The sequence below is a fragment of the Alexandromys fortis genome, unplaced genomic scaffold (genome assembly GCF_014885135.2).
Source record: "Alexandromys fortis isolate MF-2015 unplaced genomic scaffold, M_Fortis_MF-2015_v1.1 scaffold_41, whole genome shotgun sequence".
Lineage (NCBI taxonomy): Eukaryota > Metazoa > Chordata > Mammalia > Rodentia > Cricetidae > Alexandromys > Alexandromys fortis.
In genome coordinates this window covers 5,322,152-5,385,874 of record NW_026067923.1, presented here as the reverse complement: position 1 = coordinate 5,385,874, position 63,723 = coordinate 5,322,152, and the positions used below count along the sequence as shown (strand labels likewise).

Sequence of the window (63,723 nt, the reverse complement as noted above, 5' to 3'; positions counted from 1 at the left end):
CCCCCCCCCCCCCCCCCCGCTACTATAAGCTTTCTTCCAAGTTACCACTGATCAGTTAATTGTTGTTCTTGTGACAGCATCTCATCTGTAGCCAGTCCAGACGGGCCTTAATTTGTGATCTTCCTGCCTCTGCCTCCTGAGTACACAGATTATAGGCATTGGCCGCCATACCTGTCATCTGTGAAAGTTTTAACAAGGTCACAAGATCCCAGTGGCAGGGACTTTTCAAACCCCATCTGTAATATGCGATGGAGTCCTTAAGAAGCAGATAATGAGTGATCGTGTCCCCAAGTCCCAGCTTACCTTCTCCTTGCACCACACTCGGTGCCAACGGTGTTGGTCTGGCACCTCCAGGAAACAGACACTGCAGTTAGGAGGGCGAGAGGACTGTTAGTTTGTGAAAGATCCAGAAGTCTGAGCTGGAGAAACCAAGCCACAATGGAGATGTGAAACATGAAGGGAAGTACAGGAAAGCCAATTTGGACCCTAAAGGATATCAACTATTGTCCTGCCAAAAGCCCAGGGACAGCTGAGGAAGCCATGTCCTGATAATGCAGCCACTGTAGGAACCTCATATCCCTCTGTGACATCTAGTTCTACTGGAGTGTCTTTCAACATGTAAGAAAGTGAAATGTGGAATTCATTCAAACAGAACTGAAATAAGCATTGGGACTGATAAACCAGCTGTGCTTGAAAACCCAACATCTTTTTAAATTTTTTAAAAAAGATGTGTTTGAGTGTTTTGTCTACATATACTTATGTGTACCACATGCATGCCCACAGAGGTCATAAAAACACATCAGATCCACTGGAACTCAAGTTGCAGATGGTGAGCTATGAACTGAACCCAGGTCCTCTGCAAAAGCCACCACGCCAGCCCACAAATCTTTTTTTTTTTTTTAAATAAAGCAATTAGTGTAGGGAAATGGCTTGAGTGAAATTACTTAGGTATTTGGCAGACATTAGTACGCTAGTTATATATTTATATAACATGCTAAGCTGCAAACATGAAAAGCATGCTGTAAGCATGGCCGTAGCTGAGAAGATGTAAAACATATCTGGGCATGTTCTTGCTAGGATGAAGAGCCAGTATACAATGGCATAAGAAACAAAGAGGCAGCACAACAGAATTAAATCACCAAATTAAGAGCATGCTCTAAGAACAAAATACACACAAAACCAGCTACACACATAAAATATGGCTCGTAACAAAAGTCATGTGTACTAACGTCTCCAATCTTGCTTAAAATGGCAAAACCCTTCTAAAGCAGACGTATGTTCTCAAACTGAATGTCAGCATGAAGTGGAGTTAAGTGTGCCGTTAGGTACCTGCAAGGAACTCCTGGAGCCAGGCAATAGTTTAAATCTCTCAAACCCACAGGGAAGTTTCAACTCACTCATAGATTATTTCACTAGTAAGACAATTCTTGCTACTGCATGACGTTATCTTTGAAAAATCTTGAAACAAAAAACAACGATCCAAACATTTGATTATGTGACTGCTGCAGGAACCTAGGGAGGCAGCATGGCCAGCACAGTGAGGTCCCAGGGACTCGACCAGCCTGTGACTGGGTGCCATCGTTTCTAAAGGGACCCTAAACAAGCACCCAAGCAAGGCTAGCCACGCTATCCTCTCTGAAAATGTCCCGAGGACACAAGCAGTTTGAGTTGGGCTCAGCTCAGCGGTGGAAATGAAGACTGTGTCTCTACTCTGGAGGTGACTCAGCCACCTACCTGGTTCCATCCCGTTTCTCCAATCCTCTGCAGTCCACCCGCCTCACCGCGGTACTCACCTGCCCCTTGCCCCTCTCCCCCAGCCTCTACACTTCTGACGTTGGCTACTGTCCTTCAACACTCAGCTTTCAAGTCACGACACCACTTTTTACAAACAATTTCTTTTTATCAGATACTGGCGTTGACAACAGCTTGTGTGTGCTCGCGCACGTGCGCAGGAGAGGGTTTTACTTTTCACGAAGTACAGCTTTCTACTTACTTCCCTTATGGCATAAGCCTTTTCGAGGTCTGTGTCCTCTCCTACACGTACTTCCCTACTTGGCCAATGAGACAATCTGCTCAGCAAGTATCTGTTTAATGTGGGTCAGAGTTATGACTCACTGTTCCCGGAATGTACTGAGTTTAAAACACCTATCTTCTTATCCATGAATAACTCAAGGCAAGCAATTTGCCTCTGGGATAAGGTAGTGATGTGATAAACACTTCAAATGGGCAAAAATAATAAAGTAATGATTCAAGAGCAAATTTCTCAAGACTCTGGGACAAGGAGGGAACTGTTCTATGGACTCCTCTCATGGTGGTCTGTATATTTTTCTCAAAAGACAGGATTAAAGCTATAAACATAGTGCACAGGAGATGGCTCACTGATTAAGAGCACTGGCTGTTCTTCAAAAGGTCCTGAGTTCAATTCCCAGCAGGCACAAGAAGCACAAGTGTCTACAGCTGTAGTCCCATTGGATCAGACACCCTCTTCTGGTGTACATAATACCCATATACATAAACAAATCTTTTTTTAAAAAAAAGATACAAGTATAATCTATTCAAGACACATTTATTAAAAACCCAAATACTTAGTACTATCTCTTATGGGCTGGGATCACCCATACAATTGCAGTGGTCTACCTATGATCAGAGGACACGGGACACAGGACTGGGAGGAGGGAAGACAGGACAGCTTTACTAGCTGAATGTAACACAACCTTCGGGTAGAAAAGCAGATGCTGGGGCCCGGGAATGGCTCAGCTGGTAACAGCCCTTGCTGCTCTTGCAGAGGACTTGGACTCAGTCCCCAGTACCGGAACAGCAGCTCACTGTTAGGGGAGGTCCTGCAGATCCTACAGCCACTTTGATTCTGGAGGGCTAGCACCTGGCTTTATCTGCCTTTTGTGACTGCTACCTTTTGTCTCCAGTACCTTCTGTTTGAAGTATGTAAATCTTACCTGAGAGTTTCCTAAAGACTCAGGGCCTATGCAAAACCTTGGTTGTGGGAGGACTGGCAAACTAAGATGTCTCTTAGATACGGTTCTGGTGTGTGGAAACTGACTGGCTAAAGGTGTGAAATGTGGACTGGTAAAAAAGCCCTTGCTAAGGTACAAGTCAGTCCACCAGAGGCTGATCCCCTGCAGCTGGAAAGACGAAAACATCATCCTTGGAGTGCTTGTGTCTTCTTTCCACGGACCCGCGTGAACCCACACCTGATACAACAGCTCACAATGACTCAGGGGTTCAGTAACCCTCACTTGCAGGCACTGCCCAAAAATGCATGCACACACAACAGTAAAAATAAACCTATCCCCATCCCCATCCCCACAAGGTTTCCTTGTGTAGCCCTGGCTATCTTGGAACTAATTCTGTGGACAGACTGGCCTTGAACTCACAGAAGTCTGCCCCCCCCCCCCCACTGCTGAGATTAAAGGTGTGTGCCACTACCGCCCTGCTGATAAACTTTTTTTTTTTTTTTAAAGGCAGATTCTGGGCCTTTGATCCAAGAACATCAGCAAAATACAGTCTTGTGTTACTACGACTTCAGAACAAGACTTGGTAGTGGCCAAGAGCAGCCTGGGGAGTCTAGGCAGGTGATGGATACCCATAAAGACCAGGGAACTGGAGAGAGGGAGATGGACTCACTAAGACTTGATAAGAAATGTGGGAAAGGATTTGGTGAACTGTCAGACTCTTGGGTAATCAGAACAGAAAACACTGCCATCAAATTACAACAGCAAAGATAGAAATTTGCTTTTATTGGAGTAGGAGTAGAGATTCCAAGTTTGTTCATGTTGAGTTAAATATATGTAGGACATAGGTACCCATACCGGACTCTTGCCCAGTGACACGTAGCATCTTCAGTGTCCTCGGAGGTGAGGTAGACATGAAAGGTACTTTCTACCCTGGAGTTGTTGTACTTTCCTTTCCCTAAGAATTTCTGGTGTTCCTTACTGAAAACGGCACACGGGTTTTCCCATGTATGCACCTTGCATTCATCCAATAATACTTTTTAAAATAACATAAGCAATCAAAGAATACTTGAAGGGATTTGCACCAAGGCAGAAACAGAACACCCAGGCAGTCGAATACTGTGGCTCTGTCCTTACCTATTCAAGCACACGGCGCTGACCTTTCAACTCGGTTGTTTTCATTGGACAGCAGGTTGCCTATCAGCGGAAGGACTTTAAAGACACACATATAATCACAGCAGTCTGAACTAGTGGAGAAAAGTCAGACCTCCCGTGGGAAGCAGGAAATACCTTAAGGATTGTGGAGAATGGCAAAGTAAAAGCAAGCTGCTGCCTCTGTCTGGCCGTCTATGGAGCGTGCTGACAGAGGACTAAGGTGTTCCCCAGACAAGCAGGTCTCCTGAGGAAAAAGAAGCTAGTTCAAGCTCACTGATCCCCTCCCTGCCTGTCTGGAGTGATGCAGCAACAGCCCTTCTGCTAATTTCCTTCTCTCTTCTTGTAGCTTCAAGAATCTCTCATCTTAGTCAGCTGACAGTTGGTACACTCAGGAAAGCATCCAGGAATTTTTTATATTGTGCCCTTATTAACCATAACACTTCTTAAGTTAAGCAACGTTAGACACATGGCAGCTCTAAGTGTCCAGGTCTCAATTTCTAATTCCCAAATCTTCCCCTCCCCTGCCACTGTTTTTGCCCCACCCCAAGACAAGAGTTTCACTATGTAGCCCTGGCTGTCCTGGAACTATGTAGATCAGGCTAACCTCAAACTCAGAGATCCGCCTGCCTCTGCCTTCTAAGGGCTGGGGTAGAAGGCGTGCAGCACCATCCCTGGTATGCCCTGTCACTTTTTAATAAGATTTACGCTTTGTTCAGTTTCAAGATTAGGGGCTGAGGCTAGGCAGGAGACAGTGCTGAGCTACATCTCCAGTCCTTTTAAATGTGGGGGAGAAGGGCTTAGTAAGTTACCAGGCTGTCCTGAATTATAGATGCTATCTTCCCGGCACAGGCACAGCACCTGACCAGGACTGGCTTCACCGAAACACGGAGTACCCATACTGAGTAACGAGCACCTGTGAATAAGCAACTCTAGGGACGCCCTTCATGCCGTGCACTCGTTCTGGATAGATGCTATTTGTTTCCACCATCTTTTAAAAAATAGGCTTTCATATAGGAGACCCACTATACAAATTAAACTTCACATTATAAACTCTAAAGAACTCTATACTTATCCAATTTAGTATTCAAGTATACGGGGGTGGGGAGAGCAAATGACAACGCCTTTATTATTAAAGGTTACTAAGTTCCATAAAGCACACAAAGTAACCTATGTTCAACAAAAGGTTGGTACATGTATTGAAAAATATGTAACAAATCTGTCTGTCTTAATATTTACATTCTATTTAAAAGTAGTTACTTTACATATTTTTGCAATTTGATTTATAAAATATATATACCCAAATCCTCAAGCATGAACTTCCATTCCTAATCAAATGCACAATCTATACTGTGAACCAAACATTATGGCAGCAACAACATGAACAAATTCAATTTGACCTGAACATGTACTTAATTCGTGGCTACTAGGTAATTAGTTCCACTCAAATAATTCTTTACTGTGTGCCTGTGCATGTGTTTGCTGTTATTATGAAGAGACTTGCATCTTCATGACATCTGGTACAAATCTCACAACGCCTTCAGAGTCCTCTTGCAAGCTTTAAGACAGTGGAGGTTTTCAGTCTTTCTACAGACAGGGACTGTGACAAGTTACACGTCACACAAAGTCCAGAAAGAGTTTTCAGTATGCTTTGTCTTTGAGAAAACAACCTACATGATTGCATCAGCTAGTCCTGAAAACCCAGGTGGTGTGCTCACCAAGAGAGCAAGAACTCAGTCTCTGTCACCGCCAGCTCTTCACGCGCACTAGAGAGCCCAGGGGTGGGGAGACTTGAGTCTACTCAGGCCTTCCTTTCACACAATCAAAGCAGCGCAACGCAACTTAACTAACAGAAGTTTTTAGGACAATCTTATAATCACTCAGAGGTGAAAAACCACACGTTAAGTATCAACAACTCTGAGAACTGGAATAACTATTACCTCACTGACCAGATCAACGCACTTAGCAAAGAGCTAAGTCTGAAAAATTCAGATTCTCTGTGCCTCTAAAGAGAATGATGTCTAAAATTCTGTCTTTAAAGTTAATGAATAATTTATGCTGGGAAAAAAGTCACCCATAAATAATTTCAGGAAAATAACACCATATCTAAAGGTAAAAACAACTCAATGTGAGAAGCAGTAGACTCTGGGAGAGTCCCTATCTAAAAGGAAACAAGCAGAAACCCTCCATGTCACTACTGAGAAATTCAACCACAGGTCACAGCTTATTTCTGTCAATTACCCAATATATTTAACAACCTGCTGATGAAATGAAGTTAGGTACCAAAATAATAATGTTATTTATAGAAAGTAGTTTTTCTTAAAATTTCCAGATTTAATTTTAACAATATTCCATCCTAGATTCCCTAACTTAAAACAAAAACCAAAACCTAACTTCAAAGTCAGAAAAGTAAATTGTGGAAGACACTGAGCATCTGTGAGCAGAGGGGGAAAAAGGGAGCCCTCGGGAGGAAAACAAGGGCTGGAGCAGCTGCTGCAACAGACACCTTCGCAGGTCACAACTATGCCAAAGCCTTAGAGATCTTGGCACAACACGCACCAGAGCTGACTTTCAGGCTCTGGGGCCAACTGCTGGGCTCTGACATGGTGCAAATGGAGCTCAGGGCCTCCTCAGGGCAGCTGCCACTGAGTGACACTCTCAGCCCTAAAAATGAATCTTCAGAAAGGTACTTTTTGTAAACCAATTTACATGCATATTCAACTAAACATAATTATAAATGTTAAGCTTTCAACTAAGATATATAAAAAACTAATAAAAATAAAACCAACCTTTGAATACACAGTACCTCCTCTTCTACTCTTCTAAAAAGTTTTAACAAGTTTTAAACATTGCAATTCTCAAAAACAATAGGGTTTTTTAAAAGATTCCATTACCAGAAATAACTTATCTACATGCCACTGTTGTATCACTAATCATTTCTATTACTGCCAATTTATCTTTAATGGAACAAACCAGTCACTAGGTATCTGTTTTAGAATCTCAAAAAATTACTAACCATTGCAGGAAACTAATGATATGTGTGTGTTTGCATATATTTAAAGTCAGAAGGAGAAACAGTAAAGCACCCTAGTTACTCCTCTACACCCACTCGAAGGAACAAGGATCACCGCCCTTCTCCCCCGGACTGCTGACCACATAAAAGTGCCATCCCTTTCTCCCAGGGCTTGAAAAATGCTCTTTCCCGCTGGCTACACCAATAATTACACATTATACGATTTTAGCAGTAAATATTGACTTCTGAAGAGAACAACAAACTGCATCTTTACAAAATTTTCCCACAAAACTGAAAATAACTTTCTCCATTAAGACTATAGCATTTGTCTTTATTCATAAGGGCACCAAGTTCATAACTGCAGAAACAAGGAGCTGCGTGGGTCACAAGTGTTTAAAACGCTGGAGGGAGAGACAGACAGACAGACACAGACTTTAAGTGTAAAATATAATGTTGCAGGTTAGTACTCAATGGCGGGAATTCAGGGAGGAGGAAATGAGCTCAGAGTACCTCATATAAATTTCTTGTAATCCTGGTTCTCTTTCAATAATGTTACAGCAAAATATTTGTTTTATTGAAGCCACAATTTTCCCTCACCTGAACAATGACCCAGATACACATCTTACATCTTTAATAATGTCAAACAAATGCAAGTGTAAAAGAATTTTCAATGACTCCTAAATTCAAGGGAGTAGTATTAATCTGATTATTATTTATTAATAGTTGATGTTCCTATATTTTAGATATATATTCCTTGTTTCTTCACTTGGAACCAAAAGTAAACAAAAATTGTCTGGTTTCCACTCTTTCCGTCCATCTCGCTGAATCTGTGTTCTAGATCTGTACATACAAAGGTATAAAACACTGAGTCTGTGTTCTAGATCTGTACATACAGAGGCATAAAACACTGAATCTGTGTTCTAGATCTGTACACACAGAGGTACATTAAAACACTGAGTCTGTGTTCTAGATCTGTACGTACAGAGGTATTAAAACACTGAGTCTGTGTTCTAGATCTGTACATACAGAGGTATATTAAAACAGAGTCTGTGTTCTAGATCTGTACACACAGAGGTATATTAAAACAGTGAGTCTGTGTTCTAGATCTGTACACACAGAGGTATATTAAAACACTGAGTCTGTGTTCTAGATCTGTACACACAGAGGCATAAAACACTGAATCTGTGTTCTAGATCTGTACACACAGAGGTATATTAAAACACTGAATCCGTGTTCTAGATCTGTACATACAGAGGTATATTAAAACACTGAATCCGTGTTCTAGATCTGTACATACAGAGGTATATTAAAACACTGTCGTAAAGACAACTCAAGCTGGCACCTGATGCTACTGCACTGCTAATGCCTGGCCTGGCGTATCGATTCCTTTGGTGAATAAGCATCACAGTTCACTTCCCATGGGAGGATTTTAGTAAGAGGACTACGAACACAGAAAAGCTCCCCGTCTTGCCCCACCCTACCCTGAAAAAAATCAAGCTATTTAGTATTTTAGAGCAGCGACATAAAATATGGGAACACCTAATTTAGAGCTATAATTCCATATTAAAAGCAGTGGAAAACTAAGAATTTAAAGATTTTTTTTGTCTTAAATAGGCCAACTAATAAAACTAACGATGATCACCGGGAGAACTCATGCACATCCAGTCGACAGAAGAAAATGATTACAATCTTTAACAAATGACCATTGCTACCTAGCAGTATAAACAGGCTCCACAATTTGGTGGCTGGCCATAATTTTAATTTTTTTTCAAGTTATTTCTACAGCAGACATATTTTTGAAGTCTACCCACCCCTGAGTTCAGCAGTTATCTTTTAGAGTGTAAAATTATATGCCCTTAATTAACAACATGTACAAAGCTACAAAATGTCATCTACACAGAGATTAAAAACAATTTTTAAAATATTCTTTCCCAATCATCAGCTGGATGATCTTAGGGGTACATATGTCAGACCTTTCGGCCAACTGGCTTTAGTTTTTAAGCCCCAATCGATGAATAGAGTCACTGCAGGATATTCGAAGAGTGCAACAGTAAGGCATTAGTAAAAATGACATTGTCATAGAAACAGAGCTTGCATATGTGAAAAGGTAATTTATAAAATACATTAATTGATTCTTAAAAAGACCTAGTTGTAGCATCATTAACTTACATGGTACATGGTACTTAGAATGGAATCTTTCCAACAACCATCTTATAGATTAGATATAGACAGATAGACAAGTACAGATGACAGACAGAAAAACTTCATCTAGCGGTAAGCAAAATCTTTTCAACAAATAAAACAAATTCTTCCAAGAAAACCTGTATGGTTGTGTGAGACAAATCTGCAAACATATCATTTTATGGTGTTCTTTTGTCAAAATCTTAAAATAAAAATGTCCACACTCTTTTGTTAAAACATTAAGCCTCTGTCAAAAATGTATTTCTCATTTTAGGGTACAGGATTGAAGGACAAGATGATACAAGTAAAGAAAATTTACAAGAAAAAAACTTGACAAAAGTCTTTCAATTAAAGTACTGTAACATTCAAACAACTTAAAATGTAACAAAAGAAACAAGATTACAAACAAAAATGTTTATGGATTTCCAAACATAAATAAATGAAATAGTGTTTAGGCAGTAGGGCTCATGCTGATGGCTAGCAGGAAGTAACAGAGTGTAATATACTTGGGGGAAAAAAAAAACAGGCCCAAATGATGGGTGGCAGTAATTTAAGCATCACTGCCAACTTTTTACTTCCAAAATAAAGCCTTGGTTAAACCATTCACACCCTATATTATTCACACCTTCACTTCAGAGATTGAGGACTATATACAACAAATGAATTTATTTTCACCATAGGGATAACATATTGTACCTCTCTGCCAATGTTCCTTGAAAATTTCCATGTCAAAACAATTTGACAGCAGATATAAACAATTAAATAAATACACAATGATCTTTCTTACGGTCCTTTAAAGATGCATGTTATTTCATGCTGTTAGCCTTAGGATCACAGTGCATAGAATCCAAATATAAAGAGTTGGGGTGACTTTCAATATAATGTTGGATCCCTCACTTCCTTTCTAATCCCACGATAACCGATAAATTCATTTCATAGGCCCTATCATGCATTAATCACCAAGTGGCAGGAGTTAAGAAAATTCTTCCTGTTACAACGTCCATTGCCGGCAATGAACGTCCCCAGACCACCGAGGAAGTCACTGTTATTGCACAATACATGAGGACCTGGAACTTTTCCAAAAGCTTAAAAAAATAAAAATAAAAAATGGAATTATATTTGACATTTCCTGACGCCTGCATTAATACTGTATGACTAATAAAGCATGTCAGTTGCCTGGACTGAGCCAGCGATCAACATGCGCCCAGAATGCACACGAGTAAAAATGCAGTAAAAGGAAGTAGTCTTCATTGCCTATAGGTCACTTCCAGTCAAAGGTTAAAGTTCAAAGACTGAATGATCAAAGTGCTCATTTTCTCAGTAGGACTATCTTCTGCTACGAGGATGATAACAGTGGCATCAACAAGTATCATCTTTAAGAAAAGAAGAAAAAAGATAATTAAAAAGTTAAGCATGTGTAAGTATCTACAAGTTAATCTCATGTAGAAATAAAATCAAATAGTAAGAACATGGCTGATGTGACTTGCCTCTCTCAATCGTTACAAATAAAAATGTGCATTTAATTATATAGCGACAAGCAAACCAACCTTTATTCTTTCAAGGAATGAGAGTTTGCAAGAACTTTAAAATATTTGATTAGTATATCAGTTTAATTTAAAACAAGAAATTGCTATGCTAACGCAGTATGTATTTCAACACATCTTAAGAGTCTGTCTATAAGTGATACTAAAACAGCCATGCCATTTTACTCAAAATAATGTATCACGTGTTTGCAGTCTATGAGGCAACTCTTCAACAAGAACATACAAGTTTCAAATCAATCAATAGGCATTCAATGCTGTTAATGTCCCTTCAGGAAACTAATTTTAAGAAGTATATATACATGTGCAAGGTCATTTAAAACCCCAAAGAATGGTTCTGTAATCCCTTCCGGTGGCCCCAGCATATTATACTTAGATAGTACATAACTGTAGTGTCCATGACTTATTTCACAAAACTGTATCTGAGGAATTTGAGGAGTTCCTTTCAGAAAGAGGCTGCCAGCTAGTGACACTCCTAAGAGCTGTGAAAGCGGTTACAAGGAGAACTCAGAAAACACTGGCCAAATGTTTACCAAATAATTCCATGTCAAGGCTGATGTAGTGATAATAAAATGTCCACAGATAAACATCAAATGGAGACCGTTATGCTAGGAGAATTCATGGATTATATTCATGGTAAAATAAATTAGATTTTAAAAATAAATCATGACTTGGTGATATAGGTCAGTGGCACAGTATTTTCCTAACCTTGGGCATAGGTTAATAATTTAAAAATAAAAAATAAGCAAGTATATAGCCCTAGGCCCAAATCCCAGCAAAAACAATAGACAAAGAGCCCAAGAGATTTTAAGTATGCAGCCAGTCTGGGCTGCATGGGGAGACCTTCTATCAAAACAGGACAAACAGACTGGAGGGGCGGCTTGGAGGCTAAGTGCTTCTGTAGAGCACCACAGTTCCAGCCCCAGTACCCATGCTGGGCAGCTCACAACTTACGTTATTCGAGCCCTTTCCTACCCTTGAGAGCATAAACAACACACACACACACAAAAATATGACATTTTTTGAGACAGGGTTCATACAGCCCAAGCTGGTCTCAACTTTGCTGAGTAGCCAGGGCAGATTTTGAGATCACCTTCCTGCATCGAGATCCTAAGTGCTAAGATGAAAGACATGTGCTAGCTGGCATGACTACACTCTTCAATGAAAAAGAACACACTGAAGACAAAAAACAAATGAAGAATTTATATCTTGTATGTTTCATATCAAAGTACCTATTTCTGTAGATTTGGAAGAACATATGTTTGTGATGAATGTAAACCAAACAGAAATATGAAGATGTTTCTAAAATAAACAATGTTTTAATTTTGTGTGTGTGTGTGTGTTTGGATTTTGGGTTGTTTTGTTTCTTAGTACTGGGGTGGGAGTTGTATTTTATGTGTGTATGTGTGCATGTTTGGGATTTGTGTGTGTGCATGTATGTATGTATATTTTATGTGTATATGTGTGCATGTTTGGGATTTGTGTGTGTGCATGTGTATATGTGTATTTGTTTTGTTTTGTTGGAGTGGGGTTTTTTAGACGGGTTCTTACTGAACTGTCCAGGAGAGCCTTAAGCTGACAATCTGCCCACAATGGCCCCTGAAGTAAATAAGATTATAGGAATGCCAGCTCAATAAAGTATTTTATTGAGACAAACACCACAACTCATCAGACTTAAAACTCTAAGTCACAGTGTGGCCCTGAATGCTACCTAATATACCACAGCACTGAGACAAACTTTAGAATGATATAGACAACAATATATACAGTAAGAAAGTAAATTGAATCAAGCATGCTATTTAGTACAGTAGAAACAAGCTTGTAACTCTAAAGACATACCACATGTTTTAGATGGCAGCACAAATTTACCTTCATTAAAGGTTGTTTGTTCTAGAAGGTTCTCAACATAGTATACTTCTGCAGAATGGGCTACTAAAATGATTATAAAGTCCTTAAAGCTATTCTCTATACCCGAATTTCCATCTTGGATCAAATGTTAAAATAATTTAGGTCTGATATGGTTCTACCTGCCTTGAACATCTTAGCTTTGTGGAAATGAACTAAGTTCTTAAGCTGGAACTGAATGATCTCTACTAGCAGGACTCACAGGGACTTAAAAGTTTCTAATTCCCCAATAAATACATGTAATAAGGTCTGCAAATAAACTGGCATCAACATGGGGATGAGCCAAAACTAACTCTGCTTTCCCTAACTAAGAGGTGAAACCAAACAAGAAAACAAAATACCTTCAAGGAATATAGCACATAATTTTTAATTATATGCAAAGATTTATTTACAAGGTATTAAGACAGACATACACATGGGAACAAAGGCGTAAAACTTATTTTGGGTCAAGACAAATATACAGAAATATAGAAAGTTGTGAAAAACCATTAACAGTCTTTAACCTCACAGCTAAAATACCTGTGGCCATATAATACCTTGGAAAAAAAAAATCTCATAATGATGTTTTCAGTCTTCTTTGGAAGGAACTACCAAAGCCTCTACTAAAATCCCATTCTCCAATACAACACAAACTGTTGGCTCCAGAGGTCCATAGCTGACTTCACTGGCTGATGGAGACGTGAAAACCAGAGAAGGGGAATCCCATCTGTCTCACAAGGATGAAAGTCACTACACGAAACTCATCTCCCCAAATAGCACTAAGGACACAAGGCTAAAAAAAAAACCACATCAACACAGGCAAATAATATGAAGTGAAAGGCTAACAGCAAAACAGAAAAAATATTTAGTTAAGTTTTATCTCCTAAGAGTTTAAGGAATTAGTTTTCCTTTGACAAACGGATTCAAGAGAGATCTTAGGGCAGGTAACTGAACTGTCACCACGAGGAGGACTAGGGGACTGTTAAACCATTCAAGTTCTGGATTCCGGGGTTTAGTTATTTTGTAACCTTAAAAGGTAGAACAAAGGCTGGAGAAATGGTTTAGTGGTTAAAGAACACTGGCTGCTCTTCCAGAGGTCCGCATATGGTGGCTCACAACCAACTACAGAAGGATCTGATGCCCTCTTCTGAAATAAAGGTGGACATGCAGATAGAGCACTCATCTACAGAAAATAAATTTTAAAAAGGCAAAACAAAATTTTTAAAAAAAAGTTTACAATTAGTGTAAATTTGTGATCTATGGACAAAGGCTATAAAGTAGGAAGAAAAAGAGGATTTTTTTTTTTTTTGAGGCATGGTCTCAAAGTATTCCAAATCGGCTTTGAACTGGAGATGCAGAAGATAAAAAACTGATCTGCCTCCACCTCCTGCAGGCTGGATGACACATGTGTGCCACCACTCCCACATACGGAATACTGCGGACGGACCTCAGTGCTTCTCACACGCTAGGCAAGCATTCTACTAAACAAGATACAGCCCCAGCCCCAGAGAGTTAAACACTAATAATCTAAGACTTTATGTTCCCATCTCCTAGAATCTTCACAGTGCTACAAGGAATGCTTCAGCTGGACAGAAGCAGAACGCAGCCCAGTTCTAAAAAAAAGATTCTTCATCTTCCTATATTAGCCCCACCCATTTGTTAAGTATGCTATCTAAATACTATGCTGACACACTCATTGACTGTAAACCTAGTGATGTGAACACTCAAGTGTGAGCTTACCCTCATGCCTGAGCACATCACTGTATGAAGACTTCAACAGTGAAGGCTCTGTATTCCCTTGTAGAAAACTACTGCCTATGGAAGATGAGTATTTTCAATACTGATTCCAATAAACAAATCCTATTATTAATGGATTCTGGTTTCCTACTTCGTGTTCATTCTTTTATAGTATTGTAGATTTTTACAGCACAAATTATACTTTGTACCTTTGCCATGGATAATGGGGTCTTGTTGGCAGTAGACTCTGGAGTCTACTGGTGCTGTCATGAGCATACAACAGCTGTGGCTGTGGCTGTCTGCACAGATCTGCACAAATCAAGTCAGCTACCGTTCTGCTCAGAAACTCCCACCCCTACCTAAGGAACTATTGACAACTGATAGCTTCTATGGGAGAGACTCTGTCTAATTAATAGTGTGGCCCCTGACAGGTCTAGCAAGCTCCAGAAGCTAGCCTCACCATGAGGATGTGGGTATCCCAAATTGGACTCAGTAGAGTACCTTAAAAGGCGTGGGGGAGGCATGAAGTTGGAGGGGTAAGATGGAGAGGTGGGGGTGAATCTGGTAAGAGTCAGGGGGAGGAGTAGGATGTGAATGTGATCAACATGGTCTGAGAATTAGACAACACTAATGTCCTGACTAGTCTTCTGTCAACCTGACACAAGTCAGGGTCATTTGAGAAGTGGGAACCTCAACTGAGAAAATGCTCCCTGAGACTGGCTTATGGGGATTTCTTTGCCTAATGATTGAAGAGGGAGGGGCTAGCCCATTGTGGGCTGGGTCACCACTGAGCAAGTGGTCCTGGATGTGTAAAAGGAAGCAGGCTAAGTAAGCCATGAGGATCAAGTCAGTAAGCAGTGTCCCTCTGGCTTCTGCTTCAGTTCCTGCCTTGAGCGCCTCCCTTCATTTCCCTCAGTAGTGAACCCTAAGGCAGCTAAGAAGTAACAGGAGTCTGCAGGGCATGGTAGTTGTAGCTAAGGCGAGGAGGGGAGATTTCGTGAGCTCAGTAGTGCAAGATTAGCCCAAAAAAACACAGATGTCTCTCATCTCGGAGGTATTTCTTGAATCAGATGTGGTGGCACAGACCTGTAATCCTAGCACTCAGGAGGCAAGAGGACAACCACGAGTTCACAGCCACCCTGGCCTTCACAGGGAATTCCAGGACGCCAGGGTAAGACAGTGAGAAGAAAGAGAGGGCGGGAGGACGGGCGAGAGGCAAAGAGCACAGCGTTGATGCGTACTTCCTGAGAGCATGTCCGTGAAGAGCTTCTGGAATTGAACCTACTAAGTAGGCAGAAGATAAACTGACATCTGAAAGTTCCAACAAAGTTAACGGGGTATGCTTGCTGAGAACAATGATCTCTTTGGTAAGACAGCACCAATTCAACTATAATACTAACTTAAGCTGTTTGTACTGCCTGGAACTGCACAAAGGGAAAGATACTATGGTGGTCCAACTGTTGAAAGGTTTTAGCGTCTCATAAATGATGAAGAATTCAAAGATGCTCTGCAGCTTCCTAGTTGGCCAACACAACACCTGCTCCACTATCTCAACAGCAACACTGACCCTTTCTTGAGTACATATAGAACCTACACATGCAGTAAAATTTCCCAAAGGGGAATGGTACATGAAGATTATACAGGCATTCAGGGTTCCTTCGGGGAAAGAATACATATTAAAAAGTGCTGTTGTGTTGTACACATGCACTCAGTGTATGTGACAGTATGTGAAGACCTGGGCAAGCTCAAGAAAAGCCACATGGCTGACAGGGGTCTGAAAGTCCCACCCTCCCTGGTGAGGAACAGCAGATTTTAAAGAGATGGAGCCCCTGAAAAGCTACCTAAGCTCTAGTATGGTGATTTTCAACATGCAGGCTGGGACCCCTTGGCTGTGCAAGTGACCCTTTCACAGGGGTTGCCTAAGACCATCAGAAAACACAGATATTTACGTTATGACTCATAACAGTAGCAAAACTAGTTATGAAGTAGCAACAAAATACTTTTATGGTGGGGGTCACCACAACACGAGGGTTATGTGTTAAAGGGTCTGAGTATCAGAAGGCTGAACACCACGGCTCTAGTGGGCGGCCCTACACTCTACACACCCTGCAGCACTGTGTGGACATAGTGGATTGAAAATCGCGAGGAGGCAGAGAGAGCACAAGAAGCTAGGAGAAGAAAGTGAGGAGCAGGGGAATAGCTGGAGGGAAGGGATGGGAGTGGACTGAACAAACACATCATGAGCATGTGTAAGATCTTAAAAGACACCACAAAGGAAGGAGACACTTGCACTACTCCTTACGGCCTCAGCCTATGGAGTTCCATTCATGTCACTTGCTAGTTCAGAACTAAGTTTCAAAAATCTTAAGTCTGTAACTCTGCACTGTGCTATTATTTGTCATTTATTCTTCTGAGGTAGGGTTGGGGCTCAGACTCAAACTCAGAGTCGCACATATGGCAGACAGGGGCTCTAACACTGAACTACATTCCCGGTCTATAATTCATTCCTAAATAATTTCATAAATCGACTTTGCTTTTAATGTTTTAAATGTTCATATAGATAAATGTTTCATTTCTTCATATTTTTTTCTTCTTTTCTATTTTGAGACAGAATCCCATCCTACAGGCCAGGCTCTCCCCAAACACGGCCCATCCTCCTGCCTTAGCCTTATAAACGTGGGGGCTACGGGCATGTGCTGCCACACACAGCTCTAGAACACCTTCTAAATGAAGAAGAATCCTCTCTCCTTACTTAATATTCCATGTTTTTATAAAGCATTTTAAAAATATTTAATCCACAAGAAATATTTTATCAAATAAAAATGTAAATTTCTTATGTAAAGCATTTACCCATTTTCTGAGATGACACCTCGCTAATGTATGATGCATTTTTTAAATCTTACGTATGAGGGCCTAAGTAATTACAATCCTACTTTAATCACCTGTTCTTACATTAACAGATTAATTTCCATCTCCCTTTTATAGTTCTAAATTCATTTATTTCCTCTTCCTAACCATACGCTTTCGTCTGTGTGCTGAGAGAGATCTGAGCACTCAACATGCACTAGCCTGGGGTTCTGTGTCTCCTGCTGCAGCCTCCTGAGTGTGGAAACTGCAGTCGTGCAGCACACAATACACCTTACTCAATCACACAAACCTACAGTTTACTCTGACTTTACGGGGACTATTTGTGTAGCTCAAGCTGCTTCCCATCTGCTACGTAGCCAAGGATGATCTTGAACTCCTGATAACAAGTATGAGCCACACTTGATTACACATGAAATCTAACTTCTCAGGAGGAACTCCTTCACAGTCCTCCACCTTTGACACTGCTGCTCTGGGTCTGTGCTAACTATTTCCCTTCCTATTACACGGGTGCTCATATCTCTGTGGCCCTCCTTTCATTGAGCATAGTGCCATGCCACAGACTCCGCTCATCTTAGGCAACTTTTTGGAAGTTTTAAATTTATAGTTTAGGTGAAAACACAGAAGACTTCTGTGACAAGGAAAAAATATAAGGAGAAAAGGCCATATTCTCATTAAGTTTTGCCAAGCTTGATTTCTTTAGAATGATAAAATACAAAAAAAAAAAAATTTAAAATGCCAAACCAGAAAAATAATTACTTTTATGGATAGAAGTATCACAAGGAGTGACCTTTATTCACCTGCTTTAAAATGTCTAGAAGGAGATATAGCTCAGTGGTAGAACTACCCAGAAGGAATGAGACTAAGGGATCCAGTCCCATTAAAGGAAAAAGAAGTCCACTGGGGAATATAAGCATTTGCTTTTTTAATTTAAATTATATCCTTGGAAAAGCAATAAAACTAGTTTAGAAATAATGCCAGCAAGCCAGGCAGTGGCAGTACAAGCCCTTAATCCCAGCACTTGGGAGGCAGAGGCAGGCGGATCTCTGTGAGTCTGAGTCTAGCCTGGTCCTGGTCTACAGAGCTAGTTCCAGGGCAGTCAAGAATGTTATACAGAGAAACTAAGTCTGAGAGATGGGGGGGGGGGGGGGGGGATACCAGCAATTCTGTATTTTAAACCTATATACTGCAGGTAATAGTAGTGCATAGACCTTTAATCCCAGCACAAGAGGTAAAGGCAAGAGGATCTCTGTGAGTTCGAGGCCAGCCTGGTCTACAGAGAGAGTTCCAAGAGAGACAGGTCTACACAGAGAAATCCTATTTTGAAAAAACAAAGAGAAAGAAACAACAATAACAAATAATCAAAAAAAAAACCCTACATATTGCTCCCTAAACAAGAAAAACAGAAATTTAAAATTATCAAGAATATTTTTTTTCATAAAGCTAAAATAATGGGCTTCAAACTTCAAATATTTAAAGGATGGCTGTGGGGGGGTTAGAATGAGAATGACTCCCACAGTTCAGAGATTTGGTCCCCAGGGAGTGGTGCTACTTGAATAGGTGTGGTCTGGTGGAAGTGTGTCACTGGGGGTGGTCTTTGGCTTGGAGAGTTCAAAAGCCCGTGTGGAAGTCCAGAGTCGTCCTCTCTCTGCCTATGAATCAGGATGTACGCCTCAGCTACTGTGGCAGCCCCTGCCTCCATTCCACCATGATGATGGACTAAATGTTGGAAACTGTAAGCAAGTTTTCTCTGACAGAGCAGTCATGTCATGGGGACTCTTCACAGCAACAGAACACTGTCTAAGGCAGGCCTTCTCTAATGGAGCACTTAGAATGTACTGTAACTGCCTCCAAATATGAAAAGGAGCAGAACTGAGTGTACAAGACATCAGAACTTCACTTCATAGGAAGGGCTCCCCACAGCTTTAAGATAAAGATTATTATGGACTTTAGTCTACCACAGTTGCATAAACCTTAATTCCAGCACTTGGGAGGCAAGTAGGGAGAGCTGCAAGTTCAAGGTCAGTCTGGCCTACAGAGCTAGTTTCAGGACAGGCAGACTTATATAAGCAAAATCATCTCAACCCTCAAAACTGCAACAAACCAAAAACCGTAAGACACTACACTTTTGTACCAAAATGGTATTATTAGAATTATTAGAGTAATACTGATTTTACTTATTATATGCTGGATATAATTTTGTTTTAAAAATTTAGTCTAATACCACATTTTCTCAGATTTTCTAAAATACAATATTACAAAAATGTTAACTCAATTACATCCTGCACTATTCTCCCAAGTCTTACAAATATCTTTTAAATATAAAAATATCAAAAATTTGTCATTACAAATAAAAACTACTCACCATGATACCACCATTTTGTTTTCTTTGGATTCTTGTTACATGTTCGCACATAAAAGGAATTATCTGGCGGTCGTCTCTGAAACAAATAGAGTTTAAATATTAAACAGGTAAGTTTGGAAAGAAAATGACTAAGAGAATTGAGTTTAGCAAAATTATTACAGAACAGATGAAAAACAATGGAAACACTAAAAGCATTACTTAAGAATGTATGCCTCAATTGTTTTAACGAGGCTGAGTGGTAGGAGAGGTTAGTTCCAGTACATAGCATCCCAATTTCTCATACTTATCTCTCCATCAAGTCATTTAATGACCACGTCTATGAACCAGCTAAACAAAAGCCGACCTCACTAAGGTTATCAAAGAACTACAGCATGCTTCAAGTATTCGCATAGGCTTATTATTTTATTGTAATGTACTAAGGACTGAGCAGACGATTCCACTTCAAACAACATCTAAGAGAAAAGATGTTTTAGTGCTTGTGTGTACCAGTGGCCTTGTTCCTCATCTGCCCCGACTGGAACAATCTGGAAAACCTGGCAGCTCTGCAAGACACCTTGGCCAAGAGTGATGCTAACCACACTGGAGGAAGACTGGAGAGAGCCTGGCTTTTTGTCAAGAGTTCAAATGTCATGTTTACACTAATGCTATATTGAGAGGCGGCTTCTAATAGTGTGAGAGTCTCACCCTTGCTTTTGGCTAACTTTTACGACTCTGATAAAAGTGTCTTTCTTTCCCTATTAAATATCTGTTTCAGTGTTTAGACTTAACTGCTTAGAGCAATGAAGATGAAAGATTAAGAGACTATCTCTTCTACTGATGCTGATCAAAAGCTACATCATTTAAGAAACGTCCAGCCAGAAAGCAGTAGTGTGAGGTACAACCTAGACTGCTGGGGAAAATGCAGCCCATCCACTTGACGCTGCTAACGCTCACGTACTCAACTGTCAGCTGGTGCTTAGGACGCATTCATGAATTCACATAAATGGTGATTTCAACCAACAAGAACACAAAGACTACTTGGGTACAATTTGTTAAATACTCCAAGACTACCCTGATACAATTTGAGAAAATTTCTTTAAAATTTAGGATTACAAAATTAAGTTACTTAATTCCTTTTTTTGTTACCTAATACTTCATAGGATAAAACCAGCAAGTATCTAATAAATGTTTGATTTTATCAAAACTCACAGAAATTCTGACTCTTAAATAATCATGGTTAAACCTACCAAACAATTCAACTAAAAAGAGTTTATCAAAAATTTAAATTAAATGATCAGTTTTATCCTAAAGTATACAAAAAATACTAGCGGGAAACCAGAAGGTGAGCAGAACAATGATGGTTAGAAAAGGATGAGAGGTACCCAGAGCAAGTCAGTCTCTGGCCTGTGGTGTAAGCATCCCTGTAGATGCACACAAAAGCTAATGATCATCAGGCCATGCAAGAGCAATGGGCAGAGAATCACCAGTGACCATCTCAATGGCGGTGCACATCAAACCCACTTGTCACTCTGCTGGGAAGCATCAAGGGAACACCAGAGCCACTGTAAGAACAACCTGCTCTGTCTCCCAGATGGAAAGCTTAGCGTGTGTGTATTCATGCGTGTGCGTGTGCTGGGGCGGAGGAGGAAAGATACTGAAGCAATAAACACAAAGACTCATTTCTAACAATTGTTGATTAAATAAAGCTTGATTACATCCTGAATATGCAGAAGAAACGGAAGTGAAAGCGATCCTAAGGGGGCTGGAGAGATGGCTCAGCAGTTAAGAGTACTGGCTGCTCTGCTCTTCCAGAGGACCCTGCTTCAATTCATAGCACCCACATGGTGCCTCACAATCATCTCTAACTCCAATTCCAGGGAATTCAATGCCCTCTTCTGGCCTCCACGGGTACCAGGCACACTCATGGTGTTCAGACATACATGTAAGTAAAACACACATACATACTAAAAAAAATATTTTTTTGTTTTGCTTTTTGAGATAGGGTTTCTCTGTGTAGTTTGGAGTCTGTCCTGGAACTCACTCTGTAAACCAGGCTGGTCTTGAACTCAGAGATCCGCCTGCCTCTGCTTCCAGAGTGCTGGGATTAAAGGCCTGTGCCACCACAGCCTGGCTAAAAATAATTTTTAAAAATGTTTTTAAGATGCATATATCATACTTCATCTAAAATAGGTTTCTTTGCACATTTTAGTGTTTTTGAATGAGGGAAGGTCTTTTAATTAATAACATGTCATAATTTAATGATAGGATTTTTTTATATTGTACATAAGAACTGGATAAAGGGCTCTTCATCTTACAATGGAAAGGAAAAAAGCAAACACAATTTGGCCTATTATTCCCTGTACTTTTTTAAGTAACAACAACTAAAAATTTCAAAACTGAAACAAAACAAACAAAAAAAAAACCTTGTTTTTTTTTTAAAAGAACGCCAGGAAAATTCTTTAAAAAATATCTTATTTTGTGTGCTGTAGACACTTGTGTGTGCGACACTCTAAGTGGTGATTACAAAACTCTCTGTTCTCGATTTCCAATGTAGGCTCCAGGGATCAGCTGTCAGGCTGACACCATGAGCACACTTAGCTGCCGAGCCATCTCAATGCACCCCCCCAAAAAATATTTTTTGAATTAACATTTCAAGAAACATACGCAGTGAAACAGTAACTCCGGTGTTCCCGATTCTAAACAACCTACTGTTCAAAAACAAGTTACTATCCTAAAGAGTCTCTACAGTCTAATCAATAATAAAACAGCAGAGGAGCAATCTGCTGAAGACACACGCACCCCTCAGAGCCCCTACTTTAAGGGCATCTGAACTACTACACATCATTTTCATCTGGTCTTTCCTCCACTTCCATTAGAGACAGCACCTGTGTGTAAATACAGGAGAACAAAAGTGAAGGTTTCAAAATTTCCACTGGTAAATGGCATCCTTCCATCAATTGACCAGTGAGAGAGGAAAGCTCTGGATTGGGGAAACTCTGAGAAGTGCTGCTGTGGATAGGTGCTGGCAAAGGGGGCTAAGGAACCAGGGGGTGTTCGTTTTTCCACTGTGAAATCTAGAAACAGGAATGTACTGTTCACTTTTACTCTGTGACTGTTCATGGAAATAAAATTCAGATTAAAACTTCATGCACAAATGTCCTGTTCAAAACGATTCAATGAGAGCTATGGTCTAGTTACTGCCCACAGTGCCAGCATGCTGTACACTCAATAAACCAGACTAGAAATACAGAGAGAACACCGAGCTTGACTTCTAGTCTAGTAGAACAAATTAACAAGATAGTTTCCAATTTATTACTAAAAATGTCATTCACTGTAATTTAGAACCAAAAAACGTTGAATCCTCCTTCAACCACAAATAACTATATACTGAAACTGTAAACCTACCTATGCTGAGAGAGGAGACATTACCTGGAGTAATTGTAAAATCCTACCTTTTCTTTGCAGCTGGAAAGCATGCTAATAATGCTAAGACAGACTGACTGGACTGAGAGCGCTGGGGACCAGTCTTCTGTTAGAATGGATAAACAGATATGACCATTGCTATACACATGAGGATGGACAGGAATATTCTCACCAGTAAACATGACCTAAGAAGAAATAAAATTCCATTAACGCTCAATACTTTCTACTATTAAAAACTAAAGTATTCTGCACATTTAACAAGTAATAATTTTTAAGACATAAAAACAAATAGATTTTAGTAGCAAATGTCCACTTATCACCAACAATTCAGTAACAACCTCACTGCATAGATGACCATGCAACAATACAAAACCCTAGCCTATTTTCTAAATTCGCTGAATTTTCTAAATTTGCATTTTTTTCACTAGGAAAGGTAAACTACATTCAACAGAATGTTGTTTTTTCAGATTCTACTCGTCACGCACACCTGGAATCCCAGCACTTGGGAGGTAGAGGCAGGTGGATCTTGGTGAATGGGAGGCAGCATGAACCTCCACACGGTAGTTCCAGGCTAGCCAGGGCTACATGCTAAAACCATGTTTGAACACAAAATACAACAAAACAAAAAAACCAAATGCACTACAATTCCAAAAGTATTCAATGTTAAAACTGCAATAGAAATCAAACAAAGCCAAAGGCCTGATTAGGAGAAAAATAAATGAAGTTGAGTCCTAATTGGCTGCTGGCCTCTGCTCTGCCTTTACTCACTGAAGCTGTTCCTTTATCTTGCCTTGGCACAACTGTAAATGCCTTCCTCTGCCCTAACACTTCAAGTTAACCACCTGAGCATCCAAACAGGAGAGAGAACAAATCTACATACCCTGCATATTCTAACACAATTCAAAGGCAGGAGATGGATTTAAGATCAGTTATGTATGTGTCCTCTTTATCTTGCAGTGCTGCGCAAAGAATGCAGGTCCTTGTGCGTGCCCCACAGCCGCGCCACTCCGAGCTACAGCGCTAAGAGAAATTATTTGCTTTTATAAGGTGCCGTATTAATTCTATAGTTTAGCAGTCATTTCTTAATTAGTGATCTTACCATAATAAGAAAAACATTGGCATCACTAGGATGAAGACCTGGTTTGAATTCACAATCAGGCTGGGTGTGGCAGCACACCACTGCAGGAGCCTGACAGAGGAATTCTACTCGAGCCTAGAGGTCCAAGGCCAGCCTTGGGAAAACGGTACAAACTTTCTCTCAAACAAACAGCAACAACCACCATTAGGATAAACTCAAAGATGCCACTCAAGATCCATGAGTTCCCACTCATCCACAGTCCTCAGCACAGACTTTACAGAATCGCTCAACCTGTACAGCAAAAGAAGGAGGAGGAGAAATCAAACTTTACATTCTGACAGAAACCGATGAAACATTTGCTGCTCTGCATGTATCTGGGGGTGGGGGGTGGGGGGTGGTTTCTCCTTAAATGAAGAAGACGGCCAATGAAATCAGTTTGGCTAGAGTGAGGTATACCCACATTTAATACAGAATAGATATTGTGAAACTAAAATCAGCTAAGGTTTTGGTAGATATCTTAAATATCTAGCCACAAATCTGACTTTATTAAGATTCTTACAGGTCGGGCAGTGGTGGTGCACTCAGGAGGCAAGACAGGTGGATCTGGATCTATGTGAGTTCAAGGCCAGTCTGGTATTCAGAGCTAGTTCCAGGGCAGCCAGGACTACACAGAGAATCCCTGTCTCTAAACGCCAAAAATGAAATAAAAGATTCTTAGAAATATGCACATTAACAAGCTGACTGTCCAAACGAGTAGGCCTCAGACTGTTAAGCTGAGGTTAACACGACAAATCTGTCCAAACTTTCAGCAACTGCTTTCCTTAGCCTTTAAGACCTGGCCGCCCACCTCTACTCTCTCATAATGAGAGAAATCAATTACTTGTCCTCCATACTTGCAGAATGCTCATTCTTTACCTTTAAGGCTGCTCTGAGAAATGGCATTTGTGCAGCTCATGCCACTGCTCTTGTCCTGCTCTGAGCAGTATTGAATGTGACACTTTCTGTGTCCACCCACAACTGCTTTTAGAAGTATGAGCCACAGCTTATGTCAACAGATTTATGTGTAGATTTGATACACGTCTAGAACAGGAATTTATAACTGTCACAGAATATAGATCTGTCCTGATGACTCATTTGTCCTAAAGAGTCATTCGACCAGCAGAGTGTTTTCACTGAGAATTTACTCCCTGGTCATAGTTGTTTTTAAAGTATATTCTACCCACCCCCCAATAAGGTCTCTTTATTAAGAAGTCTATGAGAATAGTGACAGTGTCACCACACACACACACACACACACACACACACACACACACACACACCAAGTTTTTACCACGACTATTAGAAAACACACGACAGACAGACAGATACAAAGGTCATCAGGACACTGCCTAGGCATTCACAGAGCACGAGGAAAGCAGTATCCTCCTTGGAGAGAAATCATTACCAATGTCCATGAGCTGGCAACAGGAAACCCAGGCATAAGACAGAGTGGTGAACAGCAAGCAATGACACCTACAAAAAGCAGCAGACAGTCTACAAGCAGAGCAGAGGACAAAATTTAACAGCTCTAACACCAGCGGCCAAAACAAAAATCAAGTCAAGTCCCCCCGCTGGGCACTCAGGAGGTGGAGGCTGAGTGGGATACTGGGTGGGCAGTCAACTAGCACCACTAAGAGTGTACAGGCCAACCTGCGCTGTCCTCAGAGTCTGTCTTAAGACACCAACCAAAACAAAATCAACCAATCTCAATTATTAATGTATTCCATGACAGGCAAATGCAGCCAGTGTGAACCGGAGGCAATCAGAAACGGGATAACTACTTGCACATATTAAGCAGCCATTACGGCCTCGACACTTTAGAAGCTTGTCTAAGCAGGAAAAGGATGCTTGAATTCCTTAAATAAAACAAAACATTTTTTTACAACAGTTTGTTGATGCTAAGGCATTACCAGTCTTTTCCATTTCCACAGAGTTTCATTATAATCTCTGTCACTATGGCTCTCCGCCCACTGGGAAGAGTAACCAAGGCTAACTTTAAGCACGCACCATTTTCCATCTTGTTTAATATCCTGTAGGAGTCAAAGGAGAAAAACTGACATTTCTCATGTTTTACTTCAAATGAGCAGGTTCTGAACTCAAAATGTTTTAATTCTGGAGTTAAAAAAAAATTGGTGTAGTCCCATGTAGCTTATAAAACTATCTGGGATTGATATTGCCAGACCACTGAATACAAGTGATTTGAAACTACAACTCAATTTACTTGGCCTCAGGTCAAAATTAGTTATACAATCACATTGTTAAAAGTTAACTGAGGGCCGGGTGGTGGTGGCACATCTTTAACCCCAGCAGTTGGGAGGCAGAGGCAGGCGGATCTCTGTGAGTTCGAGACCAGCTTCAGGACAGGCTCCAAAGCTACAGAGAAACCCTGTCTCGAAAAACCAACCAACCAACCAAACAAACAAACAAACACCTTGACTGGAAACTAGCCACGTTCCTTGCTGCAGAACTTCAGAGGGAAGTAAAAGAACAACTCTAGGACTTAGAATCAGAACTTAAGAGTCCCAAAGCTGCATAAGAAGCCATCCTCAAACAACTCCATTTTTACTCACCTCCTTACTACTGCAACTCATTTCCAAAAGTAGAAGAACTAGGATATAACAACTGCAGGACATACCTAGTCCACATCCAGTCTAAAAATTTAACCAAACCAATATTGGAGTAACTTGAGTACCATGAATGTAGTATCTATTAAAATACAACCCGAAAGACATCAGAGTAATGGAAGCCTACCCAGACTATGAACAACCACAACTAAGTTAGGAGAGGAGAGGAAGGACAAGGTGTCTCCCTACTGCCTCAGCTGTCAACCCTGCCCCGCCCCCAGGGCCTAAGCATTTCTCCTACAGCAGCTTTAAAAGTACCTGGGGCTATAGGCATGAGCTACTCAAGCCTGACCTACTACTCAAATTTGATATATTCTAACAATAGTTCAATCTGATAGCTGTCAATATCTACAATAATCTAGTATAAAACAACAATTACTCTAGACATTTAACTATATATTCCAGTACGTTTATACAGTTTACAATAGCCTCGGCATTATTACTAAGAAGAAAACAAGGAATGGAGTTCAGGTAACTTTCATAAACAAAATGCAAGAATTTCTCAACATCAAGCCTAATAACGAAAGACCTTACGATACCTATTTACAAAGATATAGTACATGTTTCATGAGCGGTCTGGAGACAGAAAATTACCTAATATGCATCAAGCTGGGTCCAAACCGTAAGCATACAATGAACACAACAAAATAGGATACACACAGGTAGGAGTGCAAGTCAGTGGTCGTTCACCTGAAATGCATGAGCCCTAGGTTAACAATCAATTTCTAGCATAGGGATGGAGAGGAGGCAGCCAGAAAGACAACCAAACACCAGGCTAGAATTATAAGACAAAGTCCATCTGTCATGCCATATAGATACCAAGGCTTCCTGTGAGGACAACATGAGGCAAGGTTTTCTCTTGTAATCATCAGAGACAGGCTGGGGGCCCACACCTGCAATCCAGCACTCGGGATGTAAACACAGGAAGAGCAGATGTTTCAGAGCATCCCTTACTACAGAGCAAGTTTAAGGCCAGCCCAGCACACATGACAGCAGTCTCAACAATAAATAAGTAAATAAAAGTTAAAAGTGTAATAAAAGCTACAGATAACATACAACTCATACTAACTGACAAAAGAGGCTAGGGAGCTCTCTACATACAGGTATATCATGCAGGCAGATTAGGCTGTCTTTAGGAATGAGGGGAGGTTGAGAACTTGAGAGAAAGAACGGAGGGGCGCATGGAGAGATGGAGAGAGAGGAGGGAACGTGATATAATTTCAGAAAATTACTGAACATGACTAGGGACTGAAGTTTTATGAATTTTCGATGCAGACTTCTTCTAGCACACAAACCCAGATCATTACCATATATAGGAATAATTTTCTTATTTGATCATCATACCATGTAGCTTTAAATGTACTTAAAGACAAAGTTTTTTTTTTAATTTCATCGTTATTTTGTATGGCTTCAGAACTGAAGGGTCAGTGATCTTCCTTGAAAATAATCATTGTCCCTATTATTTCTAGAGAAATTATGTGCTAAAACAACTTTTCAGCAAAAATCAAATTGGAAAAGTTAAAGTCAGTATACTGAAACATTGACAAAGTCCTGTAAGTAGCTCATGTTTCTTTGAAAGAGAATTCTCTGACAAAGGGCTATACAGAAAGTGGGTATCAGAAGAATCAAAGAGGAGGCAGGATGAAAAGGACCGAGTCTGACCACATCGCCTAAAGCAGAGGAAGTAACACCCAGCTCCTCCATCCTGAAGAGCCTACTTTAATCAGACCCTAGACCCTCCACTCACACCTGCAGCCCTTCGGTGTCTCTCGACACAGACACACAGGAGCATAGGCTGCCAGGCCGTTCGTGCCCTGCTCTGTACTTTCCCTGTAAGTTCTCTCAAGACCAGTCCTACCAGTTCAAGAAGGTTCTTCTCTGCCTCTCTGGTCTACTCTACACCGGCTACTGCTTCCCATTTTGTTTCAAAGCCATTCACTGCCCTTCGTGGAGTTTTGATGCCTTTATTCAAACACCTATCAATCTAGCAGCCCCTCCTGTCTGCTGATCTACCCTCTAAACCAGGTGCAAACTGTGTTCTCCACACCCTCCACAAGGAGCTGCTGCTGCAGGTCAGCACCACCCCTGGCCTGACGCACTCAACAGTCTCTCTGGTCTCCCATTTGTCACCTGTTGCACTGCCTTCTAATTTCAGCTATGACTCCATAACCCTACTCAAGACCTCCCATCTCAGAGCAAAAGTCTGAGTTCTCACAATGGGCTACAACATAAAGGTTCTCTCCTGTCCACATCCTCACAAGCATCTGTTGTTTGTTTCCCTGACAACGACAACTGACCGGGTGAGATGGAATCTCAATGTAGTTCTGATTTGCATTTCTCTAAGGGTCGAAAGAATTGATCACTTTTTCCAGTCTTTACTGGTCATTTGTATTTCATCTGATTGAATGCTCTAACTCGTTAGTGTACAGCTTGAGTTCTTCCTATATCTCTATCATATTCTGTCAAAGGGACAGTGCACAAGCATCTTCTCCAGTCTGGTGAGCTGTCTTCATCAACTGTGTGCTCTGCTGTAAAGATGCTTTTTAGGTTCCCGAGACCCAGATGTCAATTGTTAGCCTTATTTCTTGGGCAACTGGAGTGCTACTACTGAGCATGCCCTTGCCCCACTCCTCTCCTGCACTATTTTATTTATTTATTATTTTCGCAAAAGAATGTAAACTCTACATAAAAAGGGCTTTTTTGTTACTCTCATAAAATTGTTATTTTTTTTCCTTTTTCTAAATTAAAAAATTGTGTTTGTATACATATTTTTATGTGTATGTATAGACATGTGTTTTCATCAATCACTCTCAACTTTTATTTATCTGTCTGTTAAGAAAGGGTATCTCGCCGGGCGGTGGTGGCGCACGCCTTTAATCCCAGCACTTGAGAGGCAGAGGCAGGTGGACCTCTGTGAGTTCGAGACCAGCCTGGTCTACAAGAGCTAGTTCCAGGACAGGCTCCAAAACCACAGAGAAACCCTGTCTCAAAAAACCAAAAAAAAAAAAAAGAAGGGTATCTCACTGAACTTGGCACTCCCTGATTCAGCAAAACTATGTGGTCAGCAGTCACAGGACTGTCCTGCCTCGGCCTCCCCAGTGCTATAACCACAGTGGGCACTGCCACTCCTGGCTTTCCCCTGGTGCTGGAGAGCAATACTCTACTTACAAAACCATCTTCCCAACTTTTTGTTTTGCTTTTTTGGTACATGGTATTGTTTTGTTGCCCAGGTTCATCTAGAACTTTTGCTCAAGTAGTATTCGACCTCCTGAGTGCTAGTGTTACAGGTATACACCACCCCACAGAAACTGCGATCTAAGCCAAACAGGTCTGATTTCATGTTACATACTCAGTCCTAACAGACAAGTAATGCCGACCTATTCAACTAATGAGCAGATTGAAGCCCTTTAAAGGCAACCTATTGTCTTTCTAGTCTCTATATTCTCTTTTCTCAGTATAAAGGTAAGCGTTGGCACAGACTGACTGAACTGAGCAGCCATCTCCCTGGAACGCAGCATAGACAAACAGTGTTTACAGAAAGGCATTGCCTACACAACTGGCATTAACTGCACATTAGTGGAAATGATGATGGAATGGGGCCTTGTCTGTTCCTGTAGTAACTGAAAAACACTGACTGGTTTTTGGTTTTGGTTTTGTTTTTAAGCTTTAAAACAAATGTCCATGCCAAACACCACTATTTAGGCAGGTGGATTTTTCACAGTAAATGGCGTATAATGTGCGAAACTCATCAGGAACAAGAGGAAGCAGACAGAAGCTGCACAGGCATGCAGTGATCTGGATGTCACAGATGAGGGAGACAGAGGTCATTTCACGACAATGCTGGTCTACTTCAGGACACTCATCAAATTCTATTTTTCTTAGAAGTCACACATTCAGTATTGTTTATTCCGCAGGAAGATTAAAAACTGTTATCTAACAACTGTCAATGTTTCTGTTTCCTGAAAATGCCTGGTAATTGGGTGTTGGCAGAGACTGCTTGTTTGTTCCCGACCATCCAAACCCGAAATAAGCACACAGAAACTGTATTAATTAAAATACTGCTTGGTCCATTACCTTAGGCAAACTCCTGGATAACTCTTATATCTTAAATTAACCCATTTCAATTAATCTGTGTATCACCAGGTGGTTGTGGCCTACTGGTAAGTTTCTGTCCAGCGTCTGTCTCCTGCATCAGCTACATGGCATCTCTCTGACTCCGCCTACTCTCTCTACATATCTTTTCCAGCCTGGCTATATTCTGTTAAGCCATTGGCTGAAAGCAGCTTCTTTATTAATCAATGGCAATAAAACATATTCACAGCATACAGAGGGAATCCCACATCAATTGGGGAACTGAATTCAAAGGAACATTTCTACCACTTTCCCAGAACAATGGGATATCTAAAACGGTTCAGTTATTGAAAAACCCTGTAATTTATATGTATACAATCTGTATTATTGAATCTACTGCACTTGCTTCAAAGCCATAAAAATATGATTAATAAAATAATTTTAATAATTAAAAAAATTCTTGCCCTTGAAGGAGTTGTCATTTTCCTAATCAATATAAATTAGAATATACAACTTCTACAACATGGATGTATAACAAAATAAGTTGTGAAAAAGGAATACTAGTATTCTAAAAGAATGGGAATAACTGTCCTAAGGTCTTTCAGATTCCACATACAGCATGGCAGAGGAAGAGAAATAACTTGGTTTTCACTCCTGATTGTTCTAACTAGTAATCAAACCATTAATAAGATCTTTCCTAAGAGCTTCAATTTCTTCACTTAAAAAAAAAAATTGAAGGCTGGAGAGATGGCTCAGCGGTTAGGAGCATTGCCTGCTCTTCCAAAGGTCCTGAGTTCAATTCCCAGCAACCACATGGTGGCTCACAACCATCTGTAATGAGATCTGGTGCCCTCTTCTGGCCTGCAGGCATACACACAGACAATATTGTATACATAATAAATATTTTTAAAAATGAATCTATATCATAACCACTATATTAAGAGTTATTAGATGATAAAATCAGGATAAAAATTAATTTATAAAATATGATATACAAACATTATCATACAGTAGAATGCAGGGAGGTAATCTGCAAAAAATGGTTAAGTTTTAACAAGTCCATAAAGGAACTTGATAGTCAAGGAAATAATCGTCCAGAGATTTTACTAAGGAAGGGAAAAATACAGGTAGGTGTTGTACTAATGTGTGTGTGTGTAGAGTAGGGGTAGAAGAAATGTAGCCAAGTGCAAGGTGTGATCCCCAGCACTGCAAAAGAGAATTGTTGAATGTTCAGTGAGATGATGAATATGCCTACAGAAAAATCCAACAGTGCTGAGGAAAGGATATAGTACAAGAAGCAGAAACTATTAAAACAATAACCTATTGAAACAATCCAGCTGAAAGATAAGACCTTGTGCTGCAGTCTACATAGCAAGATAAGAAAGAAATGGGAAGACTCACAGACTGCCAAAGGCTTTGAAAAGCTATACAGGAATGAGTGAAAGGACACAAACAAAGCAGAAGGAAAACAGAATCCCAAAGTAAAGAAAAGCTTATTATAAATGTTGAAGAGACTTGATAGTGCACGCCTTTAATCCCAGCACTGGGGAGGCAGAGGTGGGCCGATCTGTTTAGTAAGCAAGTTCAAGGACAGCTAACGCGCGCGCGCGCGCTCTCTCTCTCTCTCTCTCTCTCTCTCTCTCTCTCTCTCTCTCTCTCTCTCTCTGTGTGTGTGTGTGTGTGTGTGTGCCTTTAGAGTCTCCCCCGAGTTGAATGCATCTGAGTGCCATATTAGATATTTTGAAGTACGGCAGAAACAGCTGAAGGCACTAAGACAAAGAATACCACAACTTAAAGACAAATTCCTGGTGAGAAGGGAGATGTCTGTGCTGCTGATTAGTCAGCGGATGCTTACCAGAATGCCTAGAGGTTTTAACAACAGAATCTCTTCCCCTTAAGTTACATAAAAAGGGTAAAAGGAAGCCGGGCGATGGTGGTGCACGCCTTTAATCCCAGCACTCGGGAGGCAGAGGCAGGTAGATCTCTGTGAGTTCGAGACCAGCCTGGTCTACAGAGCTAGTTCCAGGATAGGCTCCAAAACCACAGAGAAACCCTGTCTCGAAAAACCAAAAAAAAAAAAAAAAAAAGGTAAAAGGAGCCTCAAGTCTTAAAAACTTCCTGATCACATACCAACTTCCTAATTCAAGGGGTCAACATCTAGCTAACCCTACTTCTTTAAACAATTCTCTTTATAGCACAATGCAATAACTAATTATCTCTTATGGCCAGAAAAAGATTTAATCTACTATATTCAGAATATTATATTCAAAGGAACAATGAAATAAGACTTTTCTCAAAATAGCACATTTTAATCACATACCATAGAATTTAGGTACTGGGTTCATTTTCCAGAAATCCTCAGTAGCAGTAGCAGAGGCCTGCAGTGCTACATTAGCAACACATCTCAAACTTCAAGCTTAAACTGTGAAATCCTGTGCTTAATTCTGTGAGTAAGAAGTAATTCTAGTAACTCATCATCTTACAAGTCAGAATCCTGGAAATCATCCCAGAATTTCTTTGTTCTAACCTTCAATTAATTATTTACTAGTTAAATGCCTCTTCCAAACAGTCCATGGGCTGGAGAGAGCGGAGCTGTTAAGAGTACTCACTCTTGCAGAGAACCCAAGTTTACTTCTTAGCACCCAGATGGCTGCTCACAGCCACCTGTAACTCCAGTTCTAGGGATCCAACACCCTCTTCTGACCTCCAAGGGCATCAGACACGGAGGGCACAGACACACATACAAGCAAAATACTAATACACATATCCCTCCCAAAGTTGTTCTTGTTTTGTTTTTTTAAATACCACTACCACCATTATTCCTTGTTTCAGTATTTTTCTCTGTGAAGTCCTGGCTGTCCTGGAACTCAAGCTGCAGACCAGGGTGGACTCAAACACACAGAGATCTGCTTGGCTCTCCCTCCCGAGCACTAGGATCAAAGGCGTGCGCCACTACCGCCCAGGCCTTAACTAAACTGTGTTTGCCTTAAACTCTAATGATCAGATTTCAAATTGACTTCATGTATTCTGCCTTCCGGAAGGCTGCAAAAAGAACACATCAGTGGGAACCCAAAGACACAGGCCTTCTCAAAGAGCCTCTGTATCTCCAGCAGCATCGTGCCCATGAGAAAGTGCCTGCGGTGCCTAAAAATGCTAGTCTGTCCCCACTGCTCCAGAAACCGTGCACGATAAACAGCCTTAAGTTCCTAGAACAACAACAGCGAAACCTCTGCCCCAAAACCCTTCACAAAACCCTGCCTTCAAATAAAACAATGCAAAACAAATCTATCTACATATTTACATTGAGTTTCTGATACAGGCTTTCAGGAGGCAAAAATAACCAATTTAGCGTTTTTGCTATAATCTAAAAGTACAATAAAATGTTACATGCAAGGCAGTTACCTGAGGAGAGTCAAAAGGATATCGACTACTAAACTTAAACAGAAGTTGAAACTTTTCTCCTTCATATAAGGTACCTGGTGCACCTTCCATGTCTACGATCCACCTAGGACAGGAAAAGACAAACAGAAAGGGAACAAATTTAAAACTTAAAAAGGATTAGGGTAAAGGGAAAACTAGAGGTCACTGGGATGCCAGGCAATAGGCCAGAGTGTGTATGGGGCACTTCACCCAACAACTCTTACACTGCATTTCTTTCTTAATTCATTATTGTTATGTATGAGTTTAAATAAATTTATTACTGTATGGGGGACATGCACAACCACAGCACACATGTAGAAGTCAGAAGACCGCTCTGTGGAACTGATCCTTTCCTTCCACCTCTACGTGGGCTGCAGGGTTTGAATCTGTAGTAACTGATGACTCCCTCCTGCTTCACCACCTAGGCTAGCTCTTGCTTCTGGCTGACTCGTGTGGGTATGCTGCATGTGTGCTAGTGCCCATGGAGCCCAGGGCACAGATCCCCTTGAGAGTCCCCCGTGACACGAATGCTAGGACATAAACTAGGGAACTCTGAGAGCACCAACCCTCTTAACTGCTGAGCTCTCTCCCCAACTCCAGAGTAGGTTTTCAACACTCTTCCCTAGCCTTCTGTGACACTTGGGATTAAAGAAATTAGGTCAAGGTCAGAGCTTGTAACCCAGGTCTGATCTGAAGCAAACTAAAAATAAACCCCCACTTCCATGGGCTAATACCAGAGTCTATATTGTGTTCTTCCTTTTAGACCACACCATCTTGTTTTCTTTCAAACACTACTTTCTACAGTAACTAAATTGTTGTAGACAACATCAAGCTCATTAACTGCCTTCCCGATTAGTGTTAGAAGTACTGTAGCTGACAAACAGACCCCCTGACCAGTAGGCTAAAGACTCAACGGAAGCTAAACTGATCCACATCCATCTACTCTGAAGGTTGCAAGCAATGCTCTCTGCTGCCGTTCCTTGCTCGCTCACTTTCAACGTCTTAATAAAGCACATACAGATTTCTGTGACATTTATTGTAAGCTTGTTTTTCATGTGTAACCATCAAGAACATAAATGTTTGTACTGATATCCTGTAACTATCGCTAGTCTTTAAAAGAGAAAATAGAAGATAAAAACAGCAAAGACAATAGGGGAACAGTTAGACTTGAACCAAAGTCAGTAAGAATGAGTCTTTAATTATAGCTGTCACACGTAATTGTAGTTGGCCAAATTCTTTAACCTCATGCTTCTCGGGCACAAAAATGTTATCTTAAATATAGGAAAAATGAGTTGAGGATACATCTCAGCAGTAAAGCACTTGTGTGTCATGATCAAGTGATACTGGGTTTGATGCCCAGTACTGCCAGCCAATATCACCCACCCACCCATCTGTCCAGAAAAACAGGAAATACTATGGTAAGGGTCTACTCATGTCTTATGTAGTATGGAACTAGGAATGTATAAAATAACAACATGGTCTGGGCTTAGTCTGTGACAAAGTATAGAAACCCTTAAAATATGAAAACTCATTTTCAGGATGCATGCTGAGCGCCATAGAAGGATACTGTTCAGAGAGTGAAATGACCACACCTAAGTAGAAAACCTAGCTCGTTTCTACCGCTAGAGCTAGTCCACAGTAATTCAATACAACACAAAGCTGTACCTGTGGGGGTACACAGGTCACTGGCGGAGTCCTTACAAAGCACGTTAAATAGACCTGGGTTCAATACGCTGCCCCTCCCTCCCTCCTTCTTTCCTCTCTCATTAAAAACAAACAAAAAAAAACAAAAACAAAAAAGAATACATCATTTTCAGCTTCAAAATTCATTTTCTCCCACCCACCCACATCTCTACTCCCCCGAGTGATAATCCAAAGAGAGAGCTGCCTGTGCACTTTCATTTTCTTTATGTAACAAATCTGAGAACTGACAAACACAACCAATTTACACACGACACACAGAGCAGAGTCTTTAAATAACTGTAAAGCAAACATTGTTAGTCATGCAACATCTGTATCAATAGGTCAATGACATGATTTCTAATATTGTGTGTGATACATTTTTAATTTTTACTATTTAAAAAAGTAATATATGGTTACTAAATTTAAAAAATAATGCTGGGCAGTGGTTGCTCATGCCTTTAATCCGAGCACATGAGAGGCAGAGACAGAGGATCTCTGTGAGTTTGAGGCCAGCCTGGTCTACAGAGTGAGTTCCAGGGCAGCAGGACTGTTTCACAGAAAAACCGACTCGAAAAGCCAAAATAACAAAAAAAAAAAAAAATTCAAGAATAAGCCACTGATTGGTTCAACTATGTTCATAGCAGCATTATTTGTAATAGCCAGAACCTGGAAACAACCTAGATGCCCTTCAATGGAAGAATGGATGAAGAAAGTGTGGAATATATACACATTAGAGTATTATGCTGCGGTAAAAAACAATGACTTCTCGAATTTTGCATGCAAATGGATGGAAATAGAAAACACTATCCTGAGCGAGGTAACCCAGACCCAAAAAGATGAACATGGGATGTATTCACTCATAATTGGTTTCTAGCCATAAATAAAGGTCACGGAGTGTATACCTGGTGAACCTAAAGAAGCTAAAGAAGAAGGTGAACCCAAGAAAAAACATATAGTTATCCTCTTGGCTAAGGGAAGTAGATAAAATTGCCGGGGACAAAATTGGGATCTTGGGGGTGGGGTGGGTTGGGGATAAGGGGGGACAGGGAGAGAAAAGTAAGAAGGGGAGGATTGGGGGAACTTGGGGAAACAGGAAGATTGGGATAAAGGAAGGTTGGATAGGGGAGCAGGGAAGCACATATCTTAGTTAAAAGAGCCACCTTAGTGTTGGCAAGAGACTTGAACCTAGAGTGGCTCCCAGGAGCCCAAGGCGATGTCCCCAGTTAGTCCCTTGGGAAGCTGAGGATAGGGAACCTGAACTGACCCTATCCTATAGCATTACTGACGAATATCTTTCATATCACCATAGAACCTTCATCTGGTGATGGATGGAGATAGAGACAGAGACCCACACTGGAGCACTGGACTGAGCTCCCAAGGTCCCAATGAGAAGCAGATGGAGGGAGAACACGAGCAAGGATGTCAGGACCACGGGGGGTGCACCCACCCACTGAGACAGTGGGGCTGATCTATTGGGAGCTCACCAAAGCCAGCTGGACTGTGACTGGAACAGCATGGGATAAAACCGGACTCTCTGATCATGGCGAACAATGAGGACTGATGAGAAGCCAAGGTCAATGGCAAGGGGTTTTGATCCTACTTCATGTTCTGGCTTGGTGGGAGCCTAGCCAGTTTGGATGTTAACCTTCCTAGACATGGAGGGAGGGGGGAGGACCTTGGACTTTCCACAGGACAGGGAACCATGACTGCTCTTTGGATAGGAGAGGGAGGGGGAGAGGAGTGGGGGGAGGGGGAGAAGAGAGGGGGAGGGGGAGAAGAGAGGGGGAGGGGGAGAAGAGTGGGGGAGGGGAGGGAAATGGGAGGCTGGGAGGAGGCGGAAACTTTTTTTTCTTATTCTCAATAAAATAAAAAAAAATTTAAAAAAAAAAAAGAATAAGCCACTGTTACATTTTGGGGGAATATTTTATTCTTATTATTTTGCAGTTTACTACATCACTGATGATAAGAAACAGCAATTTAGTGCATTTTAAAAATATTTTTTTTATTATTTATACAGTGTTCTGCCCGCACACAAGAAGGCACCAGATCTCATTTATAGGTGGTTATGAGCCACCATGTGGTTACTGGGAATTGAACTCAGGACCTTTGAAGAGCAGCCAGAGCTCTTAACCACTGAGCCATCTCTCTATCCTTATCATAGGCACATTTAAATTACACATTTTCAGCTTTACAAATTACACAACAGTAAGCCTATGATGACACAGTAAGGTTAAAAATGAATATTTATATAAATACATGGAATAGGATCTCTTTATTATATTTACTTAGTGGCATAACAGAATACAATAAAATATGAAAATAAGTTTTTAAAGAATGAGTACATAGTTATACAGTGTAAGTAAGAAGACCTTTGAACCTCAAATACTCACTGTGTGATTGAGTTCTGAACGCTCTTTTCATTTAACGTCATCCCAGGAGGTGGGTCATTCTGCAAAGCCAACAGTTCTTTTTGTAGTCGTTTCTAGAAAATATCAATAGTATTTTATACTTTTATCATCTCTCCTCTCCACAGTCTAAAACTGATTATTAAATTTCCTTCCAGTGCGTGAAGCTCTTTCTTTACAGGGCCCTTGAATCTCTACATACCATCTATACTTAATTCTTACACTATGGTCTGCCCTACCATTCACAGCCAGTGTCGCCGTCCCAATGTCCCAATCCCACGCTGCTGCTGTAAGCAGTTCTGAAGGGCAGCGGGTACCCGTGATACAGCCCCTTCTTCAGTTTCTCACTGGGGCTACAGAGCTTCAGCAGTGGGCTAAAGAGCCACTACTCACTCCAAAGCCACAGAGAAACCCTGTCTCGAAAAAACAAAAACAAACAAACAAACAAAAAAAAAAAAGCCACTACTCAGAATGCTTCCTTTGCTGCTTTCAAATAACCCCAGTGCCCTGTAACTATGCCGAAAGAGAAGCTTTCCTGGGAAATTATGACAGTACCTTATTACACAAAAGCCTTCTGAAAAACAATTTAAAGTCAACTCCTAACCTAATTCTGTAATCATCTTCTAAGCAGGGTCACCTTGAACAGGAGTCACTCTCTTAATGGCTAGGTCACAGTTTCCACTGTACATTAAAGTAACGTTTTGTAGACCAGACACTAAATGGCTTTACGTTTTGCACTTTTTGCGTGTACAACCTCACTGCTTCCCCTTGTCATCAACAGACATCCCTTTTTGGTATACAAAGACTGAACAGAGCATAGAACTGTGAGTACTTGATGGCCTGTGCAAGGCTCTGTGCTTAATCCTCAGCACTATAAAAAAACCAACTAATGCTATTAAAATTGTATGCAAGATCTTTTAAAACCACGTTTTATTATTATTTTATTTGAGCTGGAACCCTAACTCTGGTCCTCTGGAAGATCAGCAAGCACTCTTAAACTACTGACCCATCTCTCCACCCACATCGCTTATTTTATTTATTATTTAAGTGCACATGAGTGCACACATGTGGCAGTCAGAGGACAACTTGAGGGAGTAATTTCTCCTACCATGTGGGTCCCGGAGATGGAACTCAGGTTGTCAAGGCTTTGCCATTTACTCACTGAGCCATCTCATCAGCTTCTTAATTTCTAATTCTTTTATTTTTGTTTTTATTGTTTTATTTTATGTGTATAAATTTTTGCCTACATATATGTATGTATACCATATCATCGTGCATGCCCAGTACCCTCGGAAGTCAGAAGAGGGCATCCAGTACCCTGGCCCTGTAGTCAGAGATGCTTGTGAACCACCATGTTGGTTGGTACTGGGAACTGAAACAGGTCCTCTCCAAGAGCAACAAATGCTCTTCCCAGCTGAGCCATTCCTCCAGCCCCTAATAGCTAATTCTTTGAGGGGAAAAAAAGAATATTTGTTTATAACTCCAATGAATTTTCTGTTTTAAAAATGGTCTCTCAGTCTAGTGTAGTGACACACTCCATTTCAGAGCTCAGGAGCCTGAGGTAGGGTTACAAATTTGCAGTCAGCCTGGACGAATACTACCTTGAAGGGGGAAGGGGGCGCCAGAGAGGGACAGAGGGAAGGTTAGAGGGAATGGGAGAGGGAGAGAAAGAAAGAGCTCCAAATAAGGGAACCCTCCCTGGAGTATCTCAGAGAAGCCTTACTTCAGTGACCACATTCTGAGGAGCAATACTGTCGAAGTCCTCCACATCTGGTGGGCTTTACTAACAGAAAAGATGCTATGGTCTAACCAGTCCTGCCCATGCCCATTCAAACATAAACTCACAGGGATAACACAAATCTGAAAACACTAAGTGAAGCCCTAGTATAACCAGTCAAGTCGACTAACTGATAAATATAAAGACTAAGATTTTCAAGTATTGGCTGTCAAAAATAAAGGCAGAACTCTTTCTGAAGCCTAACACTGTGCCCCCTCGACATGCTTACTAGGTGTACCTGGATCTATCAATAATCACTGCTGTGTCTTGGGGAGGTTCACAGACCCATCTGAGTCACTCTGACAGCCTGACGTTCTTATTTTTCTTTGTGTTTGAAATCGCCACGTTTACTGTTATTGATTTGTAAACTCTGGAGAAATTACAAACACTCCATTTTCAGCAAACTAAAAGCACAGGTAGGTCTATGTCTACCACATTTTGTTTAACAGTGTTAAAAGATTACATTTTTATCGCAGTAAGGCATCTTTGCTCTTTAGTTTCTGATCACTTTTCTCAATGTATGTGCTGAGGCACTAGCTTGAGACTTTTGCTGTTTCACATAGCAGCATGACGGGTCCTTCAATAACCTACAGATATTTAACATGAAAAGTACTCCTTGGAAAACTCAAGACTACATCAAGAAAAATATTCCCAGTTTCAAACCATGCAGTTTATATCACAATCTAAAAAGATCTTTCATTTCTAAAGGGGCTCCACTTTTACATTAATTCATGTTTCTAAAGATTCACTTGTTAGTAATGTTTACATCTGTCTGCTGTGTGTACACCTGTAGGATTCCCTGAAACTGCAGTTACAAGCCCCTATGAGTGGGTGCTGGATCTAATCTCTGGGCCTCAGAAAGATCAGCTAGTGCCCTTTTTTCTTAAAGTGAAGTGTTACACTTCTTAAAAATTTATTTATGTATTTCATATATATAGATCCTTTAACTGCATGCACATCTGTATACCAGAAGAGGGTATCAGACAGTTGTGAGCTGCCATGTGGGTTCTGAGAATTGAACTCAGAAGCTTTGGAAGAGCAGTGAGTGCTCTTAACCACTAAGCCATCTCTCCAACCCCACATTAATTCATTTTTTTATGTACCAACATATAAATCTAAAGCACAAAACCAGAACAGAGTAGTAAGTCCTTAGCTGACACTGGCAACAATACAATAAAATTGACAAAACCTCTTTGCTTATTTTCAAAAGAGGAAACTGACAGTAAGTATGTAATAAAACAAAGTGTTCTATATGATATATATAAAAATGGAATAAATTAAAGGAATAGGTAGGCTTTATGTCTTACAAAGTTTTATCTCAAACTGAAACCTTGAAAAGATGTTTTTTGTTATTATAGTTGGGAAACTATTTTAAAGAGTAGAAATTCTCACTGAAGGTAAAGAGAAATATAAACAAGAAAAAGGAAGACATTCAAAATGAAGGACTAGCTGGGTGTAGTAGCCTATGCCTTTAATCTCAGCAACTGGGATGCAGATCTCTGTGAGTCTAAAGCCAGTTTGGTCTACACTGCTAGTTCCAGTCCAGGCAAGGGCTGAAGCAATGGCTCAATGGAGAAGAGCCTAGCTGCTCTTCCGGAGATCCTGAGTTCAATTCCCAGCAACCACATAATGGTTCACAAACCATCTATAGTGAGATCTGATGCCCTCTTCTGGCATAAAGCCATACATGCAGACAAAGTATTCACATATAAAATAAATTATCTTAAAAAAAAAAAAAAGCATGTAACACCGGTTGCTAGTGTAATTGTGTAGACTCAAAGACTAGCAGCATGTGTGGCTCAGTAGCAGAATGTTTACCTAGTATTAGTGAGGTCCTGAGTTCAACCCCCAGTACTGTAACAATATTACCAAGGTGGCCACTGTTTTCTCCTAGTTCATCTAGCTGACAATTGAAGGTAGAAAGCAAACCACAGGACAGCATCATATGAGGAGAAAAAAATCCTCAATACATTACACTAACAGCCATATTCATATCCCCAGCCCCCTCATTTTTTGAGACAATTTTTCATGTAGTCCAGGCTGACCTGGAACTTGTTACAGGGCCAAGGATGACCTTGAGCACTGGACTGCCTTCATGTCTTTACACAGAGGAGCATGCCACCATGCCCAGTTGTAACCCTGGGCATATTATTAAGAATTCATAGTATTAAGAATTGATTTTAAGGGGCTGGAGAGATGGCTCAGCAGTTAGGAACACTGGTTGTTCTTCCAGAGGACCCAGGTTCAATTCCTAGCACCCACATGGCAGCTCATAACTGGCTATAACTCCACTTCCAGGAGATCCCATGACCTTTCTGGTCTCTTCCAGCACCAGAAACGCATATGGTACACAAACAAACATGCAGTCAAATATCCGTACAAATAATATAATAAATAAAAGGAAAATATGTTTTAAAAAAGAACTGATTTTAAATACTAAAAAATTTTTGGCAAAAGTCTAGCAATGAAATAATTTTATCTTATTTTAGCATAAAGCAAATGAGCCAACTTCTCTCCACTAAATTCTGAGTACACCTTCTACAAACCTTAATTTTTAAGTTATTGTTATGTTTTCCTCTTTAAGGAGAGGGAGAGACTGCACCAACGGTTTCCATTCTTAAAATTAGCACTTCCTACATTAAAGTGAGAAGTCTGCCGACTGCAGCTCTCCAAGAGCCCAGAGCGTGGTGTGGACCGGTCAGTCCAACACTCACTTTCACTAAGGCAGGAGGACCAGCCTATGTTACGACTCTACTCAAAGACAGGGGTGAAGTTAAATGCTTCTCCATGCCCAAAAGGGACAGCAGAAAACTGCTAGACACTGAAAGCCAAAGGCAGAAATGTGTCAAAGGATAAACTGGCTTCCATTTCCAGCACCCTGGGTAAAAACATAATGCATTATTAAAAAATAACTTTATGGCCAAGCATGGTAGTACACACTTATGGTTCCAGCCCTTGGGATACCTCCCAAGTGCAAGAGGATCATATAGTGAGTTCTAGGCTAGCCTGAGCTACATGAGATAAAAACTGTCTTCCAGCTGGAGCTGGAGACATGGCTTAGCCGTTAGTATTGGTTACTTCTCCAGAGGACCAAAGTTTGGTCCCTAGCATTCCTGTTGGGCAGCTCACAACTACCTTTAACTCCAGCTCCAAGGGATCTGAAGTCTCTTCTGGCCTCCCCAGGCACCTGCATACACATAGCAGACACAAACATATATACATGAATTTAAAAAAAAAAAAAGGACCCAAATTAAAATAAATACCTTATATAGGTGATGGTGCACACCTTTAATCCAGCACTCTGAGGAGGCAGCGGCAAGCAAATCTCTGAGTTTGAAGCCAGCCTGGTCTACATATCATGTTCCAGGACAGCCAGGGCTACTTAGAAAGACCCTGCCTCACAGGAACAGGAGCTGGAGAGATGGCTCAGAGGTTAAAAGCACTGGCTGCTCTTTCAGAGGACCAGGAGTTCCATTCCCAGCATCCATGTGACAGCTGACAACTGTCTGTGACTCCAGTTCCAAGGGACCCAAAGCCCTCTTCTGGACTTCTCAGGCAATGGACACAATTGGGGCACAGACGAACAAGCAGGCAAAACACCAAGACAGAAAATAAATAAGTCTTTTTAAAAAGAAGAAAAAGAATTACCTAAGGAATCAAGAACAACTCCAAAACAAATGCCAGGGCAACTGAATCATAATCTGGGGACTTGTAAATTTCCCAGCTGACTTAAAATGAGGCCAAAGTTGAAAACAGCTGGTTTGAATTGTGTGGGCCAACTTGGAAAACAAAACCAAACCCAGCAAACACCAAACAGAGAAAGTCACTGGAGAAAGTAGAAACAAGAAACTTGGATGTAGCAGTGCAGATCTTACCAGCTTCAATCGGGCTTACACTGCCTACTCAAAGATGGACTGAAACCTAAAGAACAGTCAATTTGCCGTATTCGCGGTACTCGGTATCTTAGCAAACACTGAATCCGTGAATACAAAACTCAGGATAGAGGGAACAGTTTCCTGTATGATTCTCATCAGTTAACCACTAGTAAACCTCACTTTTGTGTGTTTCTCTTTAAAGATCCCTTACTGGACTGAAAATACAATTCATCAATAGGGCATTGCCTAGCATGCATGAGGCCCTACACTCAATCCTCAGCACCACACACAATAAATACATCAACATCGCTATTTACTACACATCGTTAACTCAGCAGCAGCAAACTCACAGCGCATCACTCCAATTCCCGCTTCAGAGAACCTTATCTGACACAAGCGGTTTCTCTAACGCCCATGACAGCACCATGAACTCAGAACCCCAAACAGCACTTCAGTATTATGCTTGCAGCTAATTTTAAACAAAGAAATCATCAACAAAAAGCACAAAAATGCAAAACACAGGGCACCAAATGGACCCCAGAAAGGATACTTGCCTGCAGTCAGCAGAACACTGCCTCATCTGACCTTCAGTGTGTGCTCAGGGGAACACAAATCGTTTTGCAAATGAATTTGCAAAATAATTGATTTAGGGTTTCAGACAAATTTAAACAAGTAACTAAATTCAAATACAGAATCTGCAATAATGAAGACCCAGCACCATTCCCTCTTCCAAAGTCCAGTACCTAATTTTCTAACAAATCTTCCTTAATTTAGTATGAAGTAAGCTTAATTTCTGTATTTTATCTCCACAACTAAAAAAAATTCTTATGGAGTCACTCATAAAATGTAGGTACAGTTTAAAGAAAAGATAGATTTATACCTGGGACAATCGACTATAAGATGTTTGTCCCATGGCATTTTAAGTTTAATACCTTTTATTTTACTAAAGACTGACAGAGAAACACATGAAGTAATCGTTTGCTAGGATTAAATGTTTTAGCAGGGCTAGGATATAAATTCTCATCTGCAGTCAGCTGCCCTCTTACCAGCTTGATACTATCAAACCCAATGGGCTTTCAGTTGGCACATATTCCATTTCAAAAGGAAAAGAAGCTGGCACTAAACACTACATACATCATACACCATATTCAAAAGGAGTTTTAAATTAATCACAGACTAATGTATGAGTTACAATTCTAGTGCTTAGAAAATCCAGATGTAGCCAGGGGTGGTGGCACTCTCTCTAGTCCCAGAACTTGTGAGGCAGAGGCAGGCTGACCTGTGAGTTTAAGGCCAGCCTGGTCTACATGTGTTCCAGGACAGGCTCCAAAGCTACATGCACAAACTCTTACAGGGCTGGAGTGCGGCTCAGTGGCTAAGAATGCTTGTTGAAGACTCTGGTTTGGGTTCTAAGTACCAAGTGACTCGCAAGGCCTGTAACTCCAACTCCAATGGATCCAACACGCCCTCTTCAGGCCTCCAGCACACTCTCTCTCCTCTCTCTCTCTCCTCCTCTCTCTCTCTCTCTCTCTCTCTCTCTCTCTCTCTCTCTCTCTCTCTCACACACACACACACACACCATTAAAAATAAAGTTCAGAGTGGTGGCCCATGCCTTTTATCCTGGTAGTTCTTTTTGTTTTTTTTGAGACAGAGTTTCTCTGTGTATCCTTGACTGGCCTGAACTCACTCTGTAGACCAGACTAACCTCAAATTGCCTGGTTTTAATCAACCAGCACTTCTTTATATTTTTTTTCCTTTCTTTTTTTTCCAAGACAGAGTTTCTCTGTGGCTTTGGAGCCTGTCCTGGAACTAGCTCTTGTAGACCAGACTGGTCTCAAACTCACAGAGATCTACCTGCCTCTGCCTCCCAAGTGCTGGAATTAAAGGCGTGCACCACCATATCCCGGCTACCAGCACTTCTAAAAGGAGGAAGATAGATCTCTGTGAGTGCTAGGCAAGCTTGGTCTACACAGAAAGTTCCAGTCAGCCAGGGCTACAGAAAAAGACCCTGTCTCAAAAATTAAGTAAATAAATTATTTAATAAATCCTCTTATGACTTGACAATAGAGATAATTTCTTAAATGGAAAATGGATTTGAACAGATACTTCTTCAAAGAAATCATCCAAATGGGCAATAAATATAAGATGTTCAACATCATTAATCATTGATAATTTAAATTATCAATATATAAATTTAAAGATCATAATGAAAGCTGGGTGATGCTGACATACAACTTTAAATTCCAGCACTCAGGAGGCAGAGACAGGTGAGTCTCTGTGAGTTCAAGGCCAGCCTGGTCTAAAAAGTGAGTTCCAAGACAGCTAGGGCTGTTACACAAAGAAATCCTGTCTTAACCCCCCCGAAAAAAAAAAAAAAACCAAAACTATACATATATATGTATGTATATATAATCTTTCAGTATCCAAGGATTCCATACTAGAAGGTTCCACATCTTCAGATTTAGTCAGCTTTGGATCCAAAACATCTGGGGGGAAGCCAGGTGTGAGGAGAGCTGGCTGGCCTGGGTTACATAGCAAGTTCAAAGCCAGTCTGGGCTAGAGTGAGACTCGGGGAAGGTCAGGGGCTAAAACTGTACTGAACATATTTCTGTAATTATTCAAGAAAAAACATAGTATATTGTCATATCCCATTATATTATATTAAGCTGAAGTAATCAAAAGATGATTTTAAGTATACAGAGATAGATCTCAGCAGCTGGGAAGCTGAGTCAGGGAGAGAGAAAGTTTGAAGCCAGTTTAAGCTATCATGTTCATAAAACACTCACACATGTCTGCACACAGTATATAAAAATGTTATTTCAATTTACATAAGGATTTGATCAACCAAGAATTTTGGTAGCCTGAATTGAGGACCTACCCCCACAGACACCGAGGGACAGCTGTGTTAGGTCATCTTACAATTGTGTGGCCCACAATTCCTAAAACCCTTGGAATCTCTGAAGTATCTTCTTATATGTTAATGGTATAAAGAGTTAACTGGAGGTACGAGCTATCCTGAGAAGGAAGACTAATTAACAAAGAATCCAACTGAAGAAATTACAGGGTTGGAACTTTGAGGGACCATCATCCCAAACTATAGGAAGAGGCTTAAAGGGGGAGGTGATGATCATCAGGACCAATGACTACATCAATCGTGCCCCCCTAACAAAACCTCCAAAGTCCACAAGAGCATAGCTATGTAGTAGCCCAGTTGCTAACTGCTTGCCCAGCAAACATGAAAACCTGCATCCAAACCCCATACTACACAAAGGGGAGCATCCCTGCAAACTCAGCTACACTCAGGAGACAGACACAGGAGGATCCGAAGGTCAGGTTCATCTACTACACAGAAAGTTGACACTCTGCTGGTATGCGTGAGACCCTGTCTCAAGGGGGAAAAGTCTCGAAGAGCTGGGTTTGGAGAGCTTCTGGATTGAGCAAGAACTCATCTGTATTCCAACTCCAAGGAACATACTCCAAAGCTCAGAACCCTTAGGAATCTTACTGTGCATCAACTCATCTGGCTCTTCATTTGTATCCTTTGAAAATACCATCATTGCTGAGTGTGGGGCCAATGAACGCCTTTGCTCACAGTACCCTGGAGATAGAGGCTGTGAGAGTTCTGTGAGTTCAAGTCCAGCCTGGCCTATGTAGAGTTCCAGGACGGCTAGACTGCCTAGAGAGATCCTGTCTGAAAACAACAATGACAACAACCAAAAAAAAAAAAAAAAAAAAAAAAAAAAAAAAAAAAAAAAAAAAAAAAAAAAAAAAAAAAAAAAAAAGGAAAAAGGAAAGAAAAAAATAAAAATACCTTCATAGTCAGGTGTGATGCCTCATGTCTGTAATATTAGTACCCAAAATGCTAAGACAGAACTGCCAACAATAAAGTCAAAAATTCCTTATACTACACAACCAATTGTGTACCCTGTCTTGGCGTACTATGAGCCAATGCAGGAATATTACAGAAAGTGTGGGGAGTGGTTTAGCTGAGACTCTTCAGTTTGGAGGCTTGTCAGACAGAATTTGGGAGTAACCTAAGACTAAGCTTATAACTAGTATCTAAATAGGGCATCTTTGAAGGCCCCGGACTAACTCTGGTCAGTATATGAGCTAGACTGAACTGTAGAGCATGCAGCTGGTATAAGATAGATGATTTATGGGAGAAAATGAAGTCAGAAATATCAAGTGTTATGAGTACAGAGCATCAATGAAAGTTTTCTCTATAGACTAGAAAGTTAAACTAGAACTTTACTCCTCCATACACATCTGAAACAAATTAAAATATGCAAGAACACAAAAAATGCAGCACTGTTTTCACAATACGGAAATAATCGAATCATCAACTGATGAATGGAAACAGGAAACAAAATCAACTTGACAAATAGATAAACAAAATGCCTTAAAACCATAAAATAAGAATATTATCTGCCCCACCCCCAGTGAGAATACTACTAAGATCTTCACAACAGATAAACTCAAAGCGTGCAAAGCTTAGGGAGTCAGCCAGAACCCAAGAACTGCAAAGAGAGTAGGGGGACTAGAAACACGGAAGTCACTGCGAAAAGCAGGCTTCTTCTGGGGTTGATGAAAGCATGAGAAATTATTCAAGGCGGTGGGTATACCAGAAGCCTTACAATATACACTTTATAACAATTGAATTATTTTATAATTAACTAATTTTGGAGAGGGCAGAGCTACAAATAGAATAAGCGTCTTGTGCTAGGCAGAAGCTGACCACTGACCTAGCACCTAGCCCATTACTTCAACTTAAAGGAAGAAGTTGGCTTTTACAACTGGCATAGAAGGCTTGTAATCTTACTTGGCCAAATCTCAAATTATGGAGACAACTGGCCGAGAACACACACTAACTGGAACCCATACTTCTGCCCTCCTTCCTGTGATGTGGAAATAAAGAGCCCTCATGAGACACAATCTGGTTTCCCACTGTAGTCAACTCAAAGACCAGAAATCAAAAGGACGGACAAAACAAAACTCTTGCAAGAGGGTGTAAATCTGGAGGCCTACCATATCATAGTTAAAACTCCCAAGCAACTCAAAAAGTTTATGACATGCGATAATCTTCAATTTTATCAAATATGACTATTTATCATCCCTATTTTATGCTTAGTGGAAAAAATGTTATCTAGCTATTAAAATGCAAAACCAGAATCAAATCCAGTCCACTGGATTCTAGAAGATGTGGTTATTCATTCACTCAGCATTTTCAGAGGGCATCCTATACACCAGCCATTGAAATGCCTGACGAGGAAACGAGCTACTTAGCTTCCAATAAAATCATAATTCTGAAGAACTTGGCAATGTGGGAATTACTAGTGGGGGGGGGGGACTGCTATCTGTACTGGGCAGTCAGGGAAAGTCTCGCTGAGAAAATCCATCTAAAGATATAATGGGGACAGGGAGCAAAGGCCTGAAGTGGCCACAGCAGGAACCAATACATAATAGGAACCCGAGTATCTGGGAGAGGTTATGGGATGCTTCTCAGCCTCCCTAATGCTGCAACCTGGTAATACAGTTCCTGGTGTTGTGGAACCAACCATAACATTATTTTGTTGCTACTTCATAACCTTAATTTTGCTACTGTTATGAATCGTAATGTAAATATATGATATGCAGGATATCTGATATGCGATGGGCTGAGAGTCACTCACTGCCTTAGTCCTGTCAGTCTGAACAAGGTAAGGAAGCCACAGTCAGGCTGTGACTGAAGTGGCCATTTGTCTTTTGCTGAGTGTCTAATGGGTGGGAAAGAAGGCTGTAAGGGTCCAAGGATAAAGCAGGAAAATCATCAGTGAAACTGCTAATCCAGAAAGGAATGGTGCTGGTGTAATGTACAGAGAGTTCCATTTCTGGATCTCTTTTGCAGGTAGAACTGACAGAATCTGCAGATGGTCTGACGATGGAGTAGGACGAATCTAAAGTTCCTAGTTCAGAAGTAAAGAAAAACCATGGTTGGGGAAGAGAAGCCAAAAGGCAACTTTACAGCTGGATGTCAGGGTACATGCCTGTAATCCCAGCACGTAGAGGATAACAAAATTACAGCCGCTCTGGGCTACATGATCAGGAGACTCTTTCAAAACCAAATAAAACAAAAGCACTTTTACATATGTTCCTCTCTGCTGCTCTTCTGTCTTACCCACGACACTGCATGCTGCTGTTTGTGGAACATGGGTTCTCAGGTAACAAGAAAACACTTCATTCTGGAGCCTCGGGTTCCAGAGCCCATGTTCGTTATTCCTAACATCTCAGAGGCACGCAGTATTTCTTTGTGATCAAAAACATATACTCAAAAACTATCAAGTGAGGAAACTTTTAAAATGCTTGGTCGATGGCTCAGGCTTATTACTACCTAGCTCTTACATTTACATTAACCCATTTCTATTCATCTATGAAATGCCATGTGGCCATGGCATTACCTCATTTTCTATATGTCTTGCTTCCTAGGCAGCTGGCTGGCATCTCCCAGATTCCGCCCTTCTTCTCCTGTATCTCTGCTAGGATTTCCCATCTGGCTCTCTCCTGCCTTGCCATAGACAAAAGAAGTTTTATTTATTAACCAATGAGAACAACATACATTCACAGAGTGATCCCTCAGTAACAGAACGATGCAATAGATGTCATCAAACAAGGATGTTTAGATAAATAAACAAAAGTGCATCATCTGAAAGATGCAAGATCACACTTTTATTGTCCTTGATAAAGAAGAGTGTCTTTAAAGAGTAAAGCCATTACAATTTTCTTAGTACGCAGCTAATATACATGTAATTTGATCCATAAAGTACTTCTATTAAGAATGTTAAGGAATATTTCTCCCCCCACCCACTCCCCTTTTAGACAGGGTCTCACTCACTATGAAGCCCTCCCTGGCTGTCCTCAAACTGGCTATGTAGACCAGAACTCACAGAGATCTGCCTGTCCCTGTCTCTTGGGTGCTGGGGATTAAAAGTGTGTACTACCACACCAGTTTCCTTTCAATTTCTTAACAATAGAGGTTATAAATCAATGTACTGTTAGTACTTGTTCCTTCTCTTTGTGAATGTGGAGGATAGAACTCGGAGCCTCAAGTACACTCAGCAAAAGTGCTACTGCTGGCAGTGAATCCCCAGCTCATCTGCTTAATTCTTGACTGAAAAGCTAACTAATCATGCCAATAACTTCTCAGCAATGCCAAACTTCATGAAATCTCCATTACCTTCATATGTACAGCATCACTACATTCCAGAACTTGGTTTCCGATCTTTTCCACTACTTAGCTATTACTATAAAATTTTGAAGAGGTCACTTCCCCAATAAGTAGTTTACAAAAACTGCTAAGTCATAATAAAAGTTACCTGACTTTTACAAAACTGGAGTTAAGAATTCAGAAGAAAAAAACACAGAAGTACTTAGAATAAATTTTACAAACACATAGAAGACAATGAACATCTTTTTAGACTATATAATGTTCACCTAAAATTTAAAGAGTTCCTGTGTAGCTATTCAACCTTGCCACTAAAAAACTGTTTAACAGATTTTCCCAAAGTAGAATTAACTAAAGCAAAATATGCTATTCATGAATGCTTCTTGAAGCAGCAAGTGATGGACAAAACTTTATTAAACTTACAAGTTTGTCCACATTTAAAAGATACAAGTACTTTTGCCTGCATTCATGGGAATCGTTTGGGAAGGTAACTTCAAGGGTTAAAAATCTACATACTTCCAAGACAAATAAACAAGAGATCCCTTAAAGCCTAAGTGATAGAAATGAAATAAAAAGGAGAGGATTAGCGTCGTTTTATTCTTTTAATCACTTATGTTCATCATCTACATGGCACCCTCAGCTCTACACTATGCAGACTTAGTCCCCTGGCACTTGCTCTGACACCTCTGGCTACCGTATAACTAAGAACCCAGAGAACCCCAGACATCAGAATTCAAGTTCCCTGGTAGTCAATAAGCTTCCGAAACCAAGATGACAATTTTCCAATTTCTGATGCTAAAACCTTAATCATGATATCGACAAATAGCATGGTAGCATCTAATTGTCAAGGCAACCAGACTACTACAGCAATACTGTAGGAGGCCATATGCTATCTCTCCCAATCACTATAGCCAATAACTTGAACAAAGTGCTGTGAACAATCCAAGGCAAGATCCAGCTCAGAGACAGAGGATGAAAAACACTGGGCTGCCGGTGCTGGTGCACACCCTTCATTCCAGCACTTGGGAAGCAGAGACAGAAAGATCTGTGAGTTCTTCTCTATATAACCAGTCCTAAGACAGCCATGGCTACATGGTAAGACCCTGTCACAAAAAGAAAAGGTGGGGGAGGGAAGAAAGGAGGGAGAGGGAGACAGAGGGGGGGGGGAGAGGGAGAGAGAGAGAGAGAGAGAGAGAGAGAGAGAGAGAGAGAGAGAAAGGGGATTCACAAAGAATAACCACCCTTGCAATTACATTATTTAGAGTTGACAAACATCAGCTATTATGTGCTAAATTCCTCAGACTATAGACTTTATGAAAGGGGTCAAATTAGGAAAACATACCAGATAAATTTTAGCAACTTGCCTTTCCTATTCAGTCACCTTGCCCCAATCAGGTTAAAAAAAAATGTTGTTGAGACAAGGTCTCACTATGTAAGTCTGCCTGTCTTAGAACTAGCTCTGTAGACCAGACTGGCCTCTAACTCAGTAGAGATCCGCCTGCCTCTGCCTCTCAAGTGCTGAGGTTAAAGGTTTGCTCCACCACAGCCAGCTTCAATCAGGTCAAGTTTAAAACATCTATTTTAAAAGGAATCTGAACAAAATGGCTAAATTCTAAATTTGTAAACATGACTCAAAGTCTAAGTATTTCACCAGGCAGTGATGATATACACCTTTAATCCCAGCATTTGGGAGGCGGAGGCAGAGACAGGTGGATTTCTGTGAGTTAGAGGTCAGCATGGTCTACAGAGTGAGCTTTAGTACAGTCAAAGCTGTTACAGAAAAGCCCTGTCTCAAAAAAAAAAAAAAAAAAAAAAGTGCATGCATTCATAGGCCTGGAGAGGCTCCACAGTTGAGCACTTGTTGCTCTTCCAGACGACCTGGGAGCCAGACCCAGCATCCACATTATGGCTCACAATTGTAACTCCAATTCCAGAGGATCTAATGCCCTCTTCTGGCTTCTTCAGGCACCGGGTACACAGATATACATGTTAGGCAAAACACCCATATGCATAAAAATTAATACATCTAAAAAACTTTTTTTGAAAAGAGTTCTTAAAATATTATCTTGCAATCTCCCGTGGTGACTGCTGACTTAGGCAGGGAAGCACAATGGAAAGGCTGCACCTAGGTGTGAAAGACACCGAGCTGTGTCCTGACAAAAGCTAGCAACAGCAGCTTCCCACAGGACATGGCTCCACAATGAAGAGCTTGCCTCCCTGATGGTTCAAGCGCAGCTCCCTGGCGAGGCCGTCTACCTTAGTGTACTAAAACAACCTGTGTGGAGGAACAAAGCGGACAAGCACAGACAGAACACTGTCGGCCGTGGCAGGCAGAGGGGAACACGCCTGTAGTCCTAGCACTCGGGAGACCCACGCAGGAAGATCTCCAACCTGATGTCAGCCTGGGCTACATAGCAAAAATGAAGATAAAACACATAAAAGCAATCTGGGCAGTGGTGGTGCACACCTTTAATCCCAGCACTTGTGGGGCAGAGAGGCAGGAGGATCTTTGTGAGTTCAAGGCCAGCCTGATCTACAGAGTGAGTTTCAGGACAGTCAAACCAAAATAAAAAATAAATAAATAAAAATAAAAGCAATTATAACATCAGCTTTAAATCTCATATCCTCTAGTAAGAAATTGAAAGACTGCCTTAAGTTGATTTTATAGTAAATAAAAATTATTTCCTTGGGGCCGGGCGGTGGTGGCACACGCCTTTAATCCCAGCACTTGGGAGGCAGAGGCAGGTGGATCTCTGTGAGTTCGAGACCAGCCTGGTCTACAAGAGCTAGTTCCAGGACAGGCTCCAAAACCACAGAGAAACCTTGTCTCGAAAACAAAACAAAACAAAAAAAAAAATTCATTGATATCAAGTGATCAAATCCCACATTACGTATGCACAGTGTGGCATGTTTTTAAAGTAGAGCTCTGATTACAATTTAAGTAATCTCCTCTTCAGCAATAATAACCCCCCTGTAGTAAGATATGGAAATCTAATCTTTAAAATATTTGCCGAGTTAATGAACACATTTGATCATTTAGTTATAATGTTATGTTTAAATTACATTATTTTGAAAAGACCGAACTTCTGTTGTGAGAACAGTCAGGAAATAAACTTTGTACAAAGACACAGAAATAAAAACCACAGCCAAGTGTCTTTCAAAGAGTCTGCTATGGGGCAGAGAGATGGCTCAGGGGTTAAGAGCGAGAGCTACTCTTGCAGAGGATCCTGGTTTGGTTCCCAGCACCCAAATCAGGCAACACACAAGCACCTATTATAATTCCAGCTCCAGTCGATCAGAAAGGTCCTAACAGGCACCTCGCTCACATGCACACACCCACACACAGACACACAACACACACAATAAAAATAAACCTTCGTCAAAATGCTATTTCCCCAAAAAATAAAATTATCAGATACTCTGAAATACATACAAAAGGTCAAGATTTAACAGTAATGAAAACCTGAAAGGATCAGTTCCCCATGCTAATCAGAAAACAAAGGAATGAAAGCCTTGTGCTAGAGTCTAAGGTGGTGGCTGAGGCTCAGAACCAGCATAAAAAGCACATCCCCACTGCTGAAGACACAGAGTAAATACCAAAAATATCAACTCCTCTTAGAAACAAGTCTGCTTTTTTCCAAATACTTTACGCGTAAGAGCTAACCAGCTCTCCTGCCAAAGCCAAATACAATCCCAAGTGTGGTGGATTTTAATCTTTATTTTTAGTCTTAAATCAGCTCATCTTTGAGAGGTCATAACAAACAATGTCTTAATACAGATAAAAATGTTAAAGCAATCATATAGCCCATCTGCTGTCCAACTGGTGCGCCACAGTTCCTTTTTTGGCCTCAAATGACGAAACTTCTCTAACGTCTCTGGGGAGAGTGTCAAGTATAACGTTTCCTGAAATTGTTCTTGTTTTTGCTTCACCATTTCGTGACATCTCTTCAACTAGAAATGTTACTTGCAGTTTTATTGTTCTGCAGGAGAGGCCAGAGAGACACGCAAAGGCAGAGAGAGTATTGTAGGAAAGCAGGTTGAAAGACACCGTGAAAGGGGGAAAATGCGCAAGAACGAAAAACATTTCCAGCACAGAGAAGCGACAACAACGAGATCTTGCTTATTCTTCTAGAAACAAAAGCCAAGAATTCTTCTAAGGAGAATGTGGTTTCTCTTTACTCTAGAGGATGTTAAAACTCCAAAGGGCGTTTCGCCAACACTCTACAAGAGTTCTACCCTCTTCTTACTGCTTTAACACCTCCAGCCCTGGCTGTAAATTAAACGCCAACTATAGATAATGCAATCTCTGGAAACTACAATTGTGGTTGCCATCTTTGCCTGAAAAAAAAAATCTTTCCTTGGATCTCGAAGGGGGGGAGAGGAGTATATTAAGTTGGAAGGCAAGAAAACCGCCATCAAGTCAGATTGATCGGACCTAGGTTAACAGGCACCTTCTACCAAACTAAGGTTTTAAAGGTCTGGGGAAGAAGGGCAAAGGAGCCACGGCCTTACCGAGTCCGCAAGGGTGGGGCATCCTAAGTGGGGAAAAAAATATATTAAGAGAGCGAGTTTTTCCCGAGGCCGAGAAGCAGGCCCACGAGCTCGCACCCTGGGTGGCACAGGACGCCGGGGACACGGGCGAAGGGCGGCTTCGAAGGAGACGTGGGCTGCCAGGGAATGCCCCGGAGTGCGGGCTGACAGGAGGAGGCACCCACGGGGCACGGGATGAAGATCGAAGAAGATCAGGCAGGAGCCGGGCGATCCGAGGCTGCGCGTGGGAGGCCGGGCAGAGGCCGCGGAGCGCCGTGGGCAAGCGGCCGTCCTCGGCCAGGCGCTCGCCGGCCGCCCCACGCTCTGCCTCTCTCGGGCCGCCTGGACTTCCGCGGGCGACGGCGGCGGGCACAGCTGTTTCCACCCCGCCGGGGGAGCGCAGGGGGAGGGGGATGGAAAGCATCTCCCCGGCGGCCGGGGAGCCAAGCCGCGGCCGTCCTCGCGCGGGGGCGCGGAGCGGAGCCCCGACCGCGGAGCGCACGCCGAACTTCGCCCTTTCTTCCCCGCAGCCGCCTTTATGCCACAACTTCGCGGCCGCGACTGTCCGCGGCTACCGACCGACACCCCCCGCTCCGCTCGCCGACCAGTGATCCCCGACGACCCCGGGGTCAGGGAAGGCCGCCCGGAGCCGGCCCCGAAGCCTCGGACGCCGCCCCCGCGCCGACGCTCGCCCCGTCTCGGCGGCCCCCACGCCCGCCCCGCTGCAGCAGCTCCGCTCACCTGCATTGACGCCATGATGAAACCATCCCCCCAAGGCCAGCGAGGCCAGAGACGCAGGGGGCGGAGCCGCCGTGCTCGCGTCACGCCGCGGGGGCCCAACATCCCGGGCACGGGGGTGGAGTCGCCGATGGGAAGGGGTCCGCGCGTCTCATTGGCTGGCGCGCGGGCGCCCGGGGGCGGGGAGGGGCGGGGCGGGGCAGGGCGTGGCGGGCGCCGTGGGTACCTCGCATCCCAGCCAGTTTACACGCAGACCGGCTGGCTCTAGGGGCAGGCGAGGCGCTGCTCGGGCTCTTCCCGCGCAGCAGTACGCCGAGGTCACGAAGCTGTCAGCATCCGCGGGGTTTTGGGTCCCTTTTTCATTTGGTCTCATTCTGTTTTCCCAGATAGAGTTGTAAGATTTATAGTTGGTTTTGTTTTGTTTTGTTTTGTTTTAACGCCCCTTCGTACGTCTTTTCTATACCTACTGAGTTTTCACTCCTTCCGCGACAGATAAAACTTCGCCTTGGGGATGCTTTTTCGTCTTTGCAGACCCTGGAGACTTTTCCTAATTTGGGTGGTGAGGTGTGAGGATGGGGGAGCAGAGAGTCACAGGTCTCCTTATGGGACGGAATGAAAACTGAGAGCAGAGCAACTGGAGTTGTAGTGTTGGAACGTGCTGGGAAGGAGAAAGAATAATGTTTTCCTTTGTGTGAGATTGTCTAGCTCCCTTACCCATCCTTCTAAATTGTAAACTCCATGTGTATCATAGTCGTCGTTGTTACGTCAGCCTAACTTTGATTAGCGATTTGACTCTAGTCGCGGATTCTCAAGACAGTTGTAGCTCACCTTATAATGCCCTTAAACCTTGTGTCCTGCCTCCATTTCTCTTCAGCCTATTCTGGGTGGGCAGGTTCATGGTCTGCCAGCCTATGAATGAGTTTGGGCAGGAAACGCTGAGCATACAGAATTTATTCTAGGAATGCACCAGTTCTGCCAATATTTATCAGAAGTCACATTTTTAAAGCTCTTCCGGAAGCGAAGATATCATTGGACTTATAAGGGGAAAATGGAAGGCAAAAGCTTGCACCTCGCGTCCTATCTCTGAAAGAATCAAGGAGGCTGACGTGTTGAGTAGATGACTTTTGCTTTACCCGAATGAAAGCTTAAATCTTTATTTTTATTGACTTGCCTTCTTTTTTAGACATTTCTCTATGATATAAATATGACACTGTAGACTATCTCTCTTCACACTTAAGATAGATCACGATGTTCTCTGGGAACATCCGTAAGGAAGCGTGTCCAAAAAAGGAAAAGATCTTTAAAATATGCCAGTTATTCTATGGCATAATATTCAACACAGTTCATCTTCACCACAGAGGAACCTTTTTTGGTATTCTTCCCTCTCTAACACTTGACTCTATTACCAGAAATGGGCTTTTTCCTTTGCTATGTGAAATATTGTGAGGGAGTTTGCGTGACTTGGAAATCAAGAATCGGCCAAGCACTGGGCATGTGGTGAGCTGTGCTGCCACCATTACAAACTGGAATAAAGCTTACAAGGCCAGGGGAAGGGGGGAGCTTATAGGAAAGGTTGAGTCTTCCAGAGATCTTTGTCCCCGTGATCTCAGGTTGTAAATTACCAGCTAACCTTCATTTTGTTTAAAAGCTGATTTCTTCCTAAAGGCGTAAGTGACAAAAGATGATTCCACAGCTGGGTGGTGGTGCACGCCTGTAACCCTAGCACTTGGGAGACAGAGGCAGGAGGATCTCTATGAATTCAAAACCAGCCTGGTCTACAGAGTGAGTTTCTAGACAGCCAGGGCTACATGGAGAAACCCTGTCTGGAAAAACCAAAAGAAAAAAAAAAAAAAAGACTCCACAAACAAAGCATTATGACCTCATCAGAGCAAATAGCCTGCTAGGTAAGATACTCGGAAGGAGGCGGAAACTTTTTTATTTTTCTTTTCCTTTTCTCAATAAAGAAAAAATAAAAAAAAGATACTCAGAAGGGAGAAAGATGGTCACAGGAATTTTAGCGTTGCTTACAGTAGAACTAACATCCAGTCTCAGCTCCATGTGTGTTCAAAGGACCTTCACAGCAGGAAAAAAAAAAAGGTCAGTATTAGTCACATCCGAGGACCTTCTAAGCGGTTTATGATTATCTGTAGTCTTTATACTTTCATAAATGAAAATAGAGGGCTGGGATGGATAGTTTGTTGGGAAAGCCTTGTTTAACACGCAGGAGACCCGGACTTGATCTACCAGCACTGAAAGCAACAGAGCCAAAAGTATGCAATAGGATGTTCCTGACATTCTTGGTAGCCAGGAATGTGACTTTCAGGTGGCGTAGAGGCATAGTTTATCTTCAGTGAGTATAAAGTGTTTTCTAAAACCCTCGATTGCCCATTATTTGGTGAAGATGCTCATATTTCTTCTCAGACTGTGGCTTATTAGTAGATAGGCAATAAATTGTCAGGTAATACCAAAAGGGGGAGAGGAAGTGAATTTCTAACTCTAAGATTGGAATTGACACAACCACCTTGGAAAATGGCTCAGCAATAATGAAGGCAAAGTTACGGAATCTTCTAAAAAGCAGTATTTACAATAAAACATACTAAAGGCAATATGTTAATTCCACTTGGATAGTGAGTCAAACAAATTGTAAAATGCATCTTTGAGACAATTGAAGCAAAGAAAAATAGAGTGGATATTAAAGAATTGTTATTTAGCCCAGCACGAGGTGGCACACACCTTTAATTCCAGCACTCAGGAGGCAGAGGCAGGTGGATCTTGGTGAGTTTGAGGCCAGCCTGGTGTACAGAGCAAGTTCCAAGACAGTCAGGTCTACACAAAGAAAGCCTGTCTTTAAAAACAAAAACAAAAAAAAGACCAAAAAAACAAAAAAGACCCAAAAAAAACCCACAAAAACAAAAGAAAAAGAAAAGCAGGAATTGTTATTTATATGAGATTTAATAATGGTATTCAGTTTTTAATTTCCCCACCAAGTAGAAATGACTACCAGGTGGCAGGTAGGGACAGATAAACAATTCTTCCTCATCTCCTGACCACCCCCACTCCCATCTCTTGTAAGAAAACAGGAGATTACAGTGGGTGTCCGAAGTCTCTCCTTCCAAGGGCAGGGGAAACCTGAGGGAATGGGGACTGAGCTAGCTGATGCACAACCTCGGTTGTCAGGAGCAAATATGAAGCTCACAAAAGACTGTGTCATTGCTTTAAAATGTACAATGCAATGCAGTTTATGGATGGTTTGGGTCTAGTGATTCACGAGGTCGGAATGTCGGGTCTGCTGAGGCATTGCTTACTGGAGGATGAGGGGTCCTCCAGCTCCAGTCTGTCTCCAAGGAGCTCTTCATGGTTGATCTCACCAGAGAAATGGAGACGTTCAACAACGAACAGCTTCTTATTAGAGGTTAGAAAAGGCATTAAAGGAGAATTCGAGGTTTGCATTCTCACCCTAGCCTGCCATTAGCAATCACAGAGAAGGCTTGTCGTCTAGTCTGTTTCTTTATCAATAAGCCACATTGTGGAAACTTCATGGTTTTGTTTGGATGTCAAATTTCGTAGAGCTAATAAAGAAAACTGTTATCGTTTTTGGTTTTTCGAGATAGGGTTTCTCTGTTGTACCCCCAGCTCTCCTGGAACTTGCTCTGTAAACTCAGAAATCTGCCAACTTCTGTCTCCACACCTGACTTTTGAAAACTGAAATTTTTTAAATAATTTATTCTAACTTTATTTTATGTGCATTGGTGTAAAGGTGTCGGATCCTGGGGAACTGAAAATGCAGTTGTGAGCTGCCATGTGGGTGCTGGGAATTGAACCTGTGTCCTCTGGAAGAACAACCAGTGCTCTTAACCATTGAGCCATCTCTCCTGCCCCAAAAACTGAAATTTTAAATGATTTTAAATACCATCCTAAGGGGCAAGGAGCATAGAGTTCAGTGACAGGGTAGTCTTGCCTGGAATCCTCTCAACACTCTAATAAACAATAGCCAAAAAACACAATAACCAAAAACTCTAAGATAAAATTGTAACGTCATTTTCAGCCTTAAATCACATTTGTAAATACATTAATGAACTAATTCGACTTCCTTGTAATTGCTGTAGAAATTAGACATCTAGAGTTTTGGAGGCACACCGCGACTCCCAGCACCACCACAAACAGCCAGCACTAATTCAAAAATTGCCACAATTCAAACTTCAGTTTCTACTTCATATGGATTGCTTTCATAGTGTCATAAAATACAAAAACTAGTAGTTGATACAAAACATGGACTCTCTGGACTCATTCTTTTCCCTGAGCCTGAGACAGCCCAGGTCTGGAGCCCTCGTGAATAATCCTTTCTTATTTCTCTCCTAGAGTTCTTCAGATATGTTCTTATGATTGTTTGAAAAGGATGTGGTTCCTCTTTTGCAGTGCTTTCCATCAGATTGTTACCACCATGAGCACAAGTCTTACGCAGTCTGTCAAGCCTAGCCAGGGTACCAAAGGGCCGCTTCACAGGGACACTGCCCGCAGGTGAACGTGGAATTTATGAATAACACCAGCCCCTGCGATTAGCACCACGAGAGGCCATGTGTGAGAGGAGAGGGTGATGTGCTCACCCTATTTCATGACGGCTGTGCTGACCCTTACTGCTGGGTCCTGGATACCCAACACTTGGCCCATGGGTTGACCTGCAACTGTTAAGTATAGTATTTATATTGCATGTTTAAAAAAATCAAATGAGTGATGTGGGAGTGTCATATATCAATCTGTTGATTTCATTGGTTAAGTTATAATAAACCAACTGCTTGGCCTCAGCTTGGAACATAGATGGGAGGAGTAAACAGAATAGAATTCTGGGCGGAAGAGGAAGTGAGGTCAGACTCTGCTCTGCTTCCAGAGAGACCCGACAGCTCTGCTGGAGCAGAGACGCCATGCTCAGCTCTCCCAGGCAACTCCAACCCACGATGGACTTAGGCTAGAATCTTCCCGGTAAGCGCACCTTGGCGTGCTTACACAGATGATTAGAAATGGGCTAAATTAATATGTGAGAATTAGCCTAGAAGAGGCTAGATAGAAATGGGCTAGTCCAGGTGCAAGAATTAGTTAGAGTTCATGGGCCAAGCAGTTCTTTAAATGAATACAGTTTGTGTGTTGTTATTTCGGGCGTGAGCTAGCCAAGCGGCTGGGGTGTTGGGGACGCAGCCCCGCCGCCGCTCCTATTTCAACAGATGGCGCCCAGACGTGTGGCTAACTGAATCCACAAAAAGCCTGAGAAAGCTGGGGAAAGAATGGAATGAAGCATGTTTTCTTGGTAGCAACAAATTTCTTGGGTCTACTCTGCTTGCTAGAGGCAAGCAAGCGCTCTCATCTAAGAGAGGCTTCCTGACTCAGCTTCAGCTGCAAAACCCTGCAGCTCATTAAGAGTTCCTGCCAGGAAACACTTAAACGGTGTTGGTGAAAAGCTGAACGCATGCTTTTTGGTTTTCAGCCGTAGCAGGAAAAAAGTTGTGCTGTTTAAAAATGCCGGCTTTCTGGGCCGTCCTGCCAGGGCAAACTCTGACTGAGGCAGGAGGTCCAGCTACAGAGAGAGGACTTGACTGTTGTCTGTTGTAGCTCGCTTGCTGGCAGGGACCTTGAAACGCCATAGAATTGTGCCTATAAACGCGGCTACAGCCTGTATCTCCGCCATGAGGCTGGAAAGCTAAGGAATGGACTGGATCTAGCTGGCAAAGCCACGGCTTTAATCCTACTCATATTGCTCAGTAATTTAAAGGCTCCTGTGGTCAGAAAAACAGAGAGAGATACAGTAAAGAGATTCAAAGATAAAGAAAATGTTTAAATGATTTACAGTGTGTTAAAAATATATGCAAGCTAAAAGTTAAAAGTTCTTAAAAAAAAGTAAGAAAAAGAGAAGTTGTGTGTGGTAGTACACGCCTTTAATCCCAGTGCCTAGAAGGCAGAGACAAACAGATCTCTGTGAGTTCAAGGTGTGGTAGCAAACACCTTTAATCCCAATGCCTGGGAGGCAGAGACAGGCAGATCTCTGAGAGTTCAAGGACAGCCTGGTCTACAGAGTTATTCCAGGACAGAGATACAGAGAATATAAAATGAAAGTAAAAATAAACTTAATAGAGGTTAAAATAAAGCTCACAAAGATGGAAAATACACAGAGAATCTTGATACTGTATGCTATTATGCTCTCTTTGAATTGTTTGAATGCTGAGGAAGGAGCAACAGATGCTAAAAGATATTTGTTTATAAATGCTGCTGAACTAATCCAACGTAGAGATTTTAATGCCTTGGCTTTGATATTTGGATCTAAGGACGTGATGCTTTCAAAAGGAGTTTCTTATTTTGTTTTCACAGAGGATGAGACCCTGTTCATTTCTTCTATTCCGATATGGTATGATGGACCACGCCCTCCTGAACGGTTGCTGTGAATACCTTCAAAAAATTGCTTCGCTCAACTTCCAACTGAGATGAAACTAGCACACAGGTTATACCACAAAAGACCTAATTAACAGCGCCCCCATTCAGCAGGAAGCAGTTTGGAGAGAAAAAACTACGCCCATGTTCCCAAATATTGTTTACAAATGTTCTTTTACATTTAAAGGGGGATATGATATAGATATGAATAATTTGCATTGGTATGGATTTTAAGGTCAATTTTGTTATATGCATTTTTGATCTTGATTAAGGTATTGTGTTGTGTAGTTCATTTTAAAATGTAATGTATAATTAGGAAATATAAGTTGTTAATGAATAATCATTAATAATAGTTAAGTTTGTAGTCATGTTAGTTAAGATTTTCTAGATGTGCATACATATATTTTAGATAGGCATTCTTCATATTTTTCAAAGATTATAGAATATGGCATTTTAAATGTTTTAATAACTTAGGACTTCTCATGACAATGAGACACTCTGCTCCTGGCATCACCAATCTACTTCAAGAGGAAGATGGGCATCGAAGAGGATCCTTATGGAGTTTGATAGCCATTTGGCAAGAAACTGCTCTTGCCTGGACTATTGCATAAACTGGACACAGAGAACCCGCAGAGAGAGGACTGCTGAACTTGCCTAAAGGTGAGATGATCTTTCGGGGTTCCTGCTTCATGAAAGAGTCTGCAAGACATTCTTCAGGACAAGCAGATAGTGACTGCCTTTGAAATTTCCTGCATTGTGGA

The 63,723-nt window shown here is 41.4% G+C and overlaps 1 protein-coding gene and 1 long non-coding RNA gene across 2 annotated transcripts; one reads left to right on the top strand and one right to left on the bottom strand.

The window, feature by feature from the left end:
- Nucleotides 1-3,578: 3,578 nt before the first annotated feature.
- On the top strand, nt 3,579-9,884 carry LOC126501409 (uncharacterized). Its single transcript, XR_007591670.1, has 2 exons — nt 3,579-8,254; nt 8,344-9,884. It is a non-coding gene; the product is annotated as an uncharacterized lncRNA (long non-coding RNA).
- Nucleotides 6,892-56,650, bottom strand: Ube2w (ubiquitin conjugating enzyme E2 W). Its single transcript, XM_050142065.1, has 6 exons — nt 56,552-56,650; nt 38,415-38,506; nt 34,324-34,426; nt 23,139-23,294; nt 19,708-19,783; nt 6,892-10,688 (listed from the first exon to the last, which is right to left on the bottom strand). Exons 1-6 carry the CDS (start codon nt 56,564-56,566, stop codon nt 10,675-10,677), a joined length of 456 nt encoding a protein of 151 aa, XP_049998022.1. The 5' UTR covers nt 56,567-56,650; the 3' UTR covers nt 6,892-10,674.
- Nucleotides 56,651-63,723: the final 7,073 nt, after the last annotated feature.

Coding starts and splice junctions, on each gene's coding strand:
- Ube2w (XM_050142065.1), bottom strand. Junction 23,295..34,323: donor ATCCTTTTGACTCTCCTCAG/GTAACTGCCTTG, acceptor ATTTCTTCTTAG/GTCATGTTTACTGGTGAGAA. Junction 19,784..23,138: donor TTTCCAGCTGCAAAGAAAAG/GTAGGATTTTAC, acceptor TATTTGTTTCAG/AGACGACCGCCAGATAATTC.